Below are 72,089 nucleotides of genomic sequence, written 5' to 3'. Positions count from 1 at the left end.
GATAATGCATCCGCCAATAGTGTTGCCATTGAATATTTGAGAAAGAAATTGAATCATCGAAATGCTTCTGTTGCAAATAGAAAAATTATTCATATGAGATGTGTTGCATCTTAATCTCATTGTGCAATACGGTATTAAGGATGCTTCTGTGTCTATGGATCGAGTTAGAGGTGCTGTGAGGTATATAAGAGCATCACCATCGAGGTTGACAAAATTCAACCAACGGGTAAAAGAAGAAATGATAGATAGTAAGGCTCAATTGTGTTTAGATGTGCCTACTAGGTGGAACTCAACATATATGATGTTAAAGGTGACCGAAAAATATGAGCGTGCATTTGAATCATATGTACGTGATGACCATAATTTTTTTCTTGACCTTACTGCTGGAGATGGAGTTCCTACATTTGATGATTGGGAAATTGTTCGAAGAATTATAAAAGTATTAAAGCCTTTTTATCATCTTACATTAAAGGTGTCCGGATCTTTGCATGTTACCTCTCATTCACTTTTTGAAGTATTGACGAATGTGCATTGTCTTTTTGATGGGTGGCAAGATTGTAGAGATCTAGACATAATTTCTATGACTTCCAAAATGAGAGAGAAATATAATAGGTATTAGGGTGAAGGAAACAAGATCAACATGCTAGTTTACTTGGCGGTCATCTTTGATCCACGATGTAAAATGAGTTTTTTGGAATTTGGGGTCAACTTGCTTTTTCCTAATGTTGCTAATGACATTATGAAAATGATTGATAAATATTTGCATTGCTTGTTCAATGAGTATTTTTCTAATGCCGGGAGAATTGAATTGTTTGAAGGTAGATCTAGTTCTTCGACAAATCTTTGAAGTTCAATGGAAATAGATCACTTAGAAATGAAAACGGGCTTGGCCAGACAAAAATACCTTAAGAAGAAGAAACAAGTTGGATTAGAAAGCAAATCTGGGTTGGATAGATATTTGGGTGATGATGAAGAAGTAAACAATTCAAGTTCATTTGATTTACTATTGTGGTGGAAAATGAACAGTCCTAGATTCCCTATTTTTGCACAAATGGCTCGAGATATTCTTGCTATTCCTATCTCAATAGTTGCCTCGGAAAGTGCATTTAGCACGGGTGGACGTGTTCTCGATAGTTTTAGAAGTTCTTTAACTCCTCTCATGGTCGAAGCATTGGTTTGCACACAAGATTGGCTTCGGAAATTTAATGATGCCATTAATCTTGAAGATTATGTTGATGAACTTCAAACCATGGAAGATGGTAATATATAAATTTTAATTTATAAAATAAGCTTTTGTATTCTTTATATTAGTAAGCATTCCCATAATTTAACTAACACTTTTGCTTTTAAATTTGCTAGACTTATCCAAAATACCCGAAGATCAAGAAGGTAACATACTTAGCATTAGTTTATAAAGTTAAATGTTTATTTAATTTATTTTTGCAAAATTTTTTTATTATTTAACTAACTCATTCAATACTTTTACTAGATGTTTCAACATTATCAACGGTGTTTGAAGCACAAGAAAAAACTTAAACGTTTCTATAATGGTTTTTGAACTGATCTGCTATTGTTATTAGTTTGGTTTGGTTTGTTATTGTTGTTGGTTAATTGGACTTTTGTTGTGTTCTTTTGGTGTAGGTTTCTATTGTATTTTGGACTTTTGCTTATGTTTTTTTTATTATAATGCTGTTTATTTCGACTCATGCTATTTACTTAAACTTTTACTTATGTTTTTTTACTATAATCTTTTTTATTACTTATCTTTTTTCTATTGTATTGTCGACTCATGTATTATTTTTGTTGTTTATTTGGGTTGAAGTTGTGTTGCTTTTATTTATTTACTTATTTACTTCAATTTTTTGTTGTATGATCATGTTTAAAAACTTTAAAGAAAATTATTTTTTGAAAAATTACATAAAAATAAACAACACTAATTTTATTTTATTTTTAAATTTAACTCGGACAAATATATTCGATTCGATTTGATTCGAATTCTATCTCACTCGATTCGATTCAATAAAATTTCAAATAAAGTTAGGATAATAAAATGAGATTCGAAAACCCAATTAACTCAAAAATTTTCGATTCGATTCGATTCGATCGAATGTTCACCCCTACTTATTTTAATCTCGTTAAAATCATAACAACTCTATCGTATTAAAATGCTTGCATAATTTTATCTAATTAATTTTATTCTATTCCAAATAATTTGATAACATGGTCTATTAATTAACTCCACTTCAGATCCCTCGTTTAATCCAAATTGAGGAAACACCTATTACTCTAATAAGTAAATTCAGTGAATCATTTCTCCTTGGTAAATTGTTTACAGTTCAATACAAGGGTTTATATTAAACGCAATCTATTAAAGAGTTATGTTAAGCTAATGAAGGGGTCGATTGAAGATATATAATTAGGACTTAAACAATTTCCAATAAATTCCAACTCTTCACTTATTGATCATGAATTATTTAGTCACAAAATTATTCCATTAAAATATTAAGACTGAACTTCCCATTATACCCCTATTAATATCAATGGCTCTTTTAGGAGCAGGAAAACGTCTCCAAAAGGAGTTGATTTTATATAATATATAGATAATGTAATAATTAAATCTTACGTACAAAATAACATAAAATAATCATAATTGGTTGTATATGTATATAATTAATATATAAAGAGTAATTTATAAATTAAAAAATTATCTCTTTAATATATAAAGTAAATTTATAAATTTTAAAAAATTATCTCTTTAATAAAGAAAGTAAAAGATATGTACTAAAATAATAGTATTTCATTTTAGATTTTTTCTATGTATCATCAAAAATTTTAATTTTTCGATTATTAAAATATAAACTCTCTTTTAAGTAATACATATAATTAATTTGTGCATCTCACAAGAAAGAAACTAGTATTTATAAATTTCATATTTATTTTAGAGTTTATATATTATATTTTCTTTCAATTTTATAATTTTTATAAGACTATATGCTTTTTTTCTGAATTTTTGTATATTTATTTTCATTTTTAATAATTTTTTAAGGTATATAATTTGATAAAAGAAAAAAATATATTTTTATAAAGGAATGGCACGTGGCATTTTCTTTAGCTAAAATCGTCCAAACTCTTTTTTTTAACATATGTTAAATTAAGGATTAAAAAACAAAATGGAAGCATATATGAAAAAATAGATGGAAAATGACAAATGAGTATGACGTTTGCTATTTCTTTTTGTTTTCTTTTTAACTTAACGGACTGTGTTCTTTTATAACTATATATTTATTTATTTTAGTTTAGTACTTTTTTTTGTTAGCTTCCAGTTCAGAGTAGGGTTGAAGAAGCAGATAGACGCCACCGTTTCTCTCTCTCATAAAACCCTTTTTGTTCTCTCTTACGATTATATTGTTCTTCTAGTAGTTTCTAATTTTCTTTCACGTAGGAAACAATGGGAGCTTCATTGCCTCCGAAAGAAGCTAACCTCTTCAAACTCATCGTTGTAGGGATTCGATTTATTTTTTATCTCTTGTATTTCAATTCGCGTTTCTACTTGTTAGTTATACTCCTATTTATTTTCTATTTACTTTGTGTTTATATGTGCGTACTTCTTTACTCCCTTTGTTTCTTTGCTTGTAAAACACTTGTTTGATACCGATCTGCTTGGTTGCTGAGAAAATTGGTGGATATGAAATGAGAAATAGAAAATTGGATTAGATATGCTTGTTTGCCACGTACACTTTTTTGGCAATTTTTTATGTTATAAAGTTCTTTTTTTTTTCTGTTTAGTTAATGAAGCTTAATTAAGCTTAGTCGTTTTGCTTAATTTATTAGATCAATGAGTTCGATTTTGTTGAGAAGCTACTGTAAAAAAAATGGAATTTTGCTTTGAACTTTTTTTTTTATCATGTTTTTAAAGTAAGGATGCATTTTGCGCTTTCCTTTAGTGACAATTCATTTGTATCATCATGGATAAAATTAATTTAATAAGCGTGTTCCGTTGTCTTGCCATTTTAGCTATTTCTCTTGCTTGTTTACATTTATAAATTCAAGTTTTGTTGGTTCCTAATGGCTAGCAATTAGGGCATTTTGGCTTTACACGCATAAGCATTCAAGACTCTATGGTGCCGTTTGTGAATCAATCTGTGTAAGAATTTGGATTTGATCGAGCTGGTCCTTATTGTAAATGTAGACTTGAAGGTTTAATTTTGAATATGGGTTTGTATTTGATGCCTTGTACACTGAGAGTGAACCTTATTATGACATGTAATTAAAGAACAAACAGTAATTTTTAAGATTCTTAAAAATAAATATAATAGTTACATCTTTTAATAGGCTGCATCATGTGGTTTACTGTAGCATGATGCATCATACATAATAAGTTCTTTGAATATTTATATATTTTAAGAATGTTTTCCACACTTAATTGAGAGTCCACTGCCCCACCCTTTTTTTCTCTAAAAAATTATTTACAGTCGAAGCTAGAGTTTTGACCTGTAAACTCCATTTCAATTTAATTGTAATTAACTGTTGACATAGTTTTTTTTTCTCCTTCCGTACTTATTATCTGTTCATATACTCTCGCCAGTTCTCATGACTGAATTTTTATATTATTGACTTGGATCTCTATGTGCTATTGCTAAAGCTCTTTATATGTTCATCACTGCAGAAATCATATGAAACTAAACAGTACAAGAAAGGACTGAAGGCTGCAGATGCTATACTTAAAAAGTTTCCTGATCATGGAGGTAGTTTAATTTCATGCACCTATTTCTCCCTTTTTTTTTGTTATTGCTTGAAAGTCTCTTAATTTTTTAGTGTCTATAGTTTGCATGGTCTTTTTAAGCGTGCCTGTATAAAGATGGAAAAACTTTGAAGCAAATGAACATTATACTTTACAGGAAAAAGGGGCCATCAGTAGGTAGTTTGTGTTGATATCCATGAAATTAATTTACACAATCTTTACAAAAAGCCTCTGGCATTGACATGATTGTTTCCATGTACTGCTTTCTTGTGTCCTATATGATTTATGTGAATTGTATTTTTGAAATCATTGGCTGTCTAGTGTTTTGTCCATAATGTAATGGTTTTATAGATAAGTGGAACAATGTAGCAGTATCAATGTGGGGATGCTCTTTACCAATTGAACATATTGCATTGCTTTAGGATATATAACTCATTTTGTGACCCATAAGGTTTCAAGCATGCAATATTTTATTAATTTCTTCATATTGGTTGGTTTTGTGTCTTCAAACATGGTTAGTACTGGTATAGTATCTGTAGTTCTCTATTGTTTTATGGGCTTTTGTTCCTTGCTCTCAGAAACATTGTCAATGAAGGGGTTGACCTTAAATTGCATGGATCGTAAAACTGAAGCATATGAGCTCGTTCGGTTAGGTTTAAAGGTTGCCTTGTTTTTCTTTCAGCCTGTTTAATTTCAAAGCAATGTCACTTTTTCCTAACAGTGTTTTATGTTTGTGTCTTTATGTAGAATGATTTGAAAAGTCATGTCTGCTGGGACGTGTATGGTCTCCTCTATCGATCAGATAGAGAATACAGGGAGGCTATCAAATGCTATCGCAATGCTTTGAGAATAGATCCAGACAACATTGAAATACTACGGGACTTGTCACTCTTGCAGGTATACCTTCCTTACCTTATCTGTAATTCCTATTTTTAGACTCAGTATTTAATCTAAGATGTTCATCAGTAGTATGCTTGATCACATGCTCACTCAAATTCTTGACATTGATGCTTGGCGTTCTTGAATGGTTAAAGGAGTTTCTCTTGTAAGCTTTGTGGTTTGCCTTGAAGGTTTTTCAGATTTCATTGTGGAGTTCGATAATCTTAAGGTATTGGGGGTTCTAATTGGCAAGCCAAGGTTGCTACTAAAACAGTTTGAATGCCCACATTTATGCTAAGTTCATGGCCAAGGCTGGTTCATTGTGGTAACTTGGTATAACTGGATGAAAATCCCAAGATTGGGCTAAAGGTAGTTGTGAAAGAATTTAAGCATTTTTTATTGCTTGAGGGAATCTGCTAGTATATGGGATAGAATGGACTAAGCTATGTTGAAATAGAAACAACAGAAATGAAGATATGTGGCTTAAAACAGGGGAATGGTAGATACAGGATGTGTTAGATCCTAGAAATAGACTTATAAAGCATACAAGGCAGCTGTTTTTTCTTTTTTGTAACTCTGCAAATTTATATCATAGTTTTTTGTTGCAATTGATGGCCTTTGGTGAAGGGAAAATGCTATAGCGCACTTTGTGTGATAATCTGGCAGCACTTTTTATATTAGAATTGATTCAGATGTAGCATCTTAAACAAAGGTTTTGTTTTGTTGCGCAAACAAATAAAAAGTAATTGAGTCAGAAGCAACCATTTGATTTGATCCGTTCATTCTCATTATTTCAGAAGAATTAACCTCCTTGAATTGATATGTTCTGGTCAATCCAGATCTGCAGCAGATTCTTCTTCTCATTCTACTAGTTCCCTGATGGTTGAAAGTGCTTATAGACCGAATTTTGCTTGGATCAGATCTGATCTGGTGCTTAACTTCATATGCATTTGTGTCTTACTGCTTCAGGGTAGTGAAAAATTCAGTGTCTTTGATGCTGAAATTGTTGAATTTTAAATGGAGATCAGTGATGTTTTGATTCTTGTTTTTCTGGCTTTCATTTCTGTTATTCATTTGCCCATTGTTTGGTGCTTGCCATAACTATGGGCTCTTAGTTATTGATATTTTGATGATTTCAGTCAGAGTCAGCGGTAGCTTTTTTGGGCTTTTTAGTTTATATGGTGTATATACCTTAATCAGTTAAAGGAAAAAAAAGCATGAAGATCATGAGTACTTGTCTTTCTGCTAATAACATTTGAGAGAAGATTTTCAGATTTGATAATGGTTTTAAATTTTCTCATTTGTATTGTTTAGGTTGTTTCAGATTTGATAATGGTGTATATACCTTAATCAGTGATTTTATGAGTGCAAAGCTTGGTGTTTACCGCTCGTATACCTGGCGTAGTATCTAGCCTGCCCATAGGGTACTTGAAGAAGGAGGTGGGTGGAAAGTAAGAAGTGGTGCTTCAATTAAAATTTGGCGGGATTCATGGTTACTAGGGTCTAGACAAAGGAAAGTGATGGGTCAGACGATTAATATCAATTATACATATGTCTCAAACCTAATTAATGTAAATTCTTATACCTAGAAGGCTAACGTAATGGATAGGTTGTTTGATAGTTACCAGATCAAGATAATTTTATCCATTCTGCTGTCAGGTGGATGGATTTGTATGGCGAGGGGATAATACAAAGACCTATTTGGTAAAGAGCGGGTACAAATGACTTTTTTCTAGGGATAAGGGTGTTACAGAGGTTGTGCATACAATGCGAAATACACATTTAAGAGCTTTTTACAAAAGATTATGAAATCTTAAACTGGCCAGTAAAATAAAAATTACTATTATGTTATTACTATGTTGTTATTGTTTGTATATTGTATAACACTTGTTTTATTGTTAATTTTGTTATTATTTTAGATACAAATGCTTGTTAAGTTGCATCTATCTTAGTGTTGTTTAAATATACATATTTTTAAAAACTTATTTTCAATTTGTTAAGAAATATTTATTTTAATATTTTTAATGTATCATATATATTTAAAAATTATATAAAAAAATAATTAATACGTGTGGGACAGGCCGAGTTTAGATTTTAGCATTTTTATCCGGGTTGGGTTTGGGTAAAAATTTAAGCCCATTTTTCGGGCCAGGTCAAACTTGGGCCTAGCAAATAGGCCTAAATTTTTTATTGGGCCTAGACTGAACTTGACCCGGCCCAACCCACGAGTACCTCTATCTGAAAAGTTGCTAACAATTTTATCCCTACTTTAAGTAATCTAGTAGCTAGAAGAGTGGCAGTGGAGAGTTGCTGCCGAGTCTGTCATGGAGCTGAGACGGTCGAGCACTTATATCGTGAATGCCCAGTTACAGTCCAGGTACTGAGTGACTTGATGGTGCCATTTTCCTCCACAAATAATGTAAACAAGTGGAAAAATTGGTTAGTCAAAGAAATTGTTAACTGCACGTTAGATAGATGTAAACTGTGGGTGGTCATATTCTAGGTGGTATGGTTTAATCGGAATGATGTTTACCATGAAGGTATCAACCAACATACGAATGGTATGGTTGCATTTGTAAAGTCATACATGCAAGAATTGGAATGTTTAGATTTTGTTTTACCACATTTTCATAAAGTTCGGAAAGTTGCATGGGAACCACCAGCAGGATTCACAGCAAAGGCAAACTTTGATATAGCTTTTAATTAGATAAAAAATAAGGCTCCAGCGGGTGTTTTAATTAAAAATAAGGAAGCCCTAGTGATGGCCGCTGGTAATTACCCATTCGAGCATATGGCTGACCCAACGGTTGCAGAGGCAAGGGCGTGCCTCAGTGCTGTGATTTTGTTGAACGAGTTAGGATTTCGGGAGGTGGAGGGTGATTCTTTGACAATTATTAAGAAGTTACGGGTCCCTGTAGAGGATAGAGTGGCTATTAGTGATAAAATTGTTCTCAATGTAAAATTGTTCACATTCATATAAAATGTTTACAAACTATTTATAGATTATAGATAACCCTTTAAAACAAAAAATTAAAATCTAATAATAACCAATGACTCTTGATCTTTCATTCTCCTAAACAAAAACTACTAATTTAAACCCATTGAAAAAACAACATAACTCTTGACCTTTCAGCTCTTGACCTTTCACTTACATAACTTTTAACTTTTCATTTAAGTTTATTTAACAAAACTCCCCTGTAAACTTAAATGCTTCTGCCATCCTTCATGCCGATTAATTTCTTGTAGTTGTCGAAGAGTACCATTGGTAGCGGTTTTGTGAAGATATCCGCAACTTGGTCTCGACTTGCCACGTGCACTAATTTCACACTTCCTTCCTTTACATGATCTCGGATGAAATGAAAGCGAATGTCAATCTGTTTGCTTCTCTCATGATTCACTGGGTTCTTTGCCAACTCAATCGCTGATTTATTGTCAACTCGTATCTCAGTTGCACCAAGTTGTTGTTGCTCCAACTTGCCCAACAAAATTCTGAGCCATATAGCATGACATACACACCAAGATGCTGCCACATATTCAGCTTCACATGTCGAGAGTGTCACGATTGGTTGCTTCTTTGAAAGCCAAGTAAACGCCGTGTTACCCAAAAAGAACACATATCCCGATGTACTTTTTCGATCGTCTAAATCTCGACATCAATCACTATCGGAATAACCAATCAACTTGTAATCTTCCATATTTGAATAAAATAACCCGAGTGACACCGTTCCTTGAATGTACCGTAGGATTCACTTCAACGCCTTCCAATGTGAATAAATCGGCTCCTCCATGAATCGACTTACAATGCCAACACTTAGCGAAATGTCAGGCCTTGTGCAAGTGAGATAGCAAAGGCTTCCCACCAAACTCCGGTATTTGCTCGGGTCGACTCGTTCTCCTCCATCGAATTTTGAGAGTTTTACACCTGGTTCCATTGGTGTTGATACCGGGTTGCAATGTGCCATCTTGTATTTCTTCAAAATTTCCTTTGCATATGCCTCTTGTGACACAAAAATACCTGTCTCTTCTTGTCTAACCTCCAAACCAAGGAAATACTTCATTAAACCCAAATTTGTCATCTCAAATTTTTGTGTCATCTTGCTCTTAAAATCTAGTATCATCTCACCATTGTTCCCCATAAAAATAAGGTCATCGCATAAAGAGCAAAAAATAACATATTACCTCCATTCTTCTTCACGTAGAGGGCATGTTCATAAGGACATTGTTTGAATCTGTTCTCCTTGAAGTATGTATCGATACGAGTATTCCATGCCCACGGTGCTTGCTTCAACCCGTAAAGTGCTTTCTTCAATTTTAGCACTTTCTTCTCTTCTTTATTTTTTATGTACTCGGGTGGTTGCTCGATGTAGACTGCTTCTTCAAGCACACCATTCAAGAATGCCGACTTGACATCCATTTGAAATATCGGCCATTTAAATTGAGCTGTTTGTGCAAAGAGCAATCGGATTGTCTCCATTCTTACAACGGGAGTAAATACCTCGTCATAATCAATCCCCTCCTTTTGCTTATATCCCTTTGCAACAAGTCGCGCCTTGTACCGTTCTAACTCGCCTTGAGCATTCATCTTTCTTTTGAACATCCACTTCACACCAATGGGCTGACTTCCTTTCGGTAATTCCGTTAACTCCCATGTGTTGTTACGGTCAATTGCTTTAATCTCCTTGTCCATAGCAGTTTGCCACTTCTTGTCTAGCACCGCCTCTTCAAAACTTATATTCTTGGAATCTGCCAAAAGACATACAATATGTACCTCATTTGTTGAATCATACAAATCTTGCAAACTTCGTATTTTTGGTTGCGGTTCATCTTCATCATCGGTAGTTTCAAGATTTGTCGGTATGATTGTTGGTGTAGCAATTGATGATCCTCCATCTTTGATGATAACCTCCGTTGAGTTATTCCAATCCCACTCGCTTGCTTCATTGAATCGTACATCATGACTTACCACAACATTCTTACTTATCGGGTCGAGTAGCTTGTATCCTTTTGTTTTCTCATCATACCCAATAAAAATAAACCTTTTGCTTTTGTCTTCGAGCTTCGTTCTTCGCTGATCCGGCACATGTGCATAGGCCTCAGTACCGAATACTTTGAGATGAGAAACTGATGGTTTTTGTCTGCTCCAAGCCTCTTGTGGTGTTTGATCATCCAACTTCGCATGTGGATATCGATTTTGCACATAGATGGCACATTGCACGGCTTTCGCCCAAAATTCCTTCGGCATCTTCTTGCTCTTGAGCATTGATCGAACCATGTCGAGAATAATCCGATTCTTCCTATCGGCCACACCATTTTATTGGGGAGAGTATGGTGCGGTTAGGAATCGTCTTATGCCTTGCTGCTCACAATACTCCATGAAAGTCGTCGAAGTATACTCGCCACCTCTATCAGATCGTACAGATTTAATGTGTCTATCAGTTGCTTTTTCCACCATCACTTTGAACTTCTTGAACACCTCGAATGCCTCAGATTTTTCTTTAAGAAAATAAACCCAAGTTTTTCGTGAGAAATCATCGATAAAAGAAATGAAATACCTTTTACCACTAAAAGATTCGGGGGTGATTGGTCCACATATGTCTGTATGAATCAATTCGAGAAGTTGCTTAGCCCAATATTCTGCTTTCTTTTGAAACGAAATTCTCGCATGCTTGCCAAGCACACATTTTTCACAAAATTTTCCCTCATAGTCCATGTCTGGTAGCCCATGCACCATGTTCTTCGCTAACTCGTTTAGACCACCATAATGTAAGTGGCTAAAACGGAGATGCCACAATGACACCTTGTCTTCAACGTCGACTCGCAAACATTTTCCTCGTACACTTCAAATTCAACTTGTACATGCGATTTCTCTCCATTTCAACTAGAGTGACCAAATGCCCTTCCTTATCTTTCAAGTGTAACACTCGATCTTTCACAAATACCGAATAACATTTTTCCATGGGTTGCCCCATACTCAAAATGTTGCTCTTGAGGTCTGGTACGTAATACACATCTTGGATTGACCCAACTAACCCATCTTGTTGTAAATAACAAACGGTACCTTGGCTTTTTACCTCAACCTTCGACGCATCTCCAAACGACACATGTCCCATTTCAACCTTTCGCATCTCTTTGAATAGGTGCTTGTGCCCGCACATATGGTTGCTTGCACCCGTGTCAAGGTACCATACCATGTTGGTGTTGACTTCGTTGTGTGCCATCAAGAGAAAACCTTCTTTTGCCTCCTCATTTTCGGTGGTTAGGTTGGTTGTCTCTTCCACCTTTTTTGAGACGCGACATTCTTTCGCGAAATGTCCCACCTTACCACAATTGTAACACTTATCAGAGTTACAATCCTTCGCATAGTGACCATATTTGCCACACTTGTAGCACTCGACATTGGAATAATTTGACCATCCGCCTCTTCCACGACCACGTCTTCTTCCACGTCAATTTTGTTGGTTTGAATGCTCCTTCTCATAATTCCCTTCTTGACCACAGCCTTTTCCACCACGGCCATTTCCTCGATCTCCACGACCACGGCCTTTACCTCGAAAGCTTTGAGAATAGAGAACCTTTTTATCTTTGATTGATGCCTTGGTTTGAAGTGCTTGCTCGAGTGTCTCCTCTTTCTTCTTCTTCTTACGTTGTTCATGTGCCTCGAGAGAACCGACGAGTTCATCGACTGTGAGCGTTGCTAGATTTTTTGACTCTTTTATGGCACATACGACATTCTCGAAACTATCAGTTAACGATCTCAAAATCTTCTCCACAACTCATGCATCGGTTAACGTTTCTCCGTTTCGGTTGAGTTGGTTCACCACGGTTTGAACACGCGTGATGTAGTCGGAGACACCTTCCGATTCCTTCATCTTCATGCCTTCCAACTCACCACGAAGAGTTTGAAGGCGGACTTGTTTAACTCGGTTAGCTCCTTTGTACACCTTTGCTAAAATGTCCCACACTTCTTTGAAGTTGTCGCACTTGCAATCTTCTCAAAGCCCGACTCGTCAACAGCTCGGAATAACATGTACAATGCCGCCTTATATTTTGATCGCATTTCTTTCAACACCTTGTTTTGAGCTACCGTATATCCCGCAGTAGTTGTCGGTTCTACGAAACCTTTTTGGACCACCTCCCAGCCATCTTAAGACCCGAGCAGAGCTTTCATTTGGATGCTCCAATTCTCATAGTTCACCTTTGTTAGTAGAGGCAATGGCACATTACTAGTCACACTCTCCATAGCTCAGATACCAATTTGATAAAATTGTTCTCAATGTAAAATTGTTCACATTCATATAAAATGCTTACAAATTATTTATAGATTATAGGTAACCCTTTAAAACAAAAAATTAAAATCTAATAATAACCAATGACTCTTGACATTTCATTCTCCTAAACAAAAATTACTAATTTAAACCCATTAAAAAAACAACATAACTTTTGACCTTTCAACTTTTGACCTTTCACTTACATGACTCTTAACTTTTCATTTAAGTTTATTTAACAATTAGTGTGTTGATTAAGGAGATAAGAGTGAGGGCCCAAAACTTTGATTCAGTGGAGTATAGTTTCATACCTCGATAGGGGTACTCAGCAGCGCACACGCTGGCGGTAGAGTGTTGGAGATTTGAGGGGCCTAGGGTCTGGATTGAGGAAGCTCTGGTGGTGGTGGAAACGGAAGCAGATCGGGACCAACGGGTCATGAATTAGCGGGATTGAGTCAACATTTCTAGTGTTAGAGGAATCAATAATTTTTGGACTATGGTAAGAATAGGAATGCAGGAGCAAATCGAGCGCAATAAAGAAAAACGCCATCGCCTGTGGATGGGGATCGGAGCTCGTGTTTTACTCCGGTATGGTGGTACTTGGGTTTTGAAGAATGGGGCGGACCATTTCATTTTTTTTTGGTTAGGTTTTTCCTTTGGGGTTAAGTTTTTAGGCCAGTTTACTTTCTCTTTTTCTGTTTTAATTTTCAAAGACAATATTTATGGCACCGTTTAGGCTTAATGGTGGTGGTTGTAACGGGCTCCCTTCATTAATGTTAATCAGCTGGAAGTTTATTAAAAAAAAAGAATATTGCTTTGCCACTATTTCAAAAGAAAAACTCAATCTACAGAAAACAAAATCATCCCAAAAAAAAGAAATCATGTAACTTTAAACTATCGTGCAACTGGAAAAAAATGTTTTGAGAAGAGTTACGGCTTGATATGACATATAGTGAGCCATGAAAGGTCCCACTTGAATTGTAGTGATGTAAATTGGAAGGTAGAGTGCATGGTATGAGCTGAGACTATTGATGGTTCTCCATAGTTGATACAAGATCAATCATCTTCTTCTTATGTAGGGTAGTGATGAATGGAAAATATTGTTGTCCATAGGGATTGATTGAGGAAAGCCATGATAGTTAAAGGTTTTTTATTTATATATTTTTTCATTTTCAACCAAACGATAGTTCAAAGATATATGGGTCTTTTTTTTTTGAAATGGTTGGATTTTTTATGGGTAAAGTAGAGTAGTGGGTAAATCAGTTGGGTATGATACAATTTGTCTAAATTATCGGTAACTTAACATAAATTTCAACGATGTCATGATTTAAAAAAAAAATTAATGTAGAAAGACTAATTTGGAGCAATTTTTGGTAGAGAGATTCATTGAACTTTACATGATAGTATAGGGAGCCCAAGTAAACTTTGACTAAAATAGTCAAATACAACCAAGAATTACAAGTAGATTGATAAAACCTTGTCTACTTGAGTGGAGAGATCAAAGACTTCACTATCAGAGATTTAATATTTTATTCTAGTTGAAGCGACCATGTCCTTTTCAAGTTGAGCTCAAATACAAATTGGTCCATCTTCCATCCAAAATAGAATAGAGGTCTCAATGAAGCCATTAAGATAAGTGACCATGTTTACATTGCGGAAAACATGATATTTTCCACTTTGAAACCCATGGGCCAACAATCGCCCACAAGAGATAGACAGATTGGTAAACAATCAGTCAAACTTAGTAATTTAATGATTAAACTTACATAATTTCCTTCTAAAATAATAGTTTGAATTCTTAGATATAAGGTCGTACCAAATGAATCAATGGATATCGAGAATGAAGGAGACATGTACTCATAACCTCATCCATATGATTTCGGATAAAAATTTCAACAATAACTAATCCATCTGTCCAGCGTAAGCTAACATTGAAATTTAATCAGTCGGTAACCAAACACCTTAAAGTAGTAACATCTATCTTTTATCTATCATTTTGAAACTTACATGTTTTACATTAAGCATAACAAACTTGGTCTATTCATGTAATTTAATACTATTATACCTACAACCTTGGTTAAAAGTTAACTAGTGAGCTAAGGACATCTGTGATGCTAAAACTTTGTGAGCGATCAACCTCGCAAGCACGCACCGTGAGGGCCACATCTTTTGACATTGGCAAAATGCCTACCACTCTAACATCACATTTACCTATTTTTTTGACATGACAACCCATATATAACATCCTGATTTAAGGTCTAGTCGAAACAATATTTTCGGGACCACAAATTTGATGAGGAAAAATTTATTTTTACTATATTTTTATGGCCTACAATTTCACGGAAAGATTTCGTGAAAATTTCATTCAAAAATTTTGACGTTTGGGCACTCAATTTAGTCAAAAAGACTAAATTGTAAAAAGTGCAAAAGTTGAGTTTTATATGTTAAAGGTATTTAATTGTTATGGAACTATAAATTAGGGGTCTTTATATGGTAATTAGACCATTAGTTAGTGATGGACAAAAATGGACATGAGATAAGTGAAATAGGATTTTTTTAAGTAAGGGCATTTTAGTCATTCAGTAAATTAATAGAATTAAAAGGGAAAAAGATGTGAAAATTGTGTTCATGATCCTTGCTTGTTGCCAAAACTTGAAGAAAGCCATATCTAGTGTTTCTTCACTTTCTCAAGCTCATAATTAAAAAGAACGAAATCCGGAGCTAGATCGGGGAAAGAAAAAGATTGAGGACTAAAGTGTTAGATTTGATCACATTTTTGTACCGAGGTAAGTTTACAGTAAATAAATGAAATATTTTGATAATTATTATTAATGATGTTATTTTCCAGCAATTATATATTGATTTCATGAATTTATTTAATGTTGACTCAAGTATGATACGATAGAGAATTAGTATTAAAAAGTCCCGTTGAAACTTTTGAAATGTATCGGATATAAATGTCATGACATTTGGGTGATGAGATCCCATGTAAGACCATGTTTGGAACATGGCATTGGCATCCTTGAGATCGTGAGAGGTCTCATGTAAGACTATGTTTGGGACATGACGCTGGCACTGAGATGAGAGGTCCCCCGTAAGATCATGTCTGGCACATGGCATAGACATCGATATGAGAACTCCCATGTAAAACCATATCTGGGATATGACATTGGCAGTACAGGAAACATCCCATGTAAGACCATGTCTGGGACATGGCTTTGGCATGTTATTATCAGATATGAGACCCAAGTATTCTTATTATTTCAATGTGGCTCAACGGGCTAGAAAACAAATTATGTTCTATGGAAGTTCAAGTAAATGTATAATTAGCAACTTCAGGTGAATTATAAGAGTTAAGAATATGTTATGATATCAGTGAGAACCAATATTTCAGCAAGAGAAGAGTAAGTTGTAATCTTAAGCTATCTAAATAGGTAAGTAAATAAACAAGTAAATGAGAGTAAGTAAAGAGGAAACTTAAGAACATGATACTTGCATATCATTATTTGTGTTAAATGTTGCTATTTATTTACTTGTAAACTTACTAAGCTTTATGCTTACTTCTTTTATTTCTTTTTCTTTCATATAGTATTATCAAGCATAGTCGGGATCTTGAAGACGTCGGAGAGCGTTCACACTATCAACCACCACAACTTGATATTTTAAGACGATAAATGTTTCGAGCTATGGCATGTATAGGGACTTAGTCATTTTGATTGTATATTCTTAAATTATGACCAAAAGATGATATGTAAATATTTAATGATAAATAGTTATTAAAATGGCTAAGTATGAAGGTGTTTGTTGTTATAAATGTCTAGGTGATAAATTATGCATAGAAATCATGAAAAAGTAAAAATTGGTAGTGAAACAGTTTTGGGACAGCAGCAGTGACGTGACTTTGAAAAATCACCAAGGATAATATAAAATGAATTAGAGAGTGAATGATATATATAATTAAATATTATTGAGTCTATTTTCATAGAAAAATAACAGTGTAGACAAAGGAATTATGTATTCTGAGATATTTTCCTTTTACTTAGACAAGGTCAAAGTGGTTTTTGGAATCCCCTATTCTGACTTTGGAAAATCATTAAAAATTGTAAAAAAATATTTATAAGTTGTAATTTATATTTATAGATCTCTTATTGAGTCTATTTTTTGTAAAAATAAGTTAGAACATCATATGAAGTCTGTACAATGAGATAATTAAATTTTAGTAACGAGAGGTCAAGACTGTCAATCAGTGAAATAGGGGAGAATTTTACTAATAAACTGTACTAATTGGCCAAATCAAAAATTCTAAAAACTTTATGGTAAAAAAATATATGAGTCTAGTTTCAAGGAAAATTTATGGATCTAAATTTCGAGTTTGATATCTTGAGTTATAATTAATTTAGTAACTGGTGTGCAGGTGGATAGCTTTGTTGTGAATACTGAAATTAATTTCAAAAGTAAAATTTTATGCCCCGAACTTTTAAGTTAAGTCAAGTAACACCTCATACTCGACTCCGGAAACGGTTTTGGGTAAGGGGTGTTACACCATACCTACGAGGAAAGGATGTCAGTAGGTCGACTAGACTCCAAGGAGTGCGAAACTAATACAAGAATCACTCATAGAGTTTTAGGGAGGGCTGACAACACACCTTTATAAGACACTCAAGGATTAATGAGTGGGAATCTCTCTCTCTCTCTCTACCCCTAGTCTGAAGTATCTTCATTCCCTTCTTGTACTTTTATCCTCCAAGGAGCTCGTGCTCCGATCATCCTTAAATGCTTATAACTTTCCTTCCATTGGATGAACCCTTATGAATCACAATAGCCTAACTTTGTATCGACAATAGGTGCGGTGAGCGTAGACTCACTTTCGACCTTTTGAACTAGAAATGATGACTTATCCTAACAACTTCTCTAACGACCCAAACTTTCCCGACGTTCAACATTTTTCAAAACTTCCAAAATTATCATAATCAGGCTTGACAAAACTTTGGCCTGTAAGACCAACACCCTTATAACTTGTTTGTGCCATAATAGTATAATCCTTGGTATAATCACTTGCAATGATTTTACAATCCATACTTATAATATCCTTCACCAGCCATACGACATCATACCTCGAACCATAACACTAGTCCCCAATGGATCATGGGATTCCAAGAGTAACTTTGTAATCCACGAGAACAATTCCAACGACAACATGAATTCTAGAAACAATAGTATGAGCGCAACCATCACTAAAAAATATCCTCAAACAACGTATAGAAGAATTGATGGTCTCTTAACGAGCTCCTCGCTAACAAGGATAGACATATAGTGAAGATGGTATGCCTTTTATGTCTAACCAAGAATATGAGTAGAGAAAACTAGCTTGCCAATGTAGTGAAGAAGAATATGTTTCTTAGATAGTCCCCCATCAAAGAAATGTATTGGAGAGAAAGGTGGAGGAACTAAGGAAAGCATGTTATTACATGGAGATTTCTCGACCAAGTGGGGCAAGCTAGCCCCAAGCTCTAACAACCTCTTAGTGCCAAAAGTGGCCAACATTTTTTCCCATAACAACATCAAGTTATTGAAAGAGAAATACAATGGTAATGAGGATCCAGAGAAGCATGTTGAACAATACGACAATTGTATGGAGATATTGCGAGTCTCAGATGTGTTGAAATACAAGGTATTCCTAATGACTCCTAGAAGTCATGTTGAGAGTAAGGCCATCAACTCTTATTTCCTTATTAAATTAACACTTTTTTACTAAAACAAACTTACTTTTGCAACTTTTACAATTTAGTCCTTTTTAATTAATTAACTATTTATACCTTAAAATTTCTTAACCAAATTTTAAAAAGACCCTAATAACACTCCATAAATATTTAATAAAAATATTTACAGGCTCAGTTTATAACAACAAGGTCCCAAAACCTCATTTTTTAAAATCACTTGACTTTAGGGACATACCACTTAACTTAATTATTTGTTCAAATAACATAAATTATCAAATCAAAATTTATTATAAAATTATATTTTATTCATAAATATTAAATAATAATATTTACAGACTCATTCGTCAAATTTGAGGTCCCAAAACTACTATTTTCTAACACCACTAAAAAATGGACTGCTATAGAGTATTCCGAGAATTGAACCCAAGGAATTGCCAAAATTGGTAAAGGACATTATCAAATTAATTATTCCAAAGCTAGTATTAATCTAACAGAATTACAAATTAATAGTGCAATCAAAAAGAAAATTAAGATAAAACTAATCCTCAAATTAACATTTACTAAAAATTAAGGAACTCTCCACTTCATGTTTAAACAATGCTAATAATTAACCTAAAATCAATTAATCAGTAATTGTTAATTAAGCTAACATACTATTTTGATCGAGTTGTTTACTACTCCTAACTATGATTACCTTCTCTATCTCCTTCTAATTAGGAGTTACCACCTAACCTATCTTTTCAGTCTCACCTAGGTATACGACTCTCCCTTTAGTCTCATCGCTTAGCACATTTTTACCAAATCCTTAGGCGATAAATTCTCCTCTCGGTTTCATTTGTCTAAATATTCTTCTAAAGTCGTCAATTCTAGTATTTTTGAGAAGTTTGGCGAAATTGAAAAAACACCCAATCAAATAGAGATGAACACTTAATCAAATAGTCAGTTAATCAATTAACCCATGTAAGAAAATCCTAATAACACATATTTCAAGCCAATTTCGATATAAACATTCTATCAAACACTTGATGAACTAAATATAAAAATAAGAATAAGGAAAGAAATGTTGTAACAACCCGATTTTTAGTGGCGTCAGAAAACACGATTTCAGAACCTCATTTGAAATACAATTATCTAACACATGATTTAGAGCTAGCCGCTGTAGTATTTTCTCAAAAGATCTGGAGGAACTATTGATATGGTGAAAAGTGTTATATCTATACGTATCATAAGAGTCTCAAGTATCTCCTCTCCCAAAAGGAGTTAAATCTGAAACAACATTGCTGGATTGAATTGTTGAAAGATTATGTTTTCATAATTGATTATCATCTTGGAAAAGCGAATGTGGTGGCTGATGCCTTAAGTTGAAAGTTAGCAGTTGAGTTGGGGGCCATTTTCGTTCAGTTGAGTATATAAGATGATGGCATCTTGTTAGTTGAAAGCCACCATGGGAAGCCACAAGGAGCAGCCGCAGATAGCCCCCTATATTTAACTATTTACTCTTTGCATTATGAAATGGTTGTGGATAGCCCCCTTTGCTACTCTTTCTTATCCTTCTCTTTCAGTTAAATTATTTTTTTCTACGTCGGGAGACAAGATTGCATTCATCTTTAGATTTTCAGTTTAATATAACATGGCTTAATTTTGTTTATTCAAAATAGATACTAATCTTGATTTGAGTTCATTAGATATTTGTTTCTTGAATATTCTATGCAAATGATTGTTTCATTCATTTAGTTTTAAAGCATGTTTATACTTGTGAATGTATGACCAACATTTGTAAGTTATTGATTTAACTGTTTAATTTGGGAATAGATAATAGTTAATAGACATAAAATCTAAATGATGATATCATGTCGATTTTGGAAGATAATTGTTGTATGCATAAATTGTGTAGAAGCCCGGGAAGGTGATTTCCAAGTTAGTTTTTTACATAGGGATATTCTAATTAACTTTAAAAAAAATAGGACTTCGGGAGAAGCCTATGTTTTAATTAAAATGAGTTTAATGAATTTTCATATTGTCACGAATTTCTCGTAATATTCTTTTTTATGATTACAAATGATTTCTTATTAAAGAAAAATATTTTATTTTAGTATATTCATGTTATGTAATATTATGCCTTGTGTTTATTTTTTCAATGTATGTTGTTTTGTTTTGTGGGTGTCTAAAAACTGATTTAATTCTTTAATTTAAATTGCAACATTCCATCAAAATTCTTCTTATTATTTTGTTTAACCAAATTGATTAAAATTAACTTTACAAATAATTACCACACAGTCCCTGTGGAGATGATAACTCTTTTACTTACTACTTATTACTTGTACGACCGTGTACACTTGCAAGTAATCATGCGACGAGACAAGTTTTTGGCGCTGCAGCAGAGGACTGTATTTTTTATTATTTGTGAAGATATGTTTTTCAGTTTGGTTTATTTTTATTATATTTATTTTAACTTATTTATTTTTCACGATTTTTCAGGGTTTATGAATATAGATCAAATTATCGATCTATTTCCAGTTGACCTAGAAATTGAACGTACTTTTAGGCAAAGAAGAAGGGAGAAATCAACCCAAAGACAAGTCGAAGAGATGAATCAAAATCTAAGAGAAGACACAACCTATAATAATCAAAATTTGATCCTTGTTGATGATGATAAAGATTGAGTGATTATGTAGTATGCTATTTCTTTGTTTAGTGAAGTCAATGTAGGGATTGTAAGACCCGAGATTGAGGCCCTTCAGTTCGAGTTAAAATTGATGATGTTCTAGATGTTGCAAACAATTGAACAGTTTAGTGGGATGCCTACTAAAGTTCCTCATTTGTACCTTTGTTTATTTGTGGAAGTAAGCGACTCTTTAAGTTACTAGGAGTATCTAAAGATGCCTTAAAATTGAAGCTTTTCCCATATTCGTTACAAGATCGCACATAAGCATAGTTGAATTCCTTACCACCCCGTTCTGTTTTGACATGGTAAGAATTGGAGAAACGTTTTTTGATGATGTATTTTCCACCAAGTAAGAATGCTAAACTTAGAAATGAAATTACTATGTTCTAGCAATCCGATGATGAGTCCTTGTATGAGGCATGAAAATGATTTAAGTATTTATTATGGAAATTCCTTCATAATGGAATTCATCATTTCATTCAACTAGACACTTTCTACAACGGTCTCAACGCTCACACGGGAATGGTGGTAGACATTTTAGCTAATGGAGATCTTTTTTCAAATTCATATAATAAGGCGTGTGAGATTCTTAAAAGAATTTTGAGTAACAATTACCAGTAGCCTATGCATCTAACAGCCACTAGGAGAAGAGTAGCAGGAGTTTATGCAGTTAACGCTCTTACATCTTTAGCAGTGCAGGTATCTACTATGACTTCCATGCTTAAGAATATTTCTATTAATGGTTACAATACTAACGTGACAGGTCAGCAACCAAGTTAGTTCGAAAACATTGCATGTGTTTACTGTGGTGATGGTCACATATTCGAAGAATGTCCATCTAATCTCGAATCTATTTACTATGTGGGAAACCAACATCAAAATAGGAATGGCCCAGGTCCACAATCAAATCACTATAATCCTTCATGGAGAAATCACCCCAATTTCTCTTGGAGTAATCAAGGTAATGGTGTAGGTAATTCCTATATGTATTCTCGTTCAAATCATTTGTCAGGTTTTTCTCAACAAATGCAGAAACCTTAGCCAATCGAGTCATCAAAGATTTTAGAGAACCTACTGAAAGTATATATGGCTAAAAATGATGCAACTTAAGGAATTTGGAGAACCAAATGAGACAGTTACCTACAGAGCTAAGAAATAGACCTCAACTTTCTTTGTCGAGTAATACGAAGAATCCCGGAAGTACAGGCCAAGACCAAGTAACCCTGTTACTTTATGGAATAGAAAGGTGTTAGAACCAGTAGTTGTTGAATCCAAAAATGAGCCTGTTGTTGTCCATAATCAAAAGGAAGTTCAACCAGAAGTTGAATCTCCCATAGTGTAGAATCTTGTTCTTATGATCCCTACTAAGGAATAACCGCAACAAAGTAGTCCTAATGTAACAACCCATTTTCAGTGGTGTTAGAAAATGTGGTTTTGGGAAAGCAATTTTGATGAGTAAATTATTATTTTAATGTTTATTTAATTTCTATAGGACTATATTAAGGTCCTATTAAAATTTTGTTAAGAAATTTTGATGTTTAAATGGTTAATTAAGTAAAAAGGACTAAATCGTAAAAGGTGTAAAATTTGAGTTCTATTAGTTAAAAGGGCTCAATGGCTATGAAATCTTAAACTAAAGGACTTTAATGGTAAATATACCATTAAAGTGTTAGTGGATGTGCATAGATAAGTATTTATTGAAATTTTGATAACTTTTAAATGTTAAATGTGTAATTGGATAATTAAAGCCTAAATTAAATAAAACAAATTGTCTCATCTTCTCTAATCTCCTTCTCCACCGAAATTTGAAGAAATAAGTAGCCATTTTAGGGCTTGAAGTTTCGGCTACCTTTTACTTTACATGATATGTGAATTTGATCCCATTTTTAATGAATTTTTTTTATGTTTTTGAGTTCGTTTTAGCTTAAACTAGCTAGCCCGAGGGTTATTTTGCAAAAATGTTAGAGGTTGAGGGACTTGACATGGATTTTTTTGAATAGGTTTTGATGTTAGATGATGGATTATTTATCTTTGTTGTTAAATAAACATGTTTTGTTAAGTGATTTTTGTTGAATTTTGAAAATAGGGATTAAATTGTTAAATGTATAAATCTATGGGTTTTGTTGTGAAATGTTGGTAAATATGGGTTTTTTCAAGGTCCCTTGTAATATTGGTTAAGTTGGATTTAGGCTAAAATGAGTTATATTTAAGTTATGAGCTTAAGGACTAAATTGTGAAAAGTCAGTATTAGGGGCAAATTCATAATTTTTCATAATTATGAACTATGGATTAAATTGAATACTAGAAGTATTTAATTGATTGAAATTATCTATTTAGAACAAGATAAACCACAATCGGACTTAAATCGGCGAAAAGCCAAAGCTTCAGATTAACTCAACTTTACTATTACGACTTTAGTATCGAGGTAAGCTTGTATGAACTGTGATCGTTTTTAATATAGATAAATTGAATGTTTACTACGTTGTTTTAACATAAATGAATCTATATATAAATGTATCCACGTTATGATGAATTGACGGGTAACGAGTCCCGGTTGAACCTTACGAATTCTTAGGATGCGAATGACATTGCATTAGGGATTTCATGTTTCAGGTGCTGGTCTTGAATGTCCTACCGATGGCTGGGGTCCTACATTTGTTGTGGATTCCCCACAACTTGTGTGAGCACCATCATGTAGCTTATATTCCGACCCACAGCTCGTGTGAACATTGATGTAAAGGAAAGATTATGGTTATATGTAAAGGCACACTGTAACACTCATAACCAGTCTTCGTCGCCAGAACAGGGTTACAGAGCATTATCAAAAAAATGGGATAGTAAACCATTCAAATCATACATTAATACAAACATAATCAAATTTCATTCAAATACATTCATAATTTCCTTTAATCGAGCCCTCGAGGCCCTAAAAATACTATAGGAACAATCCGGACTAATTCGGAAACATTTGGAAATTTTAGGAAAAAGTTGAAAAAAATTAGACTGTAGGGGTCACAAGGGTGTGTGGCCAAGTCATGTGACTCACACGGCTGAAACACACGCCCATGTCTTAGGCCGTGTGGGCTTTTAAAATACGGACACATGGTTATGTCCCAGCTCATGTTTGTACCCGTGTAACTCACTAACTTGGGTCACACGGCCAAGCCACACGCCCGTGTGCCAGGCCGTGTACCCTTTGAAATGACCTCACACGCCTATGTCCCAGGCCATATGTTAGGCCGTGTAACTATCTGACTTGAATGTCTTGAACCTAAAGAGGACACACGCCCGTGTCTCAAGCCTGTGGCCCCAAAATGAACATTAAAACACAAGTTTACCATTTCAAGTTGCTTGGACCTTAAAAAACTCAAATACCAATCAAAATACCAATTCAAAATGATATTAATCAAGCCAAAAACAAATCAAAACCAACCTAACAATTGCCTAACCAATGTACCCTCATTGGTACCACAAATATATACAATTTTACAACAAAATAAACATTGATTCAATTCATCAATTCACTCAAGCAATATCTAATCAAAATCCCTATAAAAGGTACCACAATCACAATAATTCAATTATGTATACACCATACATACTAGCACAACAACTGTACCTCATGCTCATATAATATGTAAGTTGGTTATTTGTACAAATATCATTCATAATATTTACATAAGCCAAACATTAACCAAAACTGCACAAGAGCCTATACATGCCATATAATCTGAAATAAACGTTTCAAAAACTATCGAGATAAGCTGGATAGTGTGACTTGAGTGTTGATCCGATCGTCCAACCTTCCGAGAATCTACAATGACATTAAACAATAGAAGTAAACTTAATGAAGCTTAGTAAATTCGACGAGTTAAACGATAAATCTTACCCAACTAACTATAATAATAATTTAAACAATAATAATAATCTAAGAGAACTCCCTATTATTCACAACTTCAATCGATAAATTCATCCATGTTCAGGTCAATAAGGAATAAATAACATATCTTTTAAATTCATTAAACATGTTACCTTACCGAGATTTCTCATTCGAAGAATGACTTACATGTAAGAGTATGTCATCAAAAGAAGCTCATAGAGTTGGCCCACCCGAACACACCAACGAAAGCTCATAAGAGCTAAATAGAAGCTCAAAAGAGCTGAATAGAAGCTCGTAAGAGCTGATCCACCCTAATCATGCCAAACAGAAAGTATAACGCGAGAGTCTACAAAGATGTTGAACCTCGGCTTACTTGGGTAATATGCCAATATCTCCCTCCAATACCATCACCACTCCAAACACCAGTAATACACCAAAACACAAATGTACTCTATCCCGCATTCAAGTCAAATCGAATATCAAATTGTATATTAGAATTCAAACAATAATTCATTTCCCACAATAGAATTTATATATATATAATACCGATCACCAATTAATACAAATTTTAAATTTTAATCGTACGAACTTACTTGGACTGACTTGTAGTCGTTGTAAAAGTTCAAGGACTATTCTGCTATTTTTCCTTTTCCATGAGTATCTACGAGATTTTGATCTAAAATGTAAAATTCTTCATTTATTATCACATATTTCATTTCCAAACCATTTTAAAATTAATACCATTTACTTTTATCATTTTTACAATTTAGTCCTTTAACCCAAAATTCATCAAATTAGCCATTCAATATTTTATCCAAATATACTAGGCCCCCAAACAGGCCCTAATAAACATCAAATTCACTATCAAACCATAATATTTTGGCATTTTTACAATTTAATCCCAAAATTAAAATCTAGCAAAAATCACTTTACAAATTCATCAACTAATATAATCAAAGCTCCAATTACATAATATTCCTAAAAAAATTCAATATTCAACAATGGTAATGATCTCAAAAACATAAAAATTACAAGAAACAGGCTTAGAATTCACTCACATGCATGAAGATAAAAAATCAAAATGTGAAGCTCTCCTCCAAATTGAATTCATCCAAGATGAAGAAAATGAATAGAAATTATTTTGTTTTTCTATTTGTTTTTAACTAATTTCAAGTTATTTACCATTTTTCCATTAATACTTAATATTTTTATCTTTTTCACTTGCTTAACCGTCCCCCTAATTTAGTTAGGGCTAATTTACCATTTAAATCCCTCTTCAATTAACTTTGAAGCTATTTAATCAACTAAATGCATTAATTACTCAATTTTGCACCTTTTATAAATTAGTGATTTTCTTTTAATTAACTATCTAAGCGTTGATATTCCTAAACCAAAATTTAATACGACTATAATGACTCTATAAATATTATAAAAATAATATTTACGAGTCGATACGATAGAAATTTATGGTCTCGAAACCACTGTTCCGTCACCATTGAAAATCAGGCTATTATACACATTATGTGTGAGTTTTCTTGAGTATCTGATGTAATTCTAGATGGATCAACAGGTAAGAAAAGGAATAGAATGGTAATTTAATGGAAATGTTCATAATTTTATGAAAATGTTGATGCATATGTATTGTGTTTTATGGAATCTACTTGTGATATAAATGAGCTTATATGTGATGTTGATGAACCTACTAACATGTGAGCTTAATGATGTTTGAATAGGCTTATACTAATCTCATGGCATTCGTAATGGTTTATGCTTAATCTATAAATTGTGTTATTTAGGTGGTACGTTATGTTTAATTTTATACGAGCTTACTAAGCACTCGTTGCTTACGTAGTTTTCCCTTTATTTTATAGATTATCAGAAGCTCGTCGGAGACTTATCACACTATCCAGCCATCAACTCGGTAATTTTTGAGTAATTTTGGCCAAGGTTAATAATGACATTTATAGGTTGTTTTGTAATAGTATTTTGAGAACGTGTTAATGGTAACTTGGTATGTTTATGCTTTGAAGTTTATGTTTGATTTGGTGATCTACAATGCGTTACCAAATTATGTCATTTCGGTCACTTTTAAGTGCATGTATATAAGGTTCTTTTGGTATGTTTGTAATGGCTTGATAATGGTCATTTGTGATATGTTTGGTAGTTAATTAAACTAGGCTATTGTGCTTGGAAACATGTCATCTTGACTTATTTTGATAAGTGATGTTTTTGGGTATATTTGTGGTGCCTTTGAAAGACATTTTGGTTAGATGAATTAGGGTGCTTGAAGTGGCATGTTTATGTGTATCTGAATTATGATTAAACCTCTTTATTTTGTACTCAAATGGTTTGATTGGTTAGATATGAATTAGACCTAAAATGACATGATTTTAGGTACATTTTTGGATTCACACAGGCTGTCACACAGCCTAGCGACATGGTCGTGTTTCATTTGAGATTTCTTAGTGTTCCAAGTTAGTGAGTTACACAGCCTAGCACACAGCTTGGCACATGATCGTGTGACACAGGCGTGTGACTCTACTCAGTGAGTTGCACAGGTGAGGACACAGTTTGGGACACGGTTGCGTGTCCTTTGATCGAATGTTACACGGCCTAAGGTGATGTCACACATCCTGGCCACATGGCCGTGTGACCCCTATTTTTTAATTTTTGCATATTTCTTAAAACTTTTGTTTTATTTCAATTTTGTCCCAAATTACTTCGAAGCTATTTTTTAGGGCCTCAAAGGCTTGATTTAGGGACAAAATTCATAAGATTGATTGGCTATTTATATGTTTAAGATATCTAGTGTTATGAAAGTAAATGTTTTTTTATTGTATGGTAATGCTTTGTAACCGTAATTTGGCGACAGAGATAGGTTAGGGGGTTACATTTAGTGGTATTAGAGCTACGATTTAATCGGTTCTCGAGCTAAATGTAGTAAGTATGGAGTCTAGAAATACATGCCATTATAAAACCTACGATGATGTGATATCTTCTGACTCAAATTAAACCATGTTTTCATATAGATAAAAGATGTCATCCAACCAAGCTGGTTTCGATGAGGTTGATAGTAATGTGCAAGCCTCTGTACACGGAGCAGCTAGATGTGGGCCTATAGTTGAGGTCTGGAGAAGTGAGGCGAAAGAAGCCTTCTTCCAAATGATGTCTGAGTGATTCTCTAAGTTCGTGAGAACGAACCCGATGGCTCAACGACCTTCACCCTCTCCCGTACCCTAACCTGTCCTTATTATTCCTCAAGGTTTGGAGCAAGCATGTGTAAACAAGCTTCCGATTGATAAGATTCGTAAGTATGGGGCTAAAGTGTTTTGTGGTACAGCTAAAGACGATCATAAAAAAGTTGAGTTTTGGTTAGAAAACACTGTGAGGGTGTTTGATGAATTGTCTTGTACACCTATAGAGTGTTTAAAATGTGTCGTATCATTGTTGAAAGACTCAACGTGTCAGTGGTGGAATACTTTGATTGCTGTGGTACCTAAAGATTGTGTGAACTGAGATTTCTTCCAAACAGAATTTAGAAAGAAACATATTAGCAAACAGTATCTTGACAAGAAATGGAAAGAATTTTTCCAATTAAAACAGGGTTGTATGACGTAATCGAGTATGAAAGAGAATTTGTGTGACTCAGTAACTATGTTAGGGAATGTATACCCTCAGAGGCTGTTATGTGTACCCGGTTTGAAGACGGTTTAAAAGAAGACATCAAACTGTTAGTTGGAATTCTAAAATTGAAGGAATTTGTAGTTTTGGTGGATCGAGATCATAAGGCTGAAGAACTCAGTAAAGCTAAAAGAAAAGTCGATTTTGAGGCTCGTGACATGGATAAATGACCAATGGGAAAGTCATTTTCGTCTCCATCAAAGAAATCAAAGGAATTTCATAGTCATACATCAGCTTCAGTGGGATTCTTGGGAAAAGATAAAGGAAAGTATCATTCGAGTTTGAGACCTCAGGCTAGATTTGTAGTGAGTGTGGTAGTGTCTGAAACAACAAACCCGAGTGTCAATAATGTAATAGACAACATTTTAGGGAGTGCAGATTGAGAGATGGATCGTGCTTTAAATGTGGTTCCTATGATCATTTCCTTAAAGTTTGCCCTGAAAGATCTAACAAGGAGAAGGCTCAAAACACTCGTCCAAGTAACACATCTACGAAAGTGGAACAAAAGATTCTACAGTTAGATCTGAGACACGGGCACCAGTTAGGGCTTATGTGATTCGAGCTCGAGAGGAAGCTTCAGCACCTGATGTGATCACTGGTATATTTTCTATCTTTGGTACTAATGTTAATACTTTGGTTGGCCCGGGATCAACGCACTCATATGTATGCACAAATTTAGTGTCAGATAAGAAAATACCTTATGAGTCTACTAGATTTGTGGTTATAGTAATGAATCCTTTGGGTTAGTATGTATTAGTCGATAAAGTTTATAAAAATTTTCCTTTCATGATTCGGGATTGCAACTTTCTGGCTGATTTGATGTTATTACCATGTGATGAATTTGATGTGATTCTGGGTATAGACTGGTTAACTCTATATGATGCTATTGTGAATTGTAGAAAAAAGTAAATTATGTTGAAATGTCAGAATGGTGAAATAATTTGAGTTGAATCAGATAGAATGGATGGTACATCTAATGTGATTTTAGCTATGTCGGCACAGAAATATGTTAGAAAGGGCTGTTAGGCGTATCTAACTTACATATTTGATTCCAGGGCTTTAGAATTAAAATTAGAGTCAGTTTTGACTGTTTGTAAATCCTCAGATGTGTTTCCAGAAGAATTACCAGGGTTACTATTGGTCAAAGAGGTTGAATTTGCTATTGGGTTAATACCGGGAACTTCTCCGATATCGATAGCTCCGTATAGAATGGCACCTACAGAATTAAAAGACTTGAAATCACAGTTGCAAGAGTTTATGGAAAGAGGCTTTGTTCGGCCTAGTTTTTCTTTCTAGAGTGCTCATGTATTATTTATTAAGAAAAAAGACGGGTCAATGTGGTTATGTATCGACTACCGACATCTTAATAAGGTCACTATTAAGAACAAATATCCTTTGCCATGTATAGCTGATTTGTTTGATCAACTGAAAGGTGCGACATTATTTACAAAGATTAATCTTTGTTCTGGATATTATTAGTTACGGGTTAAAGATTCAGATGTGCCAAAAAGTACATTTAGAACCAAGTACGGACACTACGAATTTCTTGTTATGCCTTTTGGTTTGACCAATGCACCTGTTGTATTTATAGATTTGAAGAACAAAATATTTTGACCATATCTAGAAAAATTTGTAGTTGTGTTCATTGATGACATTTTGATCTATGCCCGAGATGAAACAGAGCATGCCCAACATTTGAGGATAATTTTGCAGACTTTGCGTTAAAGACTGTTGTTTGCCAAATTTAGCAAGTGTGAGTTTTGCCGTTTCCGTTTTTGAAATAGGTTACAAGATGTTACCGGTCAAGTTGGAAGGGTTAATAATAATTTACATTTTTTAAATCAATTCAATTCCATAATCACAAGTAATATTCAATTTGAAAGAGGTCATTCAGTTTTGGGCCTTAAATCGACCTTTCGAAGCTCTAAAAATAAATTATGAACATTTAGGGACCAATTCAGAACAAATCAGAACATTTAGAAAAAAAATTGAAAATTTTCAAGTCAGTAGTCACACAACCGTGTGTCCAGGCCGTATGACAAAGCCCAACCCGTGTGGCTCCAAACATGGTCGTGTGGCTATCTTACATGCTAGTGTACGACCTCACATGCTCGTGTGCATGGACCGTGTAACTCTCTGATTTGGATACAATCGAAATACCCTCACACGGCCGTGTCGCTGGCCGTGTGACAGCCCATGAATTAGACTTGAAATGGCATGATTTTAGGTACATTTTTGGATTCACACAGGCTGTCAAAGGGCCGTGTGACACATAAGGCCTGGCGACACGGTCGTGTGTCATTTGAGCTTTCTTGGTGTTCCAAGTTAGTGAGTTACACAGCCTAGCACACGGCTTGGCACATAGGCGTGTGACACAATCGTGTGAATCTACTCAGTGAGTTACATGGGTGAGAACACGGGCTGGGACATGACCTTGTGTCCCTTGTTTGAATGTTACTCGGTCTAAGGTGATGTCACATGGCTTGGCCACATGGCCGTGTGACCCCTGTTTTCGAATTTTTGCATTTTTCTAAAAACTTTTTTTTTGTTTCAATTTAGTCTCAAATTACTTCTAAGCTATTTTTTAGGGCCTCAAAGGCTTGATTGAGGGACAAAATTCAGATGGTTGATTGGTTATTTATATGTTTAAGATATTTAGTGTTATGAAGGTAAATGTTTTCGATTGTATAGTAATGCTCTATAACCTTAATCTGAAAGTAGAGACAGGTTAGGGGTGTTACACCTGAAGAATCAACACCCAAGGTAGATTCAAAACCAACACTTCCTCTGAAAAGATGTTCGGTTAAGGTCAAAACTCCACCACTTCTTTATCCGGAAAGATTCCAAAAGCAACAAGAGCTACTTTTTAAGAAATTTTTAGATGTACTTAAGCAATTGCATATCAACATTTCGTTAGTAAAGGCTTTGGAATAAATGCCAAATTATGTTTAATTTATGAAAGATATCCTCTCTAAGAAGAGACGGTTCGAAGAGTTTGAGACAGTGGCTCTAACTAAGGAGTGCAGTGCGTTCCAACAAAATAAGGTGCCACCAAAGAAGAAAGATCCTAGAAGCTTTACAATACGGTGTAATATCGATAATTCCTATTGTGGTATGGTTCTATGTGATTTGGGAGCGACCATAAATTTGATGCCCATGTCTGTGTTTAGACAATTGGGAATTGGTGAAGTTAGACTAACAACAGTGACACTATAGCTAGCAAACCGATCAATAGCACATCCTGAAGGAAAAATTGAAGATATTCTGGTACGTCCTGATAAATTTAACTTTCCTATTGACTTTCTTATTTTAGATTTTGAACCAAATAAAGAAGTCCATATCATTTTGGGAAGACCTTTTCTAGCAACCGAAAGAACATTAATTGATGTTCAGAAGGGAGAGCTTACCATGCAAGTCCAAGATGATAATGTAACTTTTAATGTTTTCAAAGCTATGAGATACCTTGATGTAGGTGAAGAATGTTCTACTATGGATGAGACAGAATGTTATTTATAATGGATGATTCGTTGGAACAACTCTTAGCATCGATGATGCTAAATGATGATGATGAAGGAGATAAAGATCAAGTTGAATTGGAAGCTGAATTAAAGGGATTCATTTCGCAACCCCATTTCGAGTCTTTGGAGTTGGAATCTCGTGAGTATAAGAAATTGAAAGCTTCAACTGAAGAACTGCCCAAGTTAGAGTTAAAGGTACTACCTTCTCACCTTAAATATTTTTTTGGGTAACTCTTCTACTTTACCTGTGATTATTTAAGTTGAATTAACTAAGAATCAAGAAGAAAAGTTGATTAATGTCTTGAAGAAATTCAAGAAGGCAATCAGTTGGATGATAGATGATATCAGAGGTATTATCTCATCATTTTGCATGCACAAAATCATCTTGGAAGATGGCGAAAAAGGCACTATTGATGGCCAAAGAAGATAAAACCCCATCATGAAAGAGGTAGTCAAGAAGGAGATCATCAAGTGGTTAGATTTGAGAATCATTTACCCCATCTTAGATAGCTCTTGTGTGAGCCCCATCCAATGTGTGTCAAAGAAGGGTGGCATCACAGTTGTAAAAAATGAAAATAATGAGTTGATTTCAACTAGAATGGTTACACGTTGGAGAATTTTTATTGATTATCGTAAGTTGAATAAGACAACTCGAAAAGATCATTTCCTGTTACCATTTTTATATCAAATGCTAGACAGACCTGTAGGGCACTATTACTATTGTTTCCTCAATGGATATTCAGGATACAATCAGATCCTTGTAGCCCCAGAAGATAAACATAAGACAATCTTTACATGTCCATACATTACGTTTTCTTTCAAGCATATGCCTTTTGGTTTATGTAATGCACCTGCAACTTTTTAGCTGTATATGATTGCTATATTCACTGGCATGGTTGAAAATTTTTTGAAAGTGTTTATAGATGACTTTTCTGTGTTTGGAGACTCTTATGAAAACTATTTAGATAATTTGGCCAAAGTGCTCAAACGATGCGAATAGATGAATCTCGTTCTCAACTAGGAGAAATGTCGCTTCATGATAAGAGAAGGCATTGTTTTGGGACTCGAAATTACCACGAAAAGAATAGAAGTTGACAAGGCAAAGATAGATGTTATCGAGAAAATCCCACCTCCAGTGTCTGTAAAGGGAATTAGGGGTTTTCTGGGACTTGCTGAATTTTTTAGGAGATCCATAAAGGATTTTTCCAAAATCTTCAAACCACTTTTCAAACTGTTAAAAAAAAATTCAGTATTTATTTTTGATGATGATTGTTTAACAACTTTTGAGGAGTTGAAGAAAAGAATAATTTCATCACCAATCATCATTACCCAGATTGGAGTTCACCGTTTGAACTGTTGTTTTGGGACAATAGAGGAATAAGATTTTCCATCCCATCTAATATGCTAGTTGAACCTTGATGGGAGCACAACTAAATTGTACGGTAATAGAAAAAAGAGCTACTTGCTGTTCTTTTTGCTTTTGACAAATTTCGTTCATATCTTGTAGGTACAAATGTGACAGTTTATACTGATCATACGACCATTAAATATCTAATGTCAAAGAGAGATGAAAAAGCACGATTAATTTGTTGGATTTTGCTACTCCAAGAGTTTGATTTGGTGATACAAGATAGGAAGGGAATAGAGAACCAAGTGGCATACCATCTGTCCAAATTGGAGCAAAAAGATGAAACCCACCCCTCAGTTCCTATTAATGAGTATTTTCTAGACAAACACATCTTCGAGGTAAGTCATATCCATAAAGTTCCTTGGTTTGTAGATTATGCTAACTGTTTAGCTAATGGTTTAATGTCGCCCGATTTGACATATCAACAAAGGAGGAAATTCCTTCATGATGTTAGATATTATTTTTGGGAGGAACCATTTTTGTTTAAGCAATGTGTAGATCAGATGATTAGAAGATGTGTGGCTAAAAGCGAAGTAGCCGACATTCTATACCATTGCCATTCATCCCCAAGTGGGGGACATTTTGGAGGATCATGAACTACAACCAAAGTATTACAAGTCAGTTTCTTTTGGCTGACCCTATTTAAAGATGCATATGCCTACGTGAATGGATGTGATCGATGCCAAAGAGTTGGAAATGTGACCAGGAGGAATGAGATGTCACTAACCAACATACTTGAGGTAGAATTATTTGATGTTTGGGTATTGACTTTCTTGGTACCTTTCCTTCTTCTTATGGTAACAGATACATCTTGGTAACCATTGATTATGTGTCTAAATGGGTGGAAGTCGAGGCATACTCGACAAACGATGCCAAGGTGGTAATGCGGTTTCTTCAAAAACACATATTTACGAGATTTGGGACTCTCATAGCTATAATCAGCGATGAAGGTTCCCATTTCATGAATAAAAGGCTAAAGTGGTTGTTGGACAAATGCAATGTAAAGCATAAAGTTGCTATAGCTTACCATCCTTGGACGAATGGACAAGCTGAGTTTGCGGATAAAGAAATAAAGGGCATACTTGAGAAATTAGCGTGCCCAACTAGAAGAGATTAGTCCCGGAGACTTGACGAAACACTATAGGCCTACTGAACGACATTTAAGACTCCTTTAAGGATGTCTAATTACAAGTTAGTCTATGGTAAGCCATGTCAGTTTCCCTTAGAACTTGAGCATAAAGCCTATTGGGCTCTTAAATAGTTCAATTTAGACCTAAAGACAAATGGATGTTACAACTCAATGAGTTGGAAGAGATAGAGATTATTCTCTAACAAAAATGCCAAAATTTTTTTAAAAAAATATAAAAGATGGCATGATAAGCGCATCTGTCCTCGTATGTTCAAAGCAGGACAACAAGCCCTTCTCTTCAATTCGAGGTTGAAGTTTTTCTCAGGTAAAAATAAATTCCGATGGTTAAGACCCTTTACAATTAATCAAGTTTTTCTGTACGGAGTTGTTGAACTCCAAAACAATAAAGGAGGTATGTTCAAAGTTAATGGTCAACAACTGAAACATTATTGGGCCGATAAGATCGAAAAAGAAAACACTTCGCTCATTTTAACTGATCTATGAAAAATTTTCTGTCAGAAAATTATTACTTTTGTAAATAAATAAATTATATGTTTATGTTTTTTTTTATCTTTTTAATTCTAATTCTAATTTTAATTACATTTTATTTTTAGTTTTAAATAAAATAAATAAATTTTGTAAATAAAGAAATGAGTAAATAGAATAATAATGTAAAAATAATTCCTAATTAAAATTAAGTTAATCTTTTAACTCAAGTAAAATTAGGGTTAGTTTTATTTCTCCCCTATTTTTCTTTTCTTCTCTTTTTTCTTCTTTCAACCGTCACCCACCTCACCTCCGCCATCACCACCAGCTTGGTGCGATCTGAACAACATCAACGCAGCCTCCAGCAGCAGGCCCTTGCGCACTGTCGCGCATCATCAGCCACTATCGGCCAATTACAGTAGTCCTCGTGCACTCTTGGCCTCTGTCGATCAGGCCATCATTGGCCTCTGTCGAGTGCAATCAGCCACCATTGGCCTCTGTCAGGTGAATCCCAGCGAGCCCTGTCGATCACCGTCGATAGAAACCAGACGCCATCGGAAGTAATTGAGCCATGTTCACCAGCAGTCGACGGCATCAGGAGGTTTTTTCGGCAATCCCCTTAGTGATTGTGGCTGACCCCTCAACATTCGACAAAAACTAATTGCTTCCCCTAACCTATCTTGAGGTAATTGTGGGATTTAATTTTTTCTACTAAGTGGTTCTTATCTTGGTTATTTTTGAAGATGAATCGAAAAAAGAATAATTCGGAGATTCAAGAGGAAGAGTTTCAACCTTGGTTCTAAACCCCAGGAATAAGAGCCAGATACATCAGAATATTTAAGAAGAAATCCCTATTTCTAGAAAAGGGTTTTCAACTCGATAGTGAGTATTATGTACCAACACTCATCCAGGACATCATTGAGAAACGAGGGTGGAAATTTCCATGTGATATACGGTCTTCTCCTTATGACAGCCACAGACAGTGATGGGTCAATAAATAAATAAGGGGGTTTTCTTTATTTAAAAACATTTCTTATTTGTTGATAGTTTTTAGAACATTACTTTTACTTTTATTTTTGTTTTAATTTTTTGCAAAACATTGTTCTGCTTAAGTTTGGGGGCGTCGTGCCTCAAATTTTTTTTTTCAAGTGTTGTAGAAGATGAATTCGTGCAGGAAGGCAGAAAAGTGGAAAAAAAAAAGCTCAAAACCAATCGAGCATAATATGTTAGTTCAAAACCAAGTATAATCTTTTATTTATTTCAAGAGTACCTAGATTCACCATAATTGTTTATATTTGTTAGGAATTAAGCATGCATGAGGATTTAGTCTGTAGAATTGGTTTGGTATTTTTCTTGAGGCGAAATCCTAGATAACAAAGCGGGTTTAAAAATGATTTAGACATATTTTCTTTGGATCGATTGAGCTTTCAAGCCTAACTTTTAATTAATTCCTTTGAAAAACTAATTTTGAGCTATATGACCTATATTTTTGAAAATAACCCATGAAATATGTAGCTTATTTTAAATAATCTTAAACCTTGAAATCTTAGCCTTGCTTATTTTGGAAGTATTTTGAAAATTAAATTTGAGGGAGTCCAAGAAGATCATTGGGTGTAAAACACACAAAATATGAGTTATATATACAGAGATATGCTCCGAAAGGTACTTTTTGAGTTCAAAAAAACGTACCACTGGGTACAAGTATTGAAAAGAGTTGATTGGTGATCATAAACTTTTGAAGGCCAAGGTAAGCTAAGTTTAAGGTTATTTGAACCTAAAAATATCTATTCTTTTTCCATACCTTAACCCCAACTCCATTACAACATTTACTAAGACCTATTGATTTAAAGTCGCTAAGTTAACTACATTAGTGGAGAGGGAAATATCAAGTCAACATATGAAGACGTGTTAAATCTGAGGAATGATGCTTAGTTAACTTAGGAATTTAATCTTTTATGGTTGAACTTACTCTACTCTTAAAATTATTTGTTCAAATGATGATTTATTAGCATATTAGTTACTTGAATAAATATTGGATGATATACTGTTTATGAGCTAAACACTTAGAAAATTGATTTGAGAATAAAATTTATGTTTTTCTATAACTATTTGGATGATTAAAAATTCTATAGGTTGACGAGTTTTTAGCATTACTAAGGACGAGTAATGATTTAAGTTTGGGGTGTGTAAACTTCAAAATATATACATATTTAAGCACTCTTTTATTTATAAATTATGTTAATTCCGAATACAAATACAACTCTTTCTATGGTTTTATACTTGATTGTATGAGATTTTATTATTTCTATAAGAATGTGCTAATATTATGAATTTCACGTTAAATGCATGTTATTTTGTTTTTGTTTTTTGGATTAATTGGGCTAAGGGAAAGGTTGGTCGATTTTCTGTTGTATTTGGGTCTTAGACAGGTACAAGTTGAAAGATTAATAGTTCAATCACATGGATTTCAAAGTGGTAATGATCCAGTAAGAATTCTAAGAAGGCCCAGTATTACCTAAACAGAAGGCCCAAAACCATTCCTTTCCTACCCATTTTACCAAGAAAATAAGCTGGAAAATATCCACTATTTAAATAGCATTCCTTAACCAACCCTTCAGATTTCTAAATACAGTAGATATGATAAAAAATTGCACAAAACAAAATTAGCACAATATCTTCTTTAATCAAGCCTTCAACCCTCCAACTACTACTAAAAATAGCAATAAAAAACCACCACACTTGGACCACATGTGGTCGGCCATGCATAGAGGGAAAAAAAATGTAACTTCCTTGCTAAAAATAACAAGGAATACCCATTCTTCCACAACACAAGGTGTAACACCTCAAAACTTAGGGTTAGAAGAATTGAGGTTGGTTGCCTAGGACCAGTGGTTCGGGTGGACCTTTAAGTGAGTTTCTGCATTTTAGAATCAATGATGAGCCTAGTGGTTCAATGGTTAAGTGTTAGTTTTCCTTAGGTCTCAGGTTTAAATCCTTGTATGCACTAGTGGGAATTATTTTTGTTTTTGGTTTTATTTGTTCTTTTAAAAAAATATTTGATTAGTTGTTGTTAAAAGTTATTTTATTTTATTTTATTGAAAACAAATAAATCCCTAAAAAAGATATCACGTTTCTCCATGCTTTCTCCCATGTCTCCCTCTTTCATATTTTGTTATTATTTTATTAGAATAATATTTTAATTTATAGTACTGTTATGTTTTAAGTTATTTCAAGATAACTCTTTTATATCAGATTAGATTAAAAAGTTCAGGTAGGATAAGAATCAGGTTTTAATTGTTTTATTTTATTTTTCCTATTTATTGCGCATCACATGCGCAAATTAGTTTTTCACGCTGGTTTTCGAAATTCAATTGTAAACAACAAATTGAATTGTTCTTTCCTTGCTTGAAATTATGTTTCTCTTTTCACTTGTGTATTGTTGGTCATGATTGTTCTTTGATTCTTTTTCCTTTGTACGCTGTTAAGTCTTAGCCACCTTTGCATTGCATCAATTGTTCGAACGTTGTTAGCATTCACTATTGCTTATCAAAGATTTCGTGTGTTTTTAGTTATTCATTCAACAAGTGTCGGATCGAGTGAGTTTTTGTACGGTTGTGAGTTTTCATTCGTTTGAAATGATTCTTTTTACTCAGTTATGGTAGATGGTTTCTCTAAGGTTGGGGTATACTCGTGTAATCAAGTTTCAAGTAGGTTTTTGAGGGTGTTTTGATCGTTTGTGGGTGCTAGGAATCGCATAATCAGGTGTGTTTCTGAAATTGATGTAATTAGGGGTCGAATTGGTGTTGAATTTCACAATTTTTAGCCAATTTTGAGGTGGTTTTTGAAACACACGGGCAACCACACGACTGTGTGGTCCTATTTTTACAATTTTTACTCATTATCCGTAGAATGATTCGTTTTAGTCCCTCAACAATCCCTTACATGTTTAAGCTTTTATATATGTGTTTAATTGAGTTAATTTAGATGTTCGTTCAAGTTAATTATGTAATGCATTATGCTAAACTCGGAATACAAAAATGATTGGATGCGGTATTTGGAAATTGTTTATTATTGTTCTGCTACTTTGAAACTGTATACGAGTAAGTCTAGTTCTGTTACTGTTAAACTAAGCTAATTTGCAAATATGGTTATTTAATATGGAAACGAAATACGAGTATGCCGACTCTGTAAATTTGTGTGCATTTTGATTTGATATGGTTTGCATCTACATTTGGGATTGAAATTTGATTTCGAAGAGAATGAAGTTCGTATTGGCAGTTTCACAGAACAACTATATTTTAACAGTTTAACCGCAATAATAAAAGTGGCATACGACCATATTGAGGTGAGTTTCAGTTCGATGGGTCCACCATAACCCAAATATTGGTGTGCAGAGGTTAGAAAAGGTCTAGTATGTCCTTATTGGTGTGTGTGTGGGATTTGTGGAGATGGTGTGTAGCGGTTGGCTAGGTGGGATTTTGTATCATCCTTCATCTGATTTCGTTGTACATATCTTTTATGTGTATTCATGATATTATGTGTTACTTTGACATGGTTTCTGTTTCTGTTTCAAATTTTGCTAATGTAAGTTTGTTCGGTTAATTAACTTTGCATTTGAGGTATTACTTTGTTATTGCCTATTTGCGTTTGTTTTAAACTCACACTAAGCTTTTGTAGCTCATACCTTTAGTTTACTCTTTTTCAGGTAACCCTTGTGATTAGGAGCTGGACTCGGTAGATCAAAGGTCTTAGAATGTCTCGCATTTGGTTTGGTTTAAATAAATTTTCATAAGATTTAAATAAGGCATTTTCAATCAATCTGTAAAGGAAATTATATAAATTGTGGTATGGGTTTTGGCTTTTGGGTTCTGGACTTAAATTTCAATTTCATGCATGGATTTTAATCTACCGAAATGACATATTTCATGTTATAAGCACACAATTTTAAGGTAATAACCTATGGGTTTTCCGACTATAAGAAAACATCAAACTTTTCTGTTGTTTTGACGAGGTTGATACTTCAATTTTAAAAACTCAAAATTTAAGTTATTACTTTCATGAATTTCGAATTATAGCAAAATAACAGTTTTTCCATTGCAATGATGTTTTTTTTAATTTTCGAGTAACAATTTGGTTGATTTGAAATGGTTGTAAAGCGATTCAGGAAATATCAACATGGTTAAATTTATTTTTTAACGAAAATAAAATCACTGTTGGTTAGGCGTAAGGTATGTTTATTTTTGGGTTTATTAAACGAGTGAAATAAATGATTTATGAAATGAAATTTTAGAAATTTTTACAGTGTTTTGATTTGGACCACTTCGGTGGCCAATGTGACCTCTGGAATCCAATCATAACTTATAGGCTAGGTTTTGGGGTGTTACACAAGAGACAACAACCACTAAGAGAGGGATTCAAACGAGTGAAAGTCGTATGCTGATCTAAAGCGGAAGAAAATTGAATATTCTGTGACTAAGAAAGTATTTCTAAAGGTTTCTTCATAGAAGAATGTTTTACATTTTGGCCGCAAAAAGAAGCAAGTCCTAGATACATCTAGCCGTATGAAATCATTGAAAGAGTAAGGCCAGTTGCCTACCATTTATGTAACGCCCCAAACGCAATCCTTAAGAAGGACTCAGGGTTGGCATGTCATTGCCTTAAAAATCTTTTTCTTTTTAATTTGTATGGGTGTGGTTTTCATAAAAATACAGTTCAATAAATATGAATTGTAAATCCTTTGTGAAATTAAAGATAAATAATGTTATAAATTTTTGAGGAAAATGAAAAACATAGAGGCTCCACTTGGAGCTTTTAAAATCATATTTGGCACAAACCTATTTTTAATTGTAGCATCATATGCATACACATATATTTAGACAAACATTAATCATTCAAAGTAACTAATTCGATACTTTGTAAAAACATAATCACTTTACTGAGGTTTCATTGAATTAACGATTTCAAAAGACTAGCTTTAAAATACAAAATTAAGTCTTTGAATGCCACCACCCCCATGCCATGCATAATACAAAATACTTAGAAATCTCACAAAACAGATGTCCTCTGGCATTGTCTTCAAAAGTCCTTTACTTCGTCAACGATCATGAAAAGGAATGGTAACTAAATAAGTTCAAAGAACTTAGTGAGTTCAAGAGCAAACATCTCAATAGCTATATAATGCAAATAAACATTTCCAACTCAACAAGTCATACAGTTCACCCGTTGGCGAATACCATACACAAACAGACTTTACTATAGACACTAATCCTTTGGGACATACACTACGCCCATGCTAAGAGCTTTTAAAAGAATAGCACATGAGTGATACTGGTGATGGTGGAGTTGTGCCAACATGGGGAAGGTTTGGTGATCGACGGTTGGGGATGAGAACAGCACTTGTGGTTGTTTAAATGAAAAGAAAAGCTGCCGGTGAACATAAACAACCAGTGGAAGAAAATCCTTTATTTATATTTTTGCCCTAGGTCAAAACATTTTTTAAAAATTTATTTCCGTTGGCTCATAAAAATATATCTTTCTAAAGATAGCAACTGACCAACACAAAACATCTTATGAATCGAGTAAAGTGAGTGAAGTTTTATTCCGCTCAACTTCACTGCCACAATAGTGCTTTAAATGTTGACCATTTACCATAAACATACCTCCCTTACCATATTGCAGCTCGAACACTCCATATGGAAATACTTGGCTGATAGTGAAAGGTTTGGACCACCGAGACTTTAACTTTCCAGGAAACAACCTCAGTCTAGAATTGAACAATAGGACTCGTTGGCCTGCTTCGAACTCATAGGATTGGATGGGCTTGTCATGCCATTTCTCTGGTTTTTCTTTAAATATCTTGGAATTCTCATAGGAAAACATTCTAAGCTCCTTCAATTCATCAAGTTACAACATCCATTTCTCTCCAACATGCTTCAGATCCATATTAAGTTGCTTGAGGGCCCAATAAGCTTTATGCTTCAGCTCCAATGGTAAATGGCAAGCTTTTCCGAACACTAACCGATAGGGAGGCATCTCTAAAGTAGTTTTGAATACTACTTGGTACGCCCACAGACGTCGTCAAGTCTCTTAGACCAATCTCTACGATTCGTCTACACCTCTTTCTCAAGTATACCTTTTATTTCTCTATTTTCCAACTCAGCTTGCCCATATGTCTACGGATGGTAAGTCATATCAACCTTGTACTTCACATTACTTATGAAGTAACCACTTTAGCCACTTATTTACAAAATGAAATCCCTCATCGTTAATTATAATCTTAGGAGTTTCGAACCTAGTGTATACATGCTTATGCAGGAAACACATTACCACATTGACATCATTTGTTGGATATGCTTAAGCTTCTACCCACTTGGACATGTAATTAAAAATCACCAAAATGTACTTGTTACCATATGAAGGAGGAAATGGACCCAAAAAGTCAATGTCCCACACATAAAATAATTCTACTTCAAGGATATTACTCAAAGGCATGTTGTTAGTCCTTGATATATTTCCAACTCGTTGGCACTAGTCACAATTCTTCACATAGGCATACGTATCCTTGAATAAAGTCGACCAACAGAACCCGACTTGCAACAAATTAGTTGCAGTGCGCGAACCCCCAAAATGCCCCCCACTTGGGGATGAATAACAGTGATAAAGGATATCAGCCACCTCACTCTTGGCTACACACCTTCTAATCATTTAATCTGCACACTGCTTAAACAAAAATGGCTCTTCCCAGAAATAATACCTTGTATCATGAAGGAATTTCTTCCTATGTTGGTATGACATTTTGGGCGGATTATTCCAATGGCCGAAAAATTAGCAAAATCAACAAACCAAGGAATTTCATGAATTTGACTTACCTTGAAGATATGCTCATCTGTAAAATATTCATTAATAAGAACAAAGGAGTGAGTTTCCTCTTGTTGTTTCAATCTTGAAAAATGGTATGTCACCTAATTCTCAACCTCTTTCCTATCTTAGATCTCAAGATCAAATTTTTGGAGTAAAATTACATATTGAATCAATCTTGGCTTAGCATCTTTCTTTGCCAACAAATATTTAATTGTAGAATGACCTGTATAGACTGTCACTTTAGTACCTACAAGATAAAAACGAAATTTAGCAAAAGAAAAGGCAATATTAAGTAGTTCTTTTTCAGTTATCGTATAGGTCAATTGGGCCCTTGCAAAAGTTTGACTCGTGTAATAAATTAGATGGAAGATTTTGTTTCTCCACTAACCTATTATAGCTCTAACTGCGAAGTCACTAGCGTCACATGTCAGCTCAAAAGGAGAATTCCAATTTAATGTAACAATAATGGGTGCCAAAATTTACCTTTTTTTAGCTCATCAAAGGCTTTCAAGAACACCTCATCAAAATTGAATGCTATATCTTTTTTCTAACAAAGTACATAATGGGTTGGAAATCTTTAAAAAGTCTTTGATGAACCTTCGATAAAAACTGGCATGCCCGAAAAAACTTCTAATACCTTTTACAGACATAGGTGGTGGCAGCTTCTTTATTACATCGACTATTGCTTTACCAACTTCAATTCCTCGTCTTGATATTCTGTGCCCCAAAAAGATACCCTGTTTAACCATAAAATGACATTTCTTCCAGTTAAGGATATGGTTTGTCTCTTTACACAGTTTTAGCACCTTAGCAAAATTATTTAAACAGTCATCATATGAACCTCCGAACACTAAAAAGTTATCCATGAATACTTACAAAAATAATTCAACCATGTTAATAAATATTATCATCATGCACCTTCGGAAAGTTGTAGGCACATTAGATAACTCGAAAGGCATTCACCGAAAAGAAAACGTACCATTCGGGCAATTGAAAGTGGTTTTATGTTGATGTTTGGGGCTACAGCTATCTGATTGTACCCCGAATAACCATCCAAATAATAATAATAGTCCCGAACCGTAAGTCTATCCAGTATATGGTCCATGAACGGTAGCGGGAAATGGTCTTTCTGAGTCGTTTTGTTCAATATTTTATAATCTACACAAATTCACCAACCCATAATTGTCTTTGTTGGAATCAGCTCGTTATTTTCATTCTCCACAACCATGATTTCTTTTTTTTTTGGTACGCATTGAACTAGACTCGTTTACAAGCTGTTAGAGATGGGGTAAAAAATTCTAGCAGATGATTTCCTTCTTGACTACCTCCTTCATGATTGGGTTTAGTCTTTTGTGTCCATCAATCAATGTCTTCTCATTGTCTTCTAGTAGGATTTTATGCATGCACAGAGACAAACTAATACCTCGAATATCAGCTATAGTCCACTTGATTACCTTCTTAAACTTTTTTAGAACATCAATCAATTTTTTCTCTTACATCTCGATTAACTTAGCTGAAATGATCATAAGCAAAGTCAAAGAATTACCCAAATAAACATATTTCAAATGGGATGGAAGTACCTTTAACTCCAATTTTGGTAGCTCCTTAATTGATGCTTTTGATTGTATATGCTCACAGGATGCCAATTCTAATGATTCGGGTCGAGATTAGGGAATGACTCCCTTCGAATTGGCTTCCAGCAAAGCAAGACATTCCTCATCTTTATTGTCACTTGGTGGATCAGACATTAAGTCTTCATTCTACAGAAACCAATGATTCCATGTCGGACATCGATGAACATTCTTCAACTGTATTAGGAAATCTCATGGCTTTAAATTCATTAAAGGTTACATGATTATCTTGAACTTGCATAGTAAATTCGCCTTTCTACACACCGATCAATATTCTACCATTTTCCACGAAAGTCCTTCCCAGGATGATTGGTACTTCTTTATCTATATCAAAATCTAAATTAATAAAGTTAGTTGGAAATATAATTTTATCAACACGTACTAGTCGATCTTTGATCTTCCCTTCCGGATGTGCTAATGATTTATTTGTCAATTGAAGTGTAACTGTCGTTGGTCTGACTTCACCAATACCCAATCGCCTAAACACAGACATAAACATCAAGTTTATACTTTCTCCCAAATCACATAGTGTCATACCACAATAAGAATCTCCAATGTTACAAGGTATGATAAAACTCCCCGGATCTTTTATTTTTTAGGGCAGCTTGTTTTGTAGGAATGTAGTACACTCTTTTGTTAATGTCATTATCTCAAATTCCCCCAATCTTCTCTTCTTAAAGAGGATGCCCTTCATGAATTTGACATAATTCGACATTTTCTCTAGGCCTTCCACTAGTAGGATATTAATATGAAGTTGTTTAAGCACATCCAAGAACTTCTTGAATTGAACCTCTTCTTTATGTTTCTAGAGTCGTTGAGGAAAAAGAGGTGGTGGGGTTTTAATTTTGTCCTGTCTACCTTCTTATATTAGGACTACTTTTCGGGTCTCACGTGTAGAATTCTCTTTTATAGGAACAAACTTTTATACTATGGGAATTCCAACATCGGGTTGAATTTCCTCATTGTTCTAGCATCAACAGGCTTGCCTTCAGTTTCAATATTCTTAGGTTCCAACATCTTCCCACTCCTCAAGGTAACGACTTTGCAATATTCCTTACCTAAACTTCTCGAGTTTTCAGTGTTGTTTGGCAAAGTACTTTCGGGTCAGTTTCTAAGCTTATTGGCTAGCTATCCCACTTAATTTTCCAGATTACTTGATGTTGTTGTTGGCCTTGGATTAGTGTTGCTTGGCATTGACTCAGGAAATCATTCTTCACCATGTATGCCTTCGAAAAATTCTCGAGACTGCTTAAAGGTTTAGTTGGTGGAGGTTTTTGAGCTTGTTGAGAGTATCTTGGTTGATAGTTTGGTCTTATTGGCATATGATTGTTACTTGGACCAGCCCATTGATTGCCCTGTGAAAAATTCAAATGGTTTGGCCATGAAGGATTGTACGAATTCAACTACGGACCACTCTAATTTTGATTCCCCATGTAATAGATTGACTCTGGATTTGATAGGTAATTATCAAAAACATGACAATCTCCACAATATACAGAAGAGATATTCTCAAACTAGTTCAGTTGCAGATCTATCATGTTACCATTGAAACCATTAACAATTATATTTTTAAACATAGAAAACATAGAATATACCTGGGCTGCCATGAAGTAAGTGCATCAACTTCATGTACTCTTGTCACCCTTCTTCTTGTGGTTGTTCGATTAGTTAAACACTAAAAGTTGTTGCTAGAAATCCTTTCAAGAATTTTGTATGCCTCATTGTATGATTTTGAAAGAATGGCTACATTGAAGCATATACCATAATTCTTGTATGAGCATTGAGACCATTGTTGAAGGTCTCCAACTGAATACAGTATGGAATACCATGGTGACAGCATTTTCATAATAACTCATTGAATCGCACTCATGCCTCATACAGAGATTCGTCATCAAGTTGTTAAAATGTAGTGATCTCATTCTGAAGTTTGACATTTTTAGTGGGAAGAAAACATTTCATCAAGAATCTTTCAGCCAATTCTTGCCATGTGATTATAGAGTCAGACGACAAGGAATTCAACCATGTTCATGCTCTATCTCTCGACGAGTATGGAAACAACTTCAAACGTAAAGCATCTTTGGTCACTCTAACCAATTTGAATGAGTCACCCACCTCCATGAATAATCGAAGATGAAGGTGTGGATATTTAGTAGGCATCCCAGTAAATTGGCCCACCATATGTAACATTTGGATCATCGCTGGCTTTAATTTGAACTGCAGTGCCTCAATTTTAAACCTCACAATACCCGGATTGAGTTTATTGAAAAGAGGAACAATATATTGAAGGATGAAACAGTCTCTATCATCAAAAACAATAACCAGATTTTGAGCATTAGCAACTCAATTTCTTTGATCTTGTTGTGCAGGATTCATTTATTCAACTTGTATCTAGGTCGCTTGTCATCTTCTTCTCCTAAAGGTAAGTTCAATTTCAGGATCGACTAGAAGTAAATCAATAATTCGGTCCACATTCATAAATAGTAGGTATCTGAAGATTCACAAGAAACTAAAGTAAGAATAACATAAATTAAACCAAATTGAAAGGTAATTAACTTCACAAATAATGACTAAGACAGCCCCCAACAACAATGCCAAAAACTTGTTGCGAAATTTTCTAATGATGTGCGAATGTACACAATCATCAATAAGTAATAAAGTAGTAAGTATAGAGTTATCATCTCCATAGGGATTATAATATCCCTAAATGGGTCTAGTAGTTTCGAGTATATTTTTCGGGTTCCGAGCCTAAATTTAAGAATTTATTGGGTTAATAGTAATTTTTTAATTTAATTTAAAAGGTCAATTTCATCTAAAACTGATTAAACAATAATCTGGAAAAATAAAAATATTTTTGGAAAATTAATTTTAAAGTAATTAAATAATTATTAGCGAAAATAATAAACTTGGGTCGAAAAAGAATTTTAAAATAATTTTTATTGGTGGTTAATTTAAGTTAAATTTAGATATTAATTAAATTGGATTTAATTTTAAAATAAGGGAAATTTTGGAGTTTTTATTTGGAAAATAAATCTTTAAATTTGAAATTTTGGAGGGAAAAGATCAATTGGTAATGTAAGAGAAATGTGAGAATGACCATTAGGCAAATTTCCCAATTTTTAAATTTCTGGTAGGTTGTTTCAGTTTTAAACACAATGCATCTAGCCTACTTTTCACACCATTTACATCATATTATAGAGCTATAAATTTCGTTTTTTTTGCATGGTTTTTAAGATCTATCATCAAAGAATAGATTCAATAAATTTCCTTCTCAAAATACTCTCTTTTCACCCGAAATTATTCACAAAAGTAGCCAAAAATATTCTGAAATTTCTCAAGATTCTTGAATCAAGATTTTCAATCAAAGGATTTAGAACGAATCAAAGGTAATTATTATTTCTAAACTTATTTTTATGATGATTAGAAGCATATTTACATGATTTGAGTGATAATTACATGATTTTTTATCAATGTCACCTTCTTCAAAAGCTTAAGGTGCTTTAATGGTGGATCTTGAATCTTGAGAGGAAATCCACAAATAAATGGATGTTTCAACTCAAATTGGATCTACTACAAGGTTTTTGATCTTATTTATCAAGATTAAACATGTTTTGTAAGGTAATTTAAAGAAATTTGAATTTCATCATCTTCATGAATCGATATTTTAGATTTTTGTGAAAATGATTTAAATGTGAAATTGATGCTTAGTATATGTTTATTTAGACTAGTATTGATGTTTAAAAGTGATTAGGAGGGTTGGAGTGATCGATTTTGTGAGGAATCGAGTTTTCGACTTGATGATACAAATTCGGTAAGGTGACTTTGAGTGAGAATTTCATGTAGCCTAGTTAATGAAAATTTTTATTTATTATATCTTTTGAAAGGTGGTAATATTTATTTTATTTCTGTTGAAGCTTTGAATCTTGAAGAGGATCAAGCTAATCAAAATTGAAGCTTGGATTTGCTTGGTTGTGGTTGAGTTAGTTGTGTGGTTAGTGCTATTAAAGGGCGATTTGGTAAATTGACCCTCACTTATGCTTAATTGGATGATTAATTACTGATTGCAAATATTTAATTGAGTTTTGGTTGGTTAATTTTGCAAGATTATTGATATATGTTTAAGTGATGAAATTTTTGTTAAGTGTTGGTAAGTGATATCTAGTGATTTTATGTGCTTGATTTAATTTATTATAATGGTGAACTAAGCAAGCATGCTGGAGTTTTTGGTTCATGGTATGTTAATATTTCAATTGATAAATGAACATTGATAATAGGTAATTGGTATGCTAGATTTAATTTGATGTTAAAATGGCTATGTTACATGATTCACATATGCATTTTGGCACTTTAAATTGAGCACATTTTGACTGAAATTATGTTATGATTGATTGGTTATATTGGCATTATAGCATCGTGGATCCATTGGATATTGTTGGCATGCCATAGGATTTGTGAGTACACTCACCTTATTGATATGTTATTTGTAAGCAATAAGGCTCTAGGTGGACTGATTTGGAGTAGATAAGTGAGTGTTAAGCTTGTGTCTCCACTTAACGAGACTGATTTGAGGCGATATAATGAAAGCGTGTGGCCTAGGCTTGCTCAACCCAGGACTAATTCTGATTCTGATTGGGAGTAAGGAGATCCGTTTATCCGATGTATGATCACTTGATTAAGCCATGATTGTATATGTCAATATAAATGTATGAAATGTTATATGCTAAACTGATGATTATATGCCATGATTAATTATGATTTTTGATACAAGGTTGAGCATATAACATTGAACTATTATGAATTGATATTGTGATTGAAAATTTGTATTTGATTGGTTTCAATTTAAGCATGGTTTGGGTGCTAATTTACTCGTCGTTTTATTAACATTCACTGAGCTTTTTAATCTTACACCTTCACATTCATGCAGTTAACCGATGGGATTGAGGAGCTGAGGAGTCGAGCAAGAGAGTTCCAAGAGATTAAGGCTTGGTAGAGATTTAGTTATACGTTTTAGAGATGTTAATCGGGTATTGTGGAAATTTCGAGACTTAGTTTAATTTTGGATGGTTTTATAATATCATAAATGCATGTTTTAGTTAGATTATTGAATAATTTACGGTGTATTGTTGCTTGATAGCACGGTGATTGATAACATGGTGTGTGAGGCATGATGTTTACACTAACCATTGTCTAAATGAAGCTTCCATGGAGTGATTTACTAGCGACTAAGGTACGTCACTTGTTTGAATTAATCGGTGGGTGATATGCATGAAATTGAATGTTTAATTCTATTTAATTGAGGTTTAATTAGTGTTAATAATTGTAGTTAAATCAGATTTAATTGGCCATTAAAATACTCAAAATCGGGTTTAAAATCAAATTTTTCGCATAAAAAAGAACTACAATGGACTATTGGGAGTTTGAATTCTGGTCTTTTTAAATTGGTTCTCTAGGCCATTCTATATAATAGCACGTTTGGTTCGCTGTAATAGAATAGAGGCGTAATGGAATAGATGCGTAATGGAATAGAGGTGTAATAGGTAATTCTTTTGTTTGGTTGAATGTAATGGAATAGAGGCGTAATGGTATTCTTGTGTTTGGTTGAATGGAATAGAGGTGTAATAGCATAAGGAAAAAAGATAAAATGACTAGAATACCCTTAGCAGAATTTTTTTAAGTTAGATGATTATTGTTATTGTTATTAAATTTTAATAAGATTATTAATATAAATAATAAATAATTTAATCATATTTTAACATAATTGTTATAAAATATAATTTAATAAAATTTTTAATAAATATTCTTATATGAATTTACTAATAAAATCATAATATATGATACTAAAATATAATTTAAAATAATTATTATTAAATATAATTTAATAAAATATATAATTTAATAAAATTGTTAATAAATATTCTTATATGAATTTACTAATAAAATCATAATATATAATACTAAAATATAATTTAACATAATTGTTATAAAATATAATTTAATAAAATATATAATTTAATAAAATTGTTAATAAATATTCTTATATGAATTTACTAATAAAATCATAATATATAATACTAAAATATAATTTAAAATAATTATTATTAAATATAATTTATAATCTACTTTATTATTATTAAACTGCAATACATATTTAATGTGCTAAAATATCATTTGTGGAACAAATAATTTAAATATTCTACAATAAAAAATTATTAGCAGTAATAAATAACTTTAGAATTATATTTTGCATAAACATAATAACAATGAATATTAACAAAAGGTAAAATGAGATTCATGAAATTCTATGTCACAATCTATATGTTATACAGTTTTGCCACATCAAAAAGTTAGAACATTGTATATGACATACCATCCCAAATATTACAAACAGAAAAAGTTACGAAAATGTCATCAACAAAACCATAAATTTTAATGGTCAGCAAGAAATCTTCTAACCCATTCCAACCGTACATCAGAAGGTAAACTAAAGAAAACTACCATTTGAGTTGGATGATCCGGAATTTTACTCAATGCTTGAAACCGTTCATCCATAGTTAAACCTTCTATTTCACATAAGGTTGGATATAAATTTGTCGCTTTCTGTTGGATGCCCTGGTGAACTACCACATCGGAGGCAATACTCCTACTGATTTGTTCGCCAATTGCCCGCATGTTTTCAGCCAATAAAGTGGCAGCATCATTAACTGAAGAAGAAAAATGACCACTTGTATCAGAATTCTTTTTTTTCCTCTTTGAAGATGAGGAACCCCCTTGGTTTTTGTCTGTTTACGGCTCCGTGGCAGAAACATCCATGTCATCGAAAGAGACATTAGCATCGCAATCATAGTATTCGTTTCTGTCTTCATTAATATCTGCAGAAGGTACATCCTCAGCATTTATTTCTTCAAGAACATCAGCGGCTGTTTGAGCGTCTTTCCCAGTCGCTCGATCTTTTGCGTATATGGCAGTAAGTTGGTCGTAGTAAGGGAAACTACGATGTTTGAACTGACCGGCTTCTTTATGACTCTACAAAAACGAGGAAATCATATTAGTTATAAGTTTGGTAAGAATAGGATAATAAAGAGTTGAACTCATTCTTACCTTTAAATAAGAGTCCCAGACCGCATCTTCAGCAACAATGACCTGCCTATGGTCGTCCCAACCAAAACCGCTATTGTTTTGGCCATTAAGCATGTCATACACTATTGACCAATCTCTTTTCAGTAACCTAATCCTTGACTCGATATTAGGTCTTGCCTTCAACATCGCATTAGGTAAAGCCTTCTCTAACATTTTTTCTAACTCGTTTAAGTAACCGGCTTTGAACCCCGTATCAGCGTTAAATGTCCCAATATTGTGCAAGTCCACCATGCAGGAAACCAGTGCTGCATCTTCTTCTGGAACCCATTTCCTTTTGGTTCCTCGAGATGATTGTGAAGGAACAATTGATTCTGGAACACCTGACATAATTATCTTAAGAAAAAAAACAAATTAAAATTAACTTTAATATCATGAATCATAATGTGAACACTTTATAAAATTAAAATTGAGTTCAATATCATGAATAAAAAACTCATAAAGAATAAAATTATAACACATGATGAATGAAAAGAAATCAAATTATAATTCAACAAGTTTAGTACAATACAATAAACACAAAAACACCACCAAAGTTTCACAAACTATATACATAAAATAACATAAAAGGGAAAACATGTTGAAAGAATGTTAGGACAGACAATTTTTACCTTGATTAAATTGGAAAGCTTTTCTTGAGGGTTTATTTAGAGATACTTGGGATTGATCTCTCTACTCACTGCATTTATTTAAAAGGGTCACATTTCTCCAATCATAATTTCAATAACAGTACAGTAAACTTAAATAATTTAATTGCCAAGGAACTTACAGTGATTGCGTGAAAAGAAGACGCTCAACTGTGAGTGGAGGAAGCAGTCAAACAATCCAAAAAAGAAGAGGAAGCAATAACACACTATCAAAAAAAACTGAACAATACAAATTTAGAATCATTACAAAGAACAAAATAGAAATTAAAACTATCTTTGCAACAAGAAATTCATTTCTTTATCAATCATCTAAAATTAATACTATTTGATAATCGATACCACATATAATTATACTTGTAATAAATAATAAGGTAGAAACATTGTGATATGGATCATAACAAAAAAACATATTAATTATGAATAAATTTACCAATATTTATTAAGAATAAAGTTTATTATTCATAAATTATCAACTTCACTGGCAATTACATTTTACTGTACTTAAACTAACATATTAATATAATCTACCGATAGATTTCAGGATTTTAGAGATATGATTTAATGAATTGGTGAAATATTGTATTCCCAGTACAAGTCTATGAAGCCTACATAACATTTAACTTCCAACAAAGAGTTTTCTTGGCAATACCATACTGCCACTCATTTCAGTTTTAAATCTAGGATACCTTCAATAACAATATTTTTAGATTATTTTGATGTATTTCAATCATTATCGATTTATATAAATTTTAATATTTTAATTTCATTTTGATGTATTTTGATGTATTTCAATCATTATCGATTATTTTGATGTATTTCAATCATTATCGATTTATATAGTCCAACTTAAACTAGTTACTAATGATTTAAAACCGAAATTTAAAAAATGCAGAGACGAAACAAAATTCATGCTTCCAACCGAAAACTGGATTTTAAAGGAATAATTCATGCTTTTATTCACACCAGTACCTTAAACTGGATTTCCTGTACTATTAACATGTTTTACTGTTTCCCGAGAAATGCATTTTTCATTTCAATAAGTTTTATTTCCATGATTTTATTTTATCTCAGTCCAACCATGCATTTGTACAGACACACACACACACACACACACACACACACACACATACATATCCGTATTAATAAAAAAATTGACATATATCCGTATTCAAAATTTTCAATACCAATAAAAATCAACTTATTACATCACCACTTGCAAAATATAACTATAAAAACATTACTATGGAGTAAGCCATAAAAAAACAGTCCAATTTACTTGAATTGCAACTATAAAATACCTCTTGAATTGCAACTAGAGCTTCAGCTTGCCAACGATTTATGTCTGGAGCAAATCAGTAGCTAACAGTCCAATACCTACAAAAGTTCACATTGAACATCAATTAACTGGAACATCAATACTCTCAAGAATCCCATAAGCAAAAAATTTCAGTCTTTGCAGGGATTGTTTTTTAAACCAGAAAAAAAAATTTAGAATCACATCAGGTAAGTGCTTTGTAAGTCATTTAACCAAAATCCTAGTGATACACTCACAAAAAAGCAGAGCAGTATGATAGGATGAACACAGATGCAGCATTTAACCAAACTCCACATGCTGATAGGATGAACACAGATGATTACATAGACAACATCATTCTTGTAGCAGACACAGAACCATCTTAATTACAACATGTCATATAAAACTGCGCAGTTACCAAAAGGCAACCTAGGCACTTGAGGCAGACATACTTCAGGAAGCATTTCCATGTTAATGGTATGCAGCTAATGCTTGTTTACCAATCTAGTAGTCCATTTTACACACTAAAACCATGTCGGATATATGCTTATATCAAAGCACTTACACAATTTAACATAGAAGAAGGTTACTTGACATAAATAGAATGTCCTAAAAACCCTCTGATTGATGCAAACTTACCTCTTTTCAACTTTCAGGGTATTCCAAGCCAAGACAAGCTAAAATAAGTTATCATACAATTTCGATTCATATCAATGTTATAAATAAATACCCTATCCTTAAGAATGAGAAAGCATCTTAAATCAAAAAATAATGATTCTAAAACTGCTATTGACAATTTATATATAAAAGAGCCAAAATCACCTACAAGTTGAATCACTAGTAGATATAAGGAAGAAAATGAAAGTACATAGAAAAGAAAGCACTAACATAAATCCCAGAAAGAAACATAAATTGAAACGAAAAGAAAAGGTCAACAATTCGGAAACAAACCAGCAATGAACTGAAACAAAACTTAACCAATTAAAGGGTATGATTTTACAATTAAAAGCATCTTACACAGCATTGGGAAGAAGAAGACGAAGAGCTCTCTTTGTCTCTTTTCTATACGCTTTTAACTGTATTTTCCCCGACTCTCGGATTTTCTGATTTGTCTGCTGAAATTGAAAAAAATGATCAAGAATCAAGCCATTACAACTTCTAATTCTTTATCAAATGAATTAAAGTTTTATTTCACGAAAATTGGGATTCATGAATCAGTTCAACTAGTTTAAGCCCTAGTTTTCAAAAACCTTAGATGCCAATTTTTAACGATTATAAACAGAGATTCAACTAATTTGATGAATCAAGTCCTACTAAAACCTCATTTTAAAGGTGAATGCATGATTCAATTTCAAGAAATGTTGAATCTCCCATCATAGACGTAAAAGGGAAAACACGTGACAAAAAAATGTTAGGGCAGATAATGTTTACCTTGCTTGAATTGGAAAGGTTTTCTTGAGGGTTTCTTTGGAGATACTTGTTGGAATTTGAAGAACAGAAGTCTGTTTTTGGACTTCCCTACTCACTGCATTTGAAGAACAGAAGGGTGCGTTTGGTTCGACAAAACAATCAAATGAAAGTGAAACGGGAGCGGTGGAGGTCATTTACTTGGCAGATTCTGTTTGATGTTGGGAGGGAGAGTTCTGGAGGTGGATTTCGGCTTGGGAAGATGAGGGTAAAACAGGGCATAGGAATTGGGAGAATGCTAAACAGGAGCTAAACTGAACAAAGGGCAGGGAATAGAAATCGGTGAGTAAGGAGGAATACGTACGTAACCGATTCGGCGCGTAATGGGCATTACAGCGAACCAAACGCTGGAATATGTGAGGCTCACCGATTCGGTGCGTAATGGTAAACCCATTACATCGAACCAAACAAGCTGTAAAATATAATTTAAAATAATTATTATTAAATATAATTTAATAATAATATATAATTTAATAAAATTCTTATTCTTATATGAATTTACTAAAATCATAATATATAATACTATAAAATATAATTTAAATAATTATTATTAAATATAATTTATAATCTACTTTATTATTATTAAACTGCAATACATATTTAATGTGCTAAAATATCATTTGTGGAACAAATAATTTAAATATTCTACAATAAAAAATTATTAGCAGTAATAAATAACTTTAGAATTATATTTTGCATAAACATAATAACAATGAATATTAACAAAAGGTTAAATGAGATTCATGAAATTCTATGTCACAATCTATATGTTATACAGTTTTGCCACATCAAAAAGTTAGAACATTGTATATGAAATACCATCCCAAATATTACGAACAGAAAAAGTTACGAAAATGTCATCAACAAAACCATAAATTTTAATGGTCAGCAAGAAATCTCTGACCCATTCCAACCGTACATTAGAAGGTAAACTAAAGAAAACTACCATTTGAGTTGGATGATCCGGAATTTTACTCAATGCTTGAAACCGTTCATCCATAGTTAAACCTTCTATTTCACATAAGGTTGGATATAAATTTGCCACTTTCTGTTGGATGCCCTGGTGAACTACCACATCGGAGGCAATACTCCTACTGATTTGTTCGCTAATTGCCCGCATGTTTTCAGCCAATAAAGTGGTAGCATCATTAACTGAAGAAGAAAAATGACCAGTTGTATCAGAATTCTTTTTTGTCCTCTTTGAAGATGAGGAACCCCCTTGGTTTTTGTCTGTTTGCGGCTCCGTGGCAGAAACATCCATGTCATCGAAAGAGACATTAGCATCGCAATCATAGTATTCGTTTCTGTCTTCATTAATATCTGCAGAAGGTACATCCTCAGCATTTATTTCTTCAAGAACGTCAGCGGCTGTTTGAGCGTCTTTCCCAGTCGCTCGATCTTTTGCGTATATGGCAGTAAGTTGGTCGTAGTAAGGGAAACTACGATGTTTGAACTGACCGGCTTCTTTATGACTCTACAAAAACGAGGAAATCATATTAGTTATAAGTTTGGTAAGAATAGGATAATAAAGAGTTGAACTCATTCTTACCTTTAAATAAGAGTCCCAGACCGCATCTTCAGCAACAATGACCTGCCTATGGTCGTCCCAACCAAAACCGCTATTGTTTTGGCCATTAAGCATGTCATACACTATTGACCAATCTCTTTTCAGTAACCTAATCCTTGACTCGATATTAGGTCTTGCCTTCAACATCGCATTAGGTAAAGCCTTCTCTAACATTTTTCTAACTCGTTTAAGTAACCGGCTTTGAACCCCGTATCAGCGTTAAATGTCCCAATATTGTGCAAGTCCACCATGCAGGAAACCAGTGCTGCATCTTCTTCTGGAACCTATTTCCTTTTGGTTCCTCAAGATGATTGTGAAGGAACAATTGATTCTGGAACACCTGACATAATTATCTTAAGAAAAAAAACAAATTAAAATTAACTTTAATATCATGAATCATAATGTGAACACTTTATAAAATTAAAATTGAGTTCAATATCATGAATAAAAAACTCATAAAGAATAAAATTATAACACATGATGAATGAAAAGAAATCAAATTATAATTCAACAAGTTTAGTACAATACAATAAACTCAAAAACACCACTAAAGTTTCACAAACTATATACATAAAATAACATAAACAAATGAACTCAACTAATTTTCTCCTTAAACCTAACTAATGTCTAGATGCTTGCCATTCATCGAACATTTGGTTGGCTAGTTCCATCCTCCAAGTAGCCCAAGCATCCGATGGATGAATATTGACGACATTCGGTTCATCGTCATCTAACACGTTACTAGGTAATCCTTCTCCCACCTCCGCTTCAATAGGATCAATACTCATATGGGTTCGAATAAAATTATGGAGCAAACAACATGCAATAATGATCCTATTGTGCACCCTTACAGGATAGAATGATGGACTCCTAAGTATTCCTCATCTCATTTTTAATAACCCAAAGCATCTTTCAATAACATTACGTGCTGAGGCATGTTTCATACTAAAAAATTCTTGCGGAGTACTTGGCTGATAACCCTGACGCCAATCATTCAAATGATATCGTTGTCCTCTAAAGGGTGCAAGAAATCCCTTACAATTTGAGTAACCAGCATCAACTAGATAATAACAACCTATAAAAAAAATTTCTTAATTATTAATTCCCCAAAAAAGTTTGATCTTAATGAATAATTCAAAGTCCTCTAACTATCCACTTTACCGTGAGGAACTTTTAGTCCATGCCTCCTACTAATGGCATCTCGAAGAACTCGTCCATCAGCAACAGAACCTTCCCAACCAGGAAGAACATAAACTAATTGCATTTCAGGTGTACAAACACCTAGCATATTTGTTGCTATGTCACCTTTTCGCGTTCGATATCTAGGTTTATCAACTGCTGGAACCCTAATCTTGATGTGGGTTCCATCAAGAGCACCTAAGCAATTCTATATCACATGTTATAAAACCTTAAGTTAGGATACTAAATTTAAATCTAAATAAACTAAATTATGTACAAGCTATATATAAAATTTATTCCAATACCTTAAACCATTTCCACCTTGTGTCTAAAGAATCTGCTGTAATTGGCTCTGGCTTTTTAAATAACACATCTTGTAAGCGTATGACAACATTTAAAACACTGTGAAATGATCTGCTAACAGTTTCCCCGGACCTATTGAAGTGATGCTTGATAACTCGATTTTTAAGGTGATGGGAAATGATATGTAAAAACATTGCAACTTGCTCATCAACAAGCATGTGCCTTGACGACTTCAATCCCCCTAACGTTTGTAACATCTCACATAGTTTGAAAAAGGCAAATCTATTCATCCTAACTTGTTCAATACAGGTCTCGTCACTAGCATGTACAAGCCTTTTCACATAATCCCGTTGTGCATAAAAATCTAAAATATAGGACCTAATCCTTGGTCTATAAGTATGAAGGCTATCGATGGCACCCAATGTAAGTATAAACCAACTGACAATGTTACGAATTTCCAACCATATTGTCACTGCAATTCCAATTCTTTTACGCCTCACACTTTGTGCAATTAAAGGCAGACGAGCCATTACTGCAAGATATTAATGTGTTCCATATTGTCAAATTTATTTAAAAGGGTCACTTTTCTCCAATCATAATTTCAATAACAGTAAACTACAATTAAATAATTTAATTGCCAAAGAACTTACAGTGAATGCGTGAAAAGAAGACGGTACACTGTAGGTGGAGGAAGCAATCAAACAAGCTGCTTCAGTAGGAAGCAATATCACACTATCAAATAAAAATGAACAATACAAATTTAGAATCTTAACGAGTACATTGCAACAAACAGTAACTTCAACAAGACAGATGTGTATAAAAACAAGGCTATTCAATAGAATAGGGTACCATAAAAGAGACCAACAGGCAATGATTAAATCAAAAACTTACAGATACTTGAACAACTAATGATGACTAACTAATGAGTGTGATCAGTTAATTACTAGTTGTGGCTCTCCTTAAAATATACAAAGTGATTATATATATAAATATACAAAGTGATTATGGTCAAGTTGAATAAAGTTGGAATACTGCTTTATGACAAAGGTGACAAATAGGTAACTGTGGTTTTTATTACTTTTATTTAATTTTCTGGGAAATTTTCATTCAAAAAAACCACAAAATTAAGTAATTTCTTAAAGAAACTGATTTTCTTTTGTTTTAAAAAAAAAGGGGAATTGGTTGTTTTCAAGTATAAAAAATATGTATAGAAATATATTTGACGTTTTGATTTAAATTTATATAAAATTTCATCTTTTTATTTCCAGTTCAATTCACTATTAACTATTACAACAATCATTTTTATTTTCAGTGTCCATCTTTTTATTTATTTATTTAGTATTAATACTTATCTCTCAAAATAAATAAAGCAATTTAATATTTTTATTGTTTAAAAGTAAGAAACAAATACAATTAAAATAATGTTAACAGTTAATATATAATACCCATTGGTCAAATTTAAGAAAAAAAGGAAAAAATTATGTAATATTAAAAAATTAAAATATTTCAACAATTTAGAATAAATTAAAAAATAAATTACTAATAAAATAATAAATAATTTCCTATGTTTAAAAAAAATACAAAAAATTCCTATTTTTAAAATAAAAATAAACATGCTATAATAATAGAAAAACATTCCTAAAAAATAAAAAAAGTAAACAAATATTAAAAATGCTCAAAATTTCTGCAAAATAAAAAATGAGATATAATTAGAAAAGAAACAAGTCTGGTTTCATTTTCATTTTACACGCAGACAGATAGACAAATTGTGTTTAACAGTCAAAAAAAGGGAGATCACTTTCGCTAGTTTCTATTACTGCACATGGCCAAATTAGTGGCTATATGTGCATGGCAGCCAAAATCTCGTCATCTTCCATTAAGTTTAGGGTAGGATTTATTGTGGCATAATCTAAAGAGTCATTGTCTAGGTTGAAAGTTATATGTACATTGGATTTAAGGGAATCTAAACTCTATACGAGTACATTGCAACAAAGAGTAACTTCAACAACACAGATGTGTATAAAAACAAGGTTATTCAATAGAATAGGGTACCATAAAAGAGACTAACAGGCATTGATTAAATAAAAAACTTACACATACTTGAACAACTAATGATGTAGTTTAACCAAAATAAATTGGGAGTAAAAAAGTACATGGATACAGCCATGGGTAATGTCAAAACTCAAAACAGCACACCATATTCCTTTCTTTCCCTTCTTCCAAAACAGCACAAAATTGCATCTCTTCAAGTCATTCCAATTAATAAACAACAATGCAAATTCAATCATTGAATGAGGAACAAAATGAGCACCATCATTAAGCAACAAAATGCAGAAGGTAAACAAAATGAGGAGCAAAACGAGCACCAAAGTTTGCAGCGTACGGAACAAAATGAGGAGCAACAAAACAGAGAAACATTGGATTCCCAATATGCAAATCCAGAAGGTAAAAGAGCATCATCATTTAAGGATGTATAATAGAAGTAAGAAATTTCAAGCATATACCATCTAGATCATATGATAAGCCCACACAGGAATACAAACACAACTTTTTATGAAGTTCAATTTGGAACTTAACAATGGGTCTAATTTTGTTTCTTTATAAAGGTGTTGGCTTCAGCTATTGCAAATAGGAAAGCATCACTACCAGAGGCAGAGAATACCCAAATTTATGGTGAAAAGAGAAACCATGATAAGTTCATGTATGCAATTAGTTTAACAGAAAAGGCAGTTCTAGAAATGTTGAATCTGTCGTCATAAAAAAACATAAAAGGGAAAACATGTTGAAAGAATGTTAGGACAGACAATTTTTACCTTGATTGAATTGGAAAGCTTTTCTTGAGGGTTTATTTGGAGATACTTGGGATTGATCTCTTTACTCACTGCATTTGAAGAACACAAGTCTGTTATGGTCGACAAAACTGTACATATATAATATACCTAAATGAAATTGAAATAGGCTGAAATAATATATAATTTAATAAAACGGCAACATTGTTTAAGATACAGACCCAAATGCTCTTCAATCCTCCTTCAACATTAACAAGTTCAAAGAAGAAAGATGATTAAAGCCTAAACTAGCACAACTAGAACATACGATACATTAAACAGGTGGAAAACATCACAACTTCAGACAAGCCTTCAGCAAATTTAAACCGATTTGATATTAACTTAAAAGTTCCTTGAAATCTTCAAGCTTCGTTTAACTTCCACTATCCTGTTTATAAAGGGAGCTTTCCAATTGGTTGCTTAGAAATACAATAATAATTTAAATAATCTATTTTTTTAATGAGCAGTTCTAAAGAATTGCTAGAATTAGATACTTTTCTTTCCATATTTCTCTATTTTCTCAAAACACAAACAAGTATCAAGCCTAAGAACCACAAAATCTTGCAAATCTGAAATGATCCAAGCAAGAAAAAAAATAGCAAACCAGAAAGAGGAAAAAAGAAAAAGAAGCAGATATACCAAAACTTTCTATACTTGCCTAAATAAAATATTTTTTTTTAAAAAGGAACTACTTCAAAATCCAAGTGAGTAATTGAAAGCTTTGATCGATCTCAAAACCGTAGAACAGCTCGAGAGTCCAAATAATTAAGACTAGTGCAGAAGCAGCAGATGAAAATGCTGGAAAAAGCCAAATTTTCTCTTCTTTAAGTTAAAACCTTCAAAGAAGCCAAGTGTGTATACTCATTCAAAAGAGTAAAATAATTGTGTAAGGATGTGTTTGGTTGCTGAGAAAGCGCAGAGAAAAAATAAATAAATAAAATACAAAATTCAGAGGCGTGAGGAAAAGGATGCAGCTTTTTTGCTTGCCTCTCCTTTTTTTTCCTGCTTAACACAAAAATGAAATTCCTTTTATTTGGGTTTCAAATAAAAGAAGAGGAGGATTATACAAAATTAGCTACCATTGTTCGCATGCAATGGCGCCGAAGATCCTTATGTAACAGCTTGTAATGAGCCTTTCTGATTTTTCAAGATTTGGAAATATTTGTCGTCAGGATTTGGATTTCACAAAAATACAAATAAAATTAGCACAGAGAAACAGAGAAATACCATTCAATTTCCATGAAAATCAATCAAGAAACCAATGCAGTTGGTAATTTCCATGAAAAGCAAACATTGTTTTTTACAAGTTTCAAACAAAAAAAGAATTCAAAACATACCCAGAAAGGATGGAGATCAACGCAACCTTGTCGGAATGTGGAGATCAATAACCTTGACAAAGCCCTAGTTCTTGCTCGAAAACGATGAGGCCGGAAGAAATCAGGAGGGAGAGGGTGGAGGTGGAGGTGGCTTTCGGGTTGGGAGGGTAAAACAGGGAAGAAGGATTCGGGACAACCTAAAACGCAACTAAACAGACCTTTCCATCCGGAATGGAAACCATCAAATATGACGAATAAGGGCGTAATGTAATCAGCCCGTAATAGGGCATTACGTCCAACCAAACGTCCGAATAGGTAGGGCCCACCGAATCGGGCTGTAATGGTATTCCCATTACATCCAACCAAACGGGCTCTTAGAGCCTTAAATGATAAGGAAACTTGATAAAATTTTAGGATTAGACTTGTAATTGATAAAATTTATTAGAAACACACTCAATTTAATATTCGGGTATGGTACCAATAGTTTGAAATTTTTATGATTTAGTCCTTCATGATAAAACTTGAATTAGACATAGAAAATAAACTCGGATTAAGCTGAAATTTTTAGGGCTTATTTAAATTGACTAAAAGAGGGTTGGTAAGCGTATAGATCTAAATTCAGGTTAGTTTAACTATAGGTGGTAAAATGATAAAAGTGTTCTTAGGTTAAATTACTTATAAAAAGTTTAAAATTGGTTCACAAATTGCTTCAACATTAATAAATAACTAATAAATGGATAAGATTGAGGTGTTATAAGGTCGGGGTGTGTCTTGGGAGGTCGTTAGTCAGAGAGTCACTTAGGTGGCTAATGTAACGCTTCGAATTTGAGCCAGTCCGTCCCGCTCGAGTTTGGGGTGTCACTGGGACTATATAAGTAAGTCAATAATTGCAAAATTAGTTATTAACAATTTGGTAAGTAATAAGATTTGGTTGTGAGGATTTAATTAAGGAATTAAACTAAGTATACAAAGCAAATTAAAATGTTAACACAGAATGTAAGCAACAAATACTAACAAAAGTTTTAATCACAATGACATGAAGGTCTAGAATAATTATTTCCCCTTAACTTAGAATTATTTAAAACAATGCCAAAGAATGTTACGATGATCTCGTGGCAAATTGGTAATTTACTAACCCAAAATCTACAAGTTGTAGGTTGATTGTGACTGTTTAACCTTTTAGTTTCTTTTACACATGTCTATGTCTAATTAACTTCAAGGTTACATATTCAAGCATCATACTTAAAGGTTATGCAAGGTAACAACATTTCTCGATATTATTACTAATTCGATTATTAAGAAATCAAACATGCACCATTCAAGTAGTATGCCCATTAATTATCATCTTTTCAGATCGATCAATAAATTAATTCATATACTTACCCATGTTATTGATGCATTAAAAAGCGTGATCATGATAATACTTAAATGAGTAAAGTACCAAATAAACCGAACATCTTCAGCAAAGCATTAATAACTAAAACTAAGGAATCATAATTATTCTAGCATCAATAAAATTAAGCCATAATAATTAAATTAAAAAATAAGGAAATAAGTTACAATCATGTTTATCAGCACAAAAGAAAGTAATAGACAAAGGAAGGAAAACTGGAAAGCCGATCTCGATGGTTCTCCGTGGCACTTGTCACGATTCTCCTTCTCCTCTCTCTTTCTTTTTGTGTCACTCTGAGCACTAATGCTCTCAAGTTTTGCTAACTTCTCTTCTCTCAACTTTGTCTATTGCTGGCTCACTTTCTTGTGTTGTGTAATGTCTTTTCCCTCAAGCATATGCCCCATTTTATACTAGTTTGAGCCCCCTTGAATCCTTCTATTTTTGGCGTCACCCCCCTGATTTTGTTCCATGTAGGTTGATGGTTTCTTGATTTGGGAGAGAGGTTGCTTGATTTTCTCTACGGCTGATTTGGTGGTTGTTTTATTTTTGCTTTTCCACAGTAGACTAAGTCTTTCTTGTGCGTGTTGGAGTTGGCTAACTGTGCAACAGTTCGCACAGATGGCGAGCTAGAAAATGGCAAGCTGACATTGCAAGCTGTGGACTGCAAGCTTCATTCCTGCTAATAGTGAATGTGCCACAACTCACATATCTGGCGAACTGCCAGATTGCGAGTTGAGAACAGTAAAGTGTGAGCTACGTGTATACGACATGTGAATTGCGAGCTACATTCCAGTAAGCAGTGCTTGCAACCTTAGAACTATGGACTGCATGCTGCGAGCTACCTTTCGCGAGCTGTGTACTGCGAGCTTGTGAACTAAGATGCTTCGAACTGATAGCTGTGAGCTGGTGAAGTGCAAGCTATACATGCGTGCTGGTGAAGTGCAAGTTACACGTGCGAGCTACGCTCGCATCAGCGAGGTAATAACTACGAGCTGTACGTAAGCTAGCTATGAACTCATGTGATGCATGCGAGCTTGTACCGCAAGATGCAATGTGTGCGATCTGTCTCCAAGCAATGCATGCGATCTGCAAACAGGGGGCTTGCAGACTGGTGAAGTACGAGCTGAAGAGCTGCGAGCTCCATGTTGCGACATTAGCATGTGACAATGATGAAGAAATCATGTGTTTAGCATATAAATCAACCAAAATAACAAATTTGCCCTATTATTATTTAACAAAATAGAATTTATAATAAAAACTATTAAATTTGCTATTACCTTCTCATAAGTTGCATGAATTATTAGTCTAAAAATACCAAAGGTAACTCTATATTCTAGAGTTATTAGTATACAATTATAATAACTAGTGATTCAAACATAAATTCTAAAAACATATATAATTTTGATCAAAATTTTGCAATATTGTTTGAATCAGATTTGACTGGCTGGATTGAGGTATCGATCCAAATAAAAGAGCTTAGACTAGTTGACCCTCGAATCGATATGGACTGATTGAACGAGCTACAAAATTGATTGAACCGATATATTTAATCAAAGTGAATAAATTGATTAAACCGAAAATCGATGATCTAATCAGTTCGACCATAGATCTTGTTCTCTAAATCTTAAATTTTTATTTGCTTATCAAACTTTAAAACTCTTTTTAATTTTAATAATACTTTTTTAAAGAATTCAAGGTGAGAATCTTTTGACCAAAGGTAATAATTAAAATACTCAAATAACTTTAGTTAATTACGATAAATTAAGATTTGGTGAACTAAGAGAACGTATATTTTAAAATATTTTAGATCAATATTTATATATTTTATAATTAAATTTAAATAAAAAATTTTATTTTGGACTGAACTGTATTGGCATGATAGTGAAAAAATAGTTTGTCCAAGATTTATAATGGACTTGTTTCTAATAATTTGTTTTTTCTCATGAATTTTTATTTATTTTTTGATATAATGTCTACTTTTACTTATAAATTCTTCAAATCTTTAAAGTAAAGGCAAATATGTGCTTAATCATATCCTCTTAATTATTGTAATGACAACAGTGTGAATTAATTAAGTTAATACTTGATTATTATTTCATCATTACTCATTTGCATTAAAAAAATATGAAACATCATACATGTATAGAAATAAAGCACATTATACTTAAAAGAATACATTTTCCAACTTTAAAGTTTAAAAAAATAATCAGCCACATAGGAGTAGGTAGAGGTGTCCATGGGTCAGGCGGCCTGGCCCGGCCCAACGGCCCGCCCGAAATATGGGAGGGTTCGAGTAAAAATATAGGCTCGAAATATGGGTTTGGGCAAAAAAAACGAGGCCCGTTTAGAAAACAGGCCGGGCCTCGGGCACCACTTTTTTGGTCCTGGCCCGACCCAGCCCGAATTTAATAAAAATATATTTTTTATTTTTATTTTTTAATTTTAAAATATTTTTTTATTTTTTATTTTTAAAATTATTTTTTAGTGTTTATTAAAAATGGGTCGGGCCGGGCCGGGCTCGAGCTTAGGATTTTATTCCCGGGCCAGGCCCATAGACACCTCTAGGAGTAGGTAGAGGACTGGAAATTAAAATAAAATAAAATATATAAAAATAAGCTTTATGGTACGTAGATGCAAACGTTATTAAGGTGAAAATAACAGGACAAGATATTCACATGAATCTAAACATAATTATTTTTATTGTCATTTGCGACCTTATACATGAACGTTATCTAGTTGTAAAGAATCTTAATAAATTAAGAATATCTATTTGGTTGCACTTAGACACTTCCATTTTTATTTTTATTGGGAGAATTAACGGAAAAATGGACAAATTAAAAATAAATAAATTTCACTAATAGTCATCTAACTAATAATTATTTTTTTCTATTCATCTAACTTACAAAATGGTCACTTAAATATTGGTAAATTTCTTTTTTGGTCACCCAACTATGACAATTGCAAAATGATCACCCATTTATTCAATTTTATCTTTTTTGTCACCAACTAACTAATAGTGACAACTTTTAAAATTGATATAATAGTAACTTTAACCCTTAACATTTATACATTGTGTCAATTTAGTCTTGACCCTAAAAAATCTAACCCTCAACATTTACACATTGTGCAGTTTGATCATTTTTATAGTTTTGCTTTTCTTTGTGTCCCTTTCAACTAAACAACTAAAAAAATTATCAACTATATTTGTTGGGAAATATACAAAAAATGAAATCACCCCAAAATTCAAGATAATAATTTTAATATTTTCTCATATATTGTTTTAAAATTAACCCTCAATGTCACAAAGAAAAATAAAATTGTAGAAAATAAATATCAAATTACACAATGTGTAAATGTTGAGGGTTAATTTTTTTAGAATCAAAATTAAATTGACATAATTTATAAATGTTGAGGGTTAAAGTTACAATTATGTCAATTTTAAAAGTTGCCACTGTTATCCTGCTAGTGACCAAGAATGACAAAATTGAATAGTTGTGTGACCATTTTATATCCTTTCATAATTAGATGACCGGAAAAAAATTACTAATAATTAGATAACCATTTTATAATATTTCTTAATTTAATAATAAAATTTCTTAATAATAATTAAATGAATACTAATATAATTTAACCTAAAAAAAACCAATCAAACCCAACTTCATTAAAAGTTTATATCTACACGTGCAATTCGGTATGTGAATTATTTGTATCATTGCAGACTTTTCATTGTATAGAAAGACAAATTTTATATAACCATTATATTAGCCTTTCATTTGCTGCATTTTTTTATACAATTATTCTGAAAGTGGGATATGTACTAATATATTCTCTTAAATCGTGTTGGGTATAAATTAATACTTGTAGGTAAAATACAACAATATCGTAATAGGTTTATATAGTTTAGTTTTCTTATATTGCGGAGCTTTACTTAGAGAGAATATTCATCATTTTAAACAATAATTTTCAAGCTCTAATATATAAATATCTCCCTTTTAAGTTTTTCCACACAAACCAAGTCACACACTTAATTATTTCACTCAATGTACTTAAATAAACGCTCCACAATGAACAAGATAAATACATTACCTATACAAGTCTCCTCAATATATAAATATTTGAGACTTGCTAACATACTACATCTTTTACAATCAATCTTCCCTTGAAACAAAAAGGATAATATGTAAAAAGAATATCTTTAACTACTTAGGATAAGTCCTAAACTTTTTTTAATGGTTGAGTTAATTTTTTTAATAATTATGGGTTACCTTATTTGTTTTATTTAAGGGTAATTATATTCGGTCGCACATGGTATTTATGTAAACCCTTTCGAATTGAAATTTGGTCATTACATTTTCAATCCAATTCGAATACTCTATAAGTAGGTTTCAAGTCTTCCATTATTGTTTACATAGGAAGACGGAAGCAAAGATGAGTTCAGAAACTGCGGTTAGGCTCCCGGTCATAGATTTCTCAAAACAAGAGCTGAAGCCAGGCAGTCCTGAGTGGGATTTGGTGAAACTCCAAGTCCGGGAAGCACTGGAGGAGTACGGTTGTTTCGAGGCTTTGTTTGACCAAGTCCTGGAGCTTCGACACGCAGTCTTTGGAGCCATGGAAGAGCTGTTTGACCTGCCTTTACAAACCAAAAAGCTCTATGTTTCAAGCAAGCTATTTCGAGGTTATTCTAGGGACGCATCAGGACTGCATGAAAACATGGCCATTGATGATGCACATATTCCTGAAAACATTGAATCAGACCTCACTAACATCTTGTGGCCTCAAGGAAACAAAAGCTTCAGGTTTCGAATAATAACTCTTTGGATTTCTTTCATTTTTTTTTAAGTTCTGCATTGAACTCTTACTTTTGGTAGAGACTTTCTAATTTTCAGGAAAATTTGACGGAAAAATTGTCTTATTTATTCATTTTGAATTAAAATATTTTGGTTTTACTAATCAACTGCACTGGGTTTGACAGTGAAACTCTGGTATCTTTCACACAGCTAGCATCAGGATTAGAGAAGACAATTAGGAGGATGATTTTGGAGACTTTTGGTGTGGAGAAATATGTGGATGAGTTCATTGACTCCACAAATTATATTCTCAAGGACATGAAATATGAAGGGTCTCAAAGCAGCAAGCCAAGCCTTAGGGCTCACTCGGATCAAAATCTGGTGACCCTTTTGTATCAAAATGAGGTTAATGGATTAGAGATTCAAAACAAAGATGGTGAATGGATCAATGTAAAACCATCACCTAACACGTTCTTTGTTATGACTGGAGAGTCCCTCAGCGTAAGTCACATAATATAAAACTAAAAATGAATGGATAGAGAGAAAATAAAGCTATACAATTTAATAATTACTTGTATACATAGATTATAAATTTTACAGTGGAAATAATATTATTGCAGGTATGGTTAAATGGCGGATTGTCTTCTACTTATCATCGCGTCACGATGAAGGAGAGCAAGGCAAGGTATTGCGTGGGATTGTTTGCAACGCCTAGAGGAGGGTACCAAGTAAAGGCTCCAAAAGAGCTTGTGGATGACAAAAATGGCTTACTCTTCAAACCCTTTGACTACGAAGAATTTTTGGGATTTTACTCTATCCACGCCGCTCGAGGAGCTCTTGAGTCTGGTCTTAAGGCTTATTGCAGTGTCTAAGATTTTACAATCAATAATTTATGTGAAACAATAAATTTTGCTATCAAAACTTGAAAACAAAGTTTCTGAACCTTGAGGCTTATCCCATAGTGTTTTACTTCAATTTTTTTATTACTATTACTAGTGGTACTTTGATTTTTTCTTTTTAAATACAAATTTTATAGGCTTATAAATTTGTTGAAGCTTGATGGTTCTGGGTGAAGAAGACGAAGAAAAAAATGAAAATAAAAAATATCTTTGTCTTTTAATTTAATTATAAATACTTTTTTTCAAAAATTTTAAAAATACCACATGTCAAAATATCATTGGCTCAGATAATTTTTTTTAATAGAACAAAGGATTGAACCAAAAGTGATAATGAAATCAATGCTCAAGTAACTACGAGGAAAAAATGCTATAGCTTAAGGGTAAATATTTCATTTAAGCTTATCTTAACTAGGCTGATTGACAATCAACCCATATTACACTTTATTTATGTATGCAATAAAAATATTAATGTATGTACGAAAATTAAAAATAAAAAATGGTTTTAAGTTTTTCTAAATAAATAGCACGTTACTTTAACACCCTAATCTATCTTATTAACATTCATAAAAGTTACTATGAATCTTTACCACTATTTAAGATCATTAGGTAATGTTTGGTTCAATATAATAGCTATACCGTTACAAGTCTATTCTGCAGGCCCACACAAACAACTGTTTGGTTCAATAGAATGCCCGATTACGGGTGTACTCCATTCCGGGCTTATGCAGGAAAATTTGTTGGTTCAATAGAATGTTTTATATTATTCCATCTGTTAATTATTTAGAAAAATGACATGAGCAATTGTAAATGAAAAGTTCTATGAACTTGAATAGTTGGATTTTGAATTAAATTTCATGCATGTTTATGATGATAGTTATGAAAAAAAATTACTAATTTTTCATTATATCATATTTTTATGTTTGAGATGTGACATTTATTAATATATTTAATATAGGTTTGTTTCTATACATGACCTAGGCAGTTATTCTTGGTAGTTAACTGATTATGCAAAACTCTTGTTAAAAGGGTTTTAAAAGTATTTTGAATCAAACTTGGGACTTCTCGCATTTGAAGCGAGAATCATACCACTAGACCAAACGCCCTGCATTTGAAGATTTAGGCATATTCCCTGAAGCGAATATTGTATATAATTATTTAGAAATTATTGTAATACCCCTTACCCATGTTCGTCGCCGAAAAAGGTATGAGGCATTACCAGATTTTACCGAATAATTTTTTTGTTATTACGAGTTAAATACTATTCATTTATCGAAACATGTCATGATGTCCCTTGGATGGGCCTCTGAAGCCCAAAACAACATCGGGACCAAATCGGGATTAAATTGAAACTAATTTTTTTTCGCAAAATCCCAAAGTTTTTTTTTAACTCAATATAACCCCTTTATAAATATCTAATCTTCCTTGCAATTTTAAACCGAGACCAATCCAACACAACCAATCCATTTCAACATATTTTCAAGATAGATTTAGCATATTCATAACATAACCTCATCACATACCAAAACCAAAATTTGTTAGCCATACCAATGGCTAACCATACATTCATTTCACATTAACATTTACTTTACTAGCTTATACATGCCATTGATTTCCAAAATAAAGTTTCTTTATATACCGAGATCTTGAGGTTGATAGTGTGATGCGTCTCCGACCAAATCCGACCTCTGAGCTCTTAACATTACAACACAGGGGAAAAGGAAACAAGGTAAGCACTTTGTGCTTAGTAAGCTCATATAACAAGAATTATACTTACCTAATATTTTCAATACAATGCAATAAACATTCATACATCCATTCAATGCATTATTCCCTTAACATGCACAAACTTAACATTCAAGTTAGTCCAATAATTTCCATGTATCAATAATATATATACCATGATTGATGAGCTCATCAATTCCATGATTTCCATTCCCTTGTTATTTTTCCATATTTATCCCGTTGAACTACTTGAAATTTCGATGGATTTTCAGGGGTACACATAAGTGTACAAATCCGGGTCCGTCAATTCATATTCATGTGCACACATTTCCATTTCAAAGAGCACACTCCTGCGAACCTCATCCTTATAGCGGATTACCAGTCCAAGCTAAATCCCCTAAAATATAAACTCATAGATTATTGCCGGGATTACTAGTCCAGGCTAAATCCCCTGCAATGACAATTACTCTAATGAGCTTGGAATTGAATTACCAGTCCAGGCTAAATTCAGACTCTAATTCAGATTACCCGTCTAGGCTAAATCCATTTTCCATATATTTCTCTAGAGGGCTATATCAGGATAGAATCACCCGTCCGAGCTAGATCCTTTTATAGTCAATTCCTTTTCAGAGATCCATCGAATTTTCCTTCCATTCAACCGGGATTTATTCCCCTTTTTTATCAAATATATCA

General features: G+C 33.3%; 4 protein-coding genes, 1 long non-coding RNA gene and 2 other non-coding genes across 16 annotated transcripts; 3 read left to right on the top strand and 4 right to left on the bottom strand.

Moving 5' to 3' along the window:
• Positions 1-3,299: 3,299 nt before the first annotated feature.
• LOC107949574 (N-terminal acetyltransferase A complex auxiliary subunit NAA15) lies at positions 3,300-16,679 on the top strand. 8 transcript variants are annotated; one of them, XM_041089814.1, is made up of 5 exons: positions 3,300-3,499; positions 4,667-4,745; positions 5,320-5,402; positions 5,489-5,638; positions 16,475-16,679. In XM_041089814.1, exons 1-5 carry the CDS (start codon positions 3,449-3,451, stop codon positions 16,487-16,489), a joined length of 378 nt encoding a protein of 125 aa, XP_040945748.1. In that variant the 5' UTR covers positions 3,300-3,448; the 3' UTR covers positions 16,490-16,679. The 8 variants fall into 8 exon arrangements, with proteins under 8 accessions (XP_040945748.1, XP_040945749.1, XP_016739761.1 ...); XM_041089815.1 differs by lacking the exon at positions 16,475-16,679 and adding an exon at positions 7,903-8,240; XM_016884272.2 differs by lacking the exon at positions 16,475-16,679 and adding an exon at positions 6,935-7,474.
• Positions 16,680-21,630: 4,951 nt separating this feature from the next.
• LOC121215874 (small nucleolar RNA R71) lies at positions 21,631-21,737 on the bottom strand. Its single transcript, XR_005911843.1, has one exon. It is a non-coding gene; the product is annotated as a small nucleolar RNA R71 (small nucleolar RNA).
• Positions 21,738-46,685: 24,948 nt separating this feature from the next.
• Positions 46,686-46,792, top strand: LOC121215861 (small nucleolar RNA R71). Its single transcript, XR_005911831.1, has one exon. It is a non-coding gene; the product is annotated as a small nucleolar RNA R71 (small nucleolar RNA).
• A 4,365-nt stretch (positions 46,793-51,157) lies between these two features.
• On the bottom strand, positions 51,158-52,370 carry LOC121215376 (uncharacterized protein At2g29880-like). The gene is made up of 2 exons (XM_041089813.1): positions 51,959-52,370; positions 51,158-51,883 (listed from the first exon to the last, which is right to left on the bottom strand). Exons 1-2 carry the CDS (start codon positions 52,322-52,324, stop codon positions 51,644-51,646), a joined length of 606 nt encoding a protein of 201 aa, XP_040945747.1. The 5' UTR covers positions 52,325-52,370; the 3' UTR covers positions 51,158-51,643.
• A 235-nt stretch (positions 52,371-52,605) lies between these two features.
• LOC107944855 (uncharacterized) lies at positions 52,606-55,418 on the bottom strand. 3 transcript variants are annotated; one of them, XR_005911217.1, is made up of 5 exons: positions 55,367-55,418; positions 54,953-55,050; positions 53,940-54,015; positions 52,764-52,860; positions 52,606-52,673 (listed from the first exon to the last, which is right to left on the bottom strand). It is a non-coding gene; the product is annotated as an uncharacterized lncRNA (long non-coding RNA). The 3 variants fall into 3 exon arrangements; XR_005911216.1 differs by having other exon boundaries at positions 54,953-55,047; XR_005911215.1 differs by lacking the exon at positions 55,367-55,418 and having other exon boundaries at positions 54,953-55,145.
• A 703-nt stretch (positions 55,419-56,121) lies between these two features.
• Positions 56,122-64,337, bottom strand: LOC107918836 (uncharacterized protein At2g29880-like). Its single transcript, XM_041089812.1, has 5 exons — positions 62,617-64,337; positions 61,265-61,332; positions 59,102-59,183; positions 56,952-57,322; positions 56,122-56,876 (listed from the first exon to the last, which is right to left on the bottom strand). The coding sequence occupies exons 4-5, from the start codon at positions 57,141-57,143 to the stop codon at positions 56,199-56,201; spliced, it is 870 nt and encodes a 289-aa protein (XP_040945746.1). The 5' UTR covers positions 57,144-57,322; positions 59,102-59,183; positions 61,265-61,332; positions 62,617-64,337; the 3' UTR covers positions 56,122-56,198.
• A 4,038-nt stretch (positions 64,338-68,375) lies between these two features.
• LOC107950813 (probable 2-oxoglutarate-dependent dioxygenase AOP1) lies at positions 68,376-69,717 on the top strand. Its single transcript, XM_016885764.2, has 3 exons — positions 68,376-68,784; positions 68,961-69,276; positions 69,396-69,717. The coding sequence occupies exons 1-3, from the start codon at positions 68,417-68,419 to the stop codon at positions 69,645-69,647; spliced, it is 936 nt and encodes a 311-aa protein (XP_016741253.1). The 5' UTR covers positions 68,376-68,416; the 3' UTR covers positions 69,648-69,717.
• Positions 69,718-72,089: the final 2,372 nt, after the last annotated feature.

The sequence above is a fragment of the Gossypium hirsutum genome, chromosome D03 (genome assembly GCF_007990345.1).
Source record: "Gossypium hirsutum isolate 1008001.06 chromosome D03, Gossypium_hirsutum_v2.1, whole genome shotgun sequence".
In the NCBI taxonomy this organism is placed as follows: Eukaryota; Viridiplantae; Streptophyta; class Magnoliopsida; order Malvales; family Malvaceae; genus Gossypium; species Gossypium hirsutum.
This window is presented reverse-complemented; position numbering and strand designations above follow the sequence as displayed.

Excerpts from the sequence above, each read along its gene's own strand:
- LOC107949574 (XM_016884270.2), top strand. The coding sequence starts at position 3,449 with ATGGGAGCTTCATTGCCTCCGAAAGAAGCTAACCTCTTCAAACTCATC. Across the intron at positions 4,746-5,319 it reads AAAGTTTCCTGATCATGGAG|AAACATTGTCAATGAAGGGG; the intron begins GTAGTTTAATTT and ends CCTTGCTCTCAG. Across the intron at positions 5,639-5,811 it reads GGGACTTGTCACTCTTGCAG|GTTTTTCAGATTTCATTGTG; the intron begins GTATACCTTCCT and ends TTTGCCTTGAAG.
- LOC121215376 (XM_041089813.1), bottom strand. The coding sequence starts at position 52,324 with ATGTCAGGTGTTCCAGAATCAATTGTTCCTTCACAATCATCTCGAGGA. Across the intron at positions 51,884-51,958 it reads TCTGGGACTCTTATTTAAAG|AGTCATAAAGAAGCCGGTCA; the intron begins GTAAGAATGAGT and ends TCGTTTTTGTAG.
- LOC107918836 (XM_041089812.1), bottom strand. The coding sequence starts at position 57,143 with ATGTTAGAGAAGGCTTTACCTAATGCGATGTTGAAGGCAAGACCTAAT. Across the intron at positions 56,877-56,951 it reads TCTGGGACTCTTATTTAAAG|AGTCATAAAGAAGCCGGTCA; the intron begins GTAAGAATGAGT and ends TCGTTTTTGTAG.
- LOC107950813 (XM_016885764.2), top strand. The coding sequence starts at position 68,417 with ATGAGTTCAGAAACTGCGGTTAGGCTCCCGGTCATAGATTTCTCAAAA. Across the intron at positions 68,785-68,960 it reads CAAGGAAACAAAAGCTTCAG|TGAAACTCTGGTATCTTTCA; the intron begins GTTTCGAATAAT and ends TGGGTTTGACAG. Across the intron at positions 69,277-69,395 it reads TGACTGGAGAGTCCCTCAGC|GTATGGTTAAATGGCGGATT; the intron begins GTAAGTCACATA and ends ATATTATTGCAG.